At 39.8% G+C, this 72,089-nt stretch overlaps 1 pseudogene; it reads right to left on the minus strand.

The window, feature by feature from the left end:
- Positions 1-15,183: 15,183 nt before the first annotated feature.
- On the minus strand, positions 15,184-15,518 carry LOC134498219 (large ribosomal subunit protein eL33-like; annotated as a pseudogene).
- Between the last annotated feature and the right edge of the window lie 56,571 nt (positions 15,519-72,089).

A 72,089-nucleotide genomic window follows, 5' to 3' on the forward strand; every position in this document is an offset into this window, starting at 1 on the left:
GTTGAAAGAGCTTCTCTGAAAGAATAGCATTGCCTCAGTCAGTTGTCCCAAATACCAACCAAAATCAGGAAGGAAATAGCTGTCATTCTAATTCTTGTGCCTCTTTACTGAAGTCTCTTCTAAACAAAATAGTTCATGTGGCTCTGAGGAGTGTTTAAATGGCCCTGATATTCCCACTTCCCAACATCCTAATTTACAGCCTCCTACAAATATTTAGCCGAGCGCAGTTGAAATGAAAATGTTGGTTGGGGAGCCTTGGCCTGTCCATTCTCATGACATCCTTTCAGTTGCATGGCTTATCTCCCAAGCCACTCAATTTTTCTTACTCAAGATTAGCTAAACAGCTTAATTAATTCTAGCTAAACAGTTATCACTTAGGAGAAGCTCCTGACCAGGTTACACTATTACTTAATGAGGAAATAACTCGAAAGCTGTTAACAACAACACAGATCTCCCCATGGGGTAAGCCATGAATTTCTCTTTACACAAAAAAGACAGAGCAGATGGGCTTCTTCAAAAAAAGAATAGTTTCCGGGCCTTAGTCAGGGAGCAGAACTGTTCTTTATTGTTTATTCTGTGTGTGTGTGTTTGTGTGTGTGTGTGTGCGCACATTTGTGTGTGTGTGTGTGTGTGGTTCCATCTGTGCATGGTGGGGGAGTATAAGAGAGAAAGCAAGCTTGTTAAAATGTATAACTTGAGAATAATCAAATAATAGGAAAGAAGTATGTTAATTGAGGTGGATTGTGCTCAGGTCTTTAGAGCATACATATAGCCATGAACGTTTTAGCATAGAAATAAATCAGTCAGAAAAAGTCAGAAGCAAAGCAGAGCTGAGAGATCTGTAGGTCTTCGTCTATTTTTTTTTTTTTTAGTAAATGAATTCAATTCCGTTCTTCAAGAAAAAAAAACCGAGCTGAGCATTAGAGAAGTATTTATTATTACTTTTGTTTTAAGATTAGAATATGGGTTACCCAGCATGCTAAATGGGACATCAGTATCTCAAGATATGAATAATGCAATATGTTTTTTTTAAAAAAATGTTGGTAGTGTTTCTGTCTCTAAATATCAATGTTCATCCTGCCAACAAATGGATATCACCTTTATTCAATACTATCATCAACAAAACTGAGTAAAATATAACAGAAAATAGGAGGAGAATAGAAGGAGCTGGTTTAAAAATGCAAATATATCTTTATTCACTACAAAGACCTAGCAAGAATAATAACATTTAAAGTTTTAGGAACTTTGGAACTGTGCAACCAAGTGAAAAACGTTAGATCAGTAATGGATGCAACAAACTACTTCATTCTGTTATAAAAATCTACGATGAAATAACATATGAAAAATAGATTGACTATTATCTGAATTTATTTTATTTTACTTATTTATTTTCAAATTTTACCACTGCCCATCTCCCCTGAGTTACATAGACATTATCTAGGTTCAATCAGGATTCCTAAAAAGCAACATTCCAGAGATATGGATATCAACATATTGACCCCTGCATTCAGTTTGATAGCATGATAAAAGGTGGAATAAACAGTATAGCTTTGTCTATTCCACCTTTATCACACTATTCTTATTCTTTCTTTCTTTTTTTCAGATGAAAAACAGTAAATAATGTTCCCAGATTTTAAAATATAAACATGGAACCCTTGCTTATACAACACTGTGTTTTGAATCAAAATATAATTTGCTCATTCATAGCAGGTGCTAATGACTTAAGATGTAGTAGCATTTGCTACTAAAATATGGATCTTCACTCTCAAAGCTTTTTAAACAGCCAATTGACATAGTAAGCCAACCAATGTATGGTTGTGAGTTAATGGCAGAATTGTTCATCTTCAAGAATATGAACTTTTTCCCAGCTCTGTTTGTTTGCTTATTCAATTTGTATAGCTGCCCATCTCAAACAAATGACTCTGGGCAGCAAACTATCATAAAATCAATTTAAAACAAAATTACAATCACAATATATATATAAAAAATCCATAAAGCAGCCGAGAAAATATTATAATCCATAGATATTAACATAACCAGGAAATGGGGCCCTTCACACACTTGGGATCCTAGGCCTGAGCACATAACCAGGTCTTCAAGGTCTTACGAAAGGCCAACAGGGTTAGGGCTATCCTAATCTCAGGAGGGAGGATATTCCAGAGAACAGATGCTCCAGCAGAAAAGGCATGTCTCCTGGTCCTCACTAGCCAACAGTCCTTGGCTGACGGGAGCCAGAACATGCCCATCCTGCCGGACCAGATTAGATGGAAACAACATAGGTCCCCTTTATACCTATGTACTTCATATATTTTTCTTAAGTAAAGAGCTTTACTTTACTCTCATTGACTTTCATTTTTTTTCCTTTTTAGCCTGTTTCTCTGACTAGTGAGACCATTTTGATTTCCATAATAATAATAATAATAATAATAATAATAATAATAATAATAATTCCTACCCAATGTTATTTTTTTCCAGATTTAATAAGCATTTCCTCCACTTCATCATTCATGTAATGAATTAAACATTAGACTATCAGGTTGAGAACTGCACACCTGTTTTTTTTCCCCCTCCAGTCTGATTCTGAACAGTTAATGAATAACCTGAAGATAATTTTTGAACTAGCTGTGAACCCACTAATCAAAATGTGTTCCAGCTGATGGTCAGCTATCTTGCAAATCAGTCTGTTGTAAAATTTGTCAAATGCTTTGTTGAAATATTTTTTTCTCTTTCTCTATCCTCCTCCTCCTCCTCCTCCATCAAATTTCTAGGCCACCCATCTCCAAATGACTGTGCGCAACTTGACATAGATAATAATTATAAAATCAACAAAAGGTAGCATTACTTGGATGGAACAGCAACCAGATTTCCTATCCCACCAGAGACGAAAACAGACAGAAGGCCTACACAATCATACACTAACCCCAGTTCTGGGGGAAGAGCCATGTTTTCAGTGCTTCTTTAAAGGCTGGTAAAGAGGGTCATATGAATCTCCAGAGGGGTTGCTGTTCCAGAGGGCAGATATAATGACAGAGACAGCTTGTTTTCTTGGAGCTGGTAGTTGGCACTATTTGACTGATGGCACTCAGAGTGAGCCAACTCTGCCAGATCTTACAGGATGGACAAAAACCATAGGAGGCAGATGGACCTTCAGATAAGAGGCTCTGTGCCAAGTGGGGCTTTCAAGGTGACAACCAGCACCTTGAATTGCACCCAGAAGCCAACTGGTAACCAGTGCAGGTCATGCAACATGTGTGTTCGAGTACATGGGCATGGGGTGGCCTGCTCATCACTGTTCATGCCACTGCCTTCTGGATCAGCTGCAGACTCTGGATGGTCTTCAAGGCAGCCTGATGTAGAGAAGTTTATAATAGTCTATCATGGGGTGACCCTAAGGCATGAGTGACTATAAGAGGTTACTCCTGGTCCATGAAAGGGTACAACTGGAGCCCAAGATGAACCAGTGCAAAGGCCCTTCTGGCCACAACTGTGAGACTAAAAGGACCCTCAGATTGTACACCAGGCACAAAAACAATATAGGGGAAGTGTGCTCATGATTTCTAACATGAAATGGTTTTACATTAAAAAAAAACTTCCTCATGGAAAATGTTGTGAATTTGGATAAATTCTCACAATTTATTTTTAACAAACAAAGCTCAGCAAACTTTCAGCTGTCTTCTCTTGCTAAATTCAGTAGGGATGCAGTTTTTGCACACCATGTACTAGTTAAAAACAAACAAGCCAAAAGGCAAAAATAATTGACAGACATGAATTTGGAAAATGGTACCCTAATTCATTACTGCCAACCAGCTGGAAAACATGAAGAAGGTTCAACCTTTCAAAGTATTGCATGCATGGATTGGATGGATATTGGATGGACAAACTGAAAACTTTTATGTTCTCCCACACTGACTTTTAAAATCTCAACTTCAAGAAGGGCACCCTTCCTTGTCTCCTGCAGAAAAAAATGATAGACCGTGGCACAATATACTTTACCAAATGCCCAGAACAGTGTTTCTCAACCCTGGCAACTTTAAGATGTGTGGACTTCAGCTCCCAGGATTCCCCAGACAGCATGGCCTAGAATATACTGTAGATCTTTTCGTTCTGCTTCTGAAGGATTTTGCAAATGTTATTTCCAAAACTCAGCTGTGAAAAATTCTCATTCATTCTGAGTAATACCAGTCTTAACAGCCATACATGGACATACATGCACACAGTTAAGAATCATAATCACCTCCCTTGCTTTTTAAGCCTTTAAATATTTATTGTATCTGTTTTCATATTATCTTGGCACAATGCCCAGAGGGCCTCAGATGAAGGACATTTTATAAATGTAGATTGAATTGATTGATAGAGTATGTGGAATGTATGTAAAAAGCCCTGATTTATCCCGAAAGAGGGAATTTGTGGAAAGGTGCGAATGCGTTCTGAAAATGAAGTAGCACTATTAGGATGCTGTAGGAACTGCCATGTGTAGACTAGTTTGATTACACAGTGACTGGTACATTTACATATATGAATCAGTCTATGACCTCTCTGTATTAAACAATACAGTCAAGATCACATCCTCCTTTGATAAATATGAGCAGCGGCTTAGAAAAAACCAACAAACAAATAAAGAAGTTGAGTCTTCTGTTTCTTCTTCTAATTAGATGTGACTGCAAGATCCAGACTGGATAATTTTAACAATGCAGAACCAAAGAAAGCCAAGAAAGCCAAACACACACACATACACACACACAACAGATGATCACAAAATAATTCAAGGAATCTAAGCATGCTATATATCTTCAGAAAAAATGAGCACCACCCATCTTACATTGAGGAATGGGAAGAGGAAATATTGTGTGGAAAAATGTCAGGCTACTCTGAATATCCATGGAAGGACACAGTAGAAAAACCATCCAAAATCAAGCCAGTAATGATATTGCTCCTCTTCCTTTTCTCAATAATAATTCTCAAGGGTGTGAGGAATGCTAACAATTTATTAGGGATTTTCTGACATATGGCAAACCAGGAGAATGACATCTTTTTACGCTGTATTAAATAGCAATGGTCCCATGAGTATTATTTTGTTGCTCTGCATAAATTTACTTTGAGAAAATCCTGGTGCTACTCTTAAAAACAGTCCTCCTGTATTAATTGTCTTTTGTTTTCAGATGCACTTTATTTCCAAGGCTATGTTTAATTTCTGACTTTAAGATTGTTTTTTTTTCCATTATCAGTTTTTCCTGGTGTGAGAGTTATTCTACTGCCTCCCTTAATAGCCCTCTGAAGAGTTCTTTGATTTTCATTCAGTTGTAATCTATTGTTTCATCCACTGTACTGCAAATAATTCGATATAAGGCATAATTATCTAATTGGTTCAAGGTTATATTTGATCTAAGAGAATGGTTCTGAACCGAAGATAGAGTGCTATAGACCTAGTAGGCAGTGAATGATTTCTGTGGCCTTAATGGGCCCAACAAGATGTTGTATCTTGGATAAGAAAGAGCAGATATTTACAAAATGGTTTAAGATGTAAGCTAGATATTTGTGGACTGTGGCTCCTATAATCTCTGGCTATTGGTTATACACAGGCTGGAGCTGATAGAAGATCTGCTCTAAAGAATCCATAAGGCATCATGCATCATACTTTTGTGGCAAGAATTTTTAAATTATCTTTTTAGTGTGCTATGGTTTCCAATCATTTCCCAACTCAAATCAGAGTGAAACTATATTGACAGGTGGCAACTATCATTTCATGTTTCTTTATTTGGGGTTTTTGTTTTGCTTATTCAATATTTTTTTTAATCCATTCAATCATGTCTGATTCTCAGAGACTGCCCTGGACAAGTCCCTGCAGTTTTCTTGGCAGTCTTATTCAGAAATGGTTTGCCATTGCCTGCTTCCTGGGGCTGAGAGAGAGTGGCTGGCCCAAGGTCACCCACCTGGCTTTGTGTCTAAGGCAGGACTAGAACTCACAGTCTCCAGTTTCTAGCCTGGTGCCTTAATCACTACACCAGACTGGCTCTCTTGTTCAATTTACACCCCGACTTTATTATATGATGAGTGTTAAGGGCAGCTAATGATTTTTAAAAAAATAAAATAAAATTAATACCATGTTATAAGGTGTTATAAGTCACGCTGAGGATTGGTTGTTCAGAAAGGAGGTACTGTATATATTTTAAAGAAGCCCTTCCATCTGTTTTCTTCATGTGGTTGTTTTCCCGCTTTATATATGGTTTATTGTCATGTTTTTATATTGTTATGTTATGATTGGAAGGCAAAAGGAAGAGGGGCCGACCAAGGGCAAGATGGATGGATGATATTCTAGAGGTGACGGACTCATCCCTGGGGGAGCTGGGGGTGTTGACGACCGACAGGAAGCTCTGGCGTGGGCTGGTCCATGAAGTCACGAAGAGTCGGAAGTGACTAAACGAATAAACAACAATGATGATTATAATTATGGTTATGATGATGAGCGTGCATCAATGAGTGACCTTTAAACAGGGAAGAAAGAGACCACCGTCCCATGGTTGATGCAAATCTTCCAGATAAATAAATAAACAAACAAACAAAGATGCCTGGACTTTAGAATCTCTCCTTCAGATTGCAAGATTTGTCTGTCTTTCTGCTAAAGCATTTGAAAAATGCCTTTTGAGTTTTGCAAAAAGGCATACTTTTTTGCAGTCCTAACAGTGGAGTTCATTTCATTCAGCACTAGATCACGTAATTATACTAATGGTAACATCAGGGCTCTGTACAGGATTAATGGCATTTCTTTTAATCTTGGCAGTAAGTTCTGTAGAGGGCTTGGGAAAAGGAGCTGAAACACATTGTTTTGTCTAAACCTTCTGTCCTTTTAGGTTCAATTGCTGTCAAGTATATTTGATATACACTGTGTTTCCTGTATTTATCACATGGTTTTGTTGTAGAATGTCTTCCCCCCCCCCTTTTCATTCTGTGAAGTGTTAGAAACTTTTCAAGGCCAACCATGTTTATATCTTTACTGAAAGTGCTGGCTACAAACAATGGTGTATCATTTTTAATTTGGTATCAAGAGTTTAATGCATTCAAGAAAAAAGAGAGACAACCCCACGAATTGACCATTAATCCTTCTCACATCTCTTTTATTGTGGGTATGGAAGAGATGGTGGGCTCCATGGACAATAACTGAAATTTGTGTTTTATATATATGGTTAGCAAACTAATGGTAGTTATTTGGCTAACAGAGATTTCCAAATAAACTAAGCAGGTTATATGTGACCACCACAATGCCATTAATAATTTTATCTCCTGAAAAAAATATGTTTGAAAGATATTGGTGAATGTTAATGTGCATTTTTAAGAATATTTCTACTAATTAGTACAGATTTATTTAATATATGCTATTAAATTTCCAGGTTTTAGTTGTTTGGATAACTGAGTCTACTAATCTGTTATTATCCTGTATTTCTATCTCCATCACTGATTTTGTGCTCAGAGTGGTTGTGATATGAAAACCTTAAGAATATTATATACACACATATAGAACATAGACACACACACAAACACAAGAGAACAAGATAGATAGATAGATAGATAGATAGATAGATAGATAGATAGATAGATAGATAGATAGATAGACAGACAGACAGACAGACAGACATACAGACAGACAGACACACACACACACACACACACACACAGAATATGATAGACAGACACAGAGAGAGAGAGAGAGAGAGAGAGAACAAGATAGATGGATGGATAGATACACACACACACAGAATATGATAGACTGATAGACAGACAGACAGACAGACATGGAGTCCTTGGTGCTCTCTGAGCCTTGTTGTTTTCTTGCAGAGGTTTCATTGCCAGACTAGGCAACATCTTCGGTGCAAAGAGGGAGTGGGCCTGGCTCTCAGTTTATATAGAGTGCCTTGCCCTGCTTGTGTTGGTAGGGATGTTGTTCTCTCCTTGGGAGTTCTTTGATTGGGCTGTTGTTTGCTGCTTGGTTGATTGCCTGAGTTAATAGTTCCTTGATAAGGGTGTATTGTGCTGTTTGATGGGTCATCTGGTGTTAATCCTAGCATTGATTTTTGCATATCTGGGTGTGATTGCTGGCAAGGGAGTGTACTGGTCTTTTGGCTTTTCTATTGTCTCTTTTGAATGGTATGTAGAAGTTGTTTACTTCTATGTGTCTGTTGATGGCTGCTAGACAGATGCTAGATAGACAGATAGATAGACAGACAGACACACATATAGAACAGGAAGGATGGATGGATGGATGGATGGATGGATGGATGGATGGATGGATGGATGGATGGATTCACACACATAGAATACGATAGATAGACAAACACACACACACACATACAGTAGAACAAGATAGATAGATAGATAGATAGATAGATAGATAGATAGATAGATAGATAGATAGATAGATAGATAGATAGATATCACCAAGATCTTCCTCAAGTGGGTTAAACTTGCTGTTTTGTGGTTTTGGTAGGATTTTCTCTCACTTTCTAGATGTCCATACAATGGCTTTAGAAGAGCAACAGAGAGGCTGATTGTTGCTTGCATTTTAAATTCTTGGGGGAGCATGTCAGTGTCCTGCTGCTCTCTGGTAGGGACTGGGACTCATCGACCAACAGCATCTGAAGGGCAACAGATATCTGGTTATGCTCGCAAATCACCTGGATCTGTTCTCCTGAAAAGCAATCATTACTTACAGGAGATATCATTAATTTTATTTCACTTGGAATAACCCTATCAGTTTGCATCATAAAGTTAGATTGTTTTTCGGAATTTACATCACAGAGTTAAATTGTTTTTCAGAATGTATATGGCACTTTATGGAGTATCATTTTTTTAAAAAAAGTTTTTTACTATAAATTTTGATTTGATCAAGAAAAGAAATGGGATTAAATAATAATGCAGTACAAAATAATTGCCCAATGTAGTTCTCTGTCCTTATAGCTCAATCCTATACAAGCCTATTGTGGGAGACGGGGGGAAGAGCTGCAATCATGGAAAGAGTCAGATAAGGGGTGGCTGAGCCCGCAGCAGGAATTGGGGCCAGGCAAATGTCTCAGAAGGGACCCTCCCTAGTTTCTTGGACTGTAAAGGGGACAGGGAGAGATGTACTTTCAGACTTGCAAGGTTCTGTTAAATTACCCTTACAACAAAGTAGAATTAGCTCATTTGGCTGTGCCTGTCTGGCCTACCTTGCAAGACTGAAAACTATTCAGAATAAAGTTCTGTTGATTCATTGGGAATTTCTTACATCTAAGAAAAGTTTCACTTACTGTCGACTAACAAGAGAACAGAGGAACTGAGAGATGTTAAAGACGTTGTAGGCACTGTCATACTCATGGACCCTCAGATCTATAGGACATCATATGCAATGTCTCACAATACAATATTCCAGCCTCATCTAACAAAAGAGTGGCTTAACTGGGACAGCTTTCTTCATCTCTTTCCCCATATATTTGGTATATATGCAGGAAATATTTTCATATCAGTTTTTGCAAGTTCTCTCATCTTCCTGCTTTTCTCAGTCTATCCCTAAACCCCCTGAATGTATTCTGAGAGTAGCTGTTAGCCCTGTTTGTGTCTCCAAATTTTAAACTACCAGCCTTGATTGTGTGCCTAGGCATCACTGTGTAAAGATCAGATAGGTCTAAGAGTTTCTAATTTATGATCCTTACCTGATACTACCAAGCAATTAAGAACAATTTTGGTCACTATCCATCCCGACCTAAAGAAATGGACATGTTAAGGTTTTAATAAAATTCAGCAACACTTTGAGCCTCTACAGAGTCACAGCTGACCCATAGATCTCTGTGGGGTTTGCTTTTTGAAAATCTCCAGAAACACTGATTACTTATTCAACATAAAGCCTGACTTCTTACTGAAAACAATACTGAGGCATCAGATAAAAAGTTCATCATTACTCAACAGGCTTCCTAAATTGATTCAATACAACTTGCAACTAAAGTGTTTTGCTTCCCTGACCGTTTTTTCCCTGATTGTTTCACTTCAAGGTTCTTGGTGACCTCTTCCAACGTACATTTATTAATGATGGCCTGCTATTTGATTCAGAAAATTGCTACTTTCTTAGACAAAGATTTTGGAAAATCATTCCAGCTAGTAGGCTGGTTTAATCTGTGTGTGATGGAAAATTGCAGTATTTATTGTGTTCTTCCCAGTGTTCAGATACCTAGGAGTGAATTTTGCTCTGATTATGTGATCTGATACATCAACAGGCTTAAAAAACTCACCATTAGCAGAAGAATGGGAATAAATGTCTTTTCCTCTGCATTTTAACAGGCTTAATAATAATAAAAAATACCCAACCCCTATGTTTTCTGAGAAAACAATTTATTTAAGGGAAAGAAACAATTTCACACAACCCTAGTTAACTTCCTTTTGTTTCTGTTTTGCACATCAGAGCTTTTTTATATTATTATTATTATTATTATTATTATTATTATTATTATTATTATTATTTATCAGAGATGCCATATGCCACTGACCCCTCTCTCTTTGAAAACTGTTTTGTCATCCTTTCAGTTCTTAAAGGAAAAGATGAAAGGAAGAAGATGGATGCCTTTCCAGTGAGGGTAATGAAATCTGAAAGCTAATTCAAAATCACTGGATACAGTGTGGATATCTGTAGACAATCTTCTGAAAGGGGGAAATGAATGTACAATAAGGCTTCATTGGAAAGAACAGGTTGGCCCAAAAAGTGAAGTGCGGGAAAGAAAGAGAGGTGCTTGCATTTGAGATGGCAAAGGAAACAATGTGGATTGAAAAGTACAGTGGAAGTGTTTCTTCTCTGTGGTCAGGCAGCAGCAATGGCAAGATGAAAGACTTGTCCAGGACTTCATATGATGCATTTGGGGGTAGCTCTCAAAGTACTGTTTAGGCTCTGCTGGGCATAGCGTTTTTCTCCCTGGATGAGCAGCACTGACCTTTCTTACTGTTCAAATTGGCTTGTCTACCATGCCTGGGCTGCAAAAATCCACACAACCCCTAGATGGCAGGAAAGAGTTTTGGGGTTCCCTTTGCTGCCATCTAGTTATTGTCCAGATTTTTGTAGACCAGCTGTGATTGCTTTACTTTAATAGGCTTGCAACTTACGATTTTACACCTTGTCCACAAGGACAATTGGAATGGAGGGTGAAGAACATCAGTTCAAGGATTAAGAACATGGGACACTGGCTCATAACTAGTGAGACTATCCATTTAGTCCAATATTGTTTTCAGGGTTTGAGGCAATAGTTTCCAGTCCTACCTAGAACATAACCACGTTTATCTGTTTGCGTTTTGGTAGTAGACAGGCATAGTAACCACAGGGAAGGGGAGGTGAATGACTTCACCCTGAATGCAATGTATGTTTCATCCTTTGAGCATCGTCATAGTCCAAAATGGGTACCTGTGGTTACTGACCGATGAATTCTGAATAAGAATGTTATTATATTGTTACTAATTGCATCCAATGTGGAAATAGAGAAATGTGGAAAAAGACAGAGGACATATCAGTGAAAAATTAGAGTGAAAGAATTGCTCTGATGGGAAAACAGGTATATCCTTTTATTTTATTTTATTTTGTTTTGTTTTGTTTTGTTTTGTTTCTATACTACTCATCCTTCTGAAAGAACACAGGGCTCTTTGCAGGACTAGAGCAAAAAAAATCCTAATAAATCTAACAATTGTTTTAAAATACAGAAGTAATGTATAGTAACAATCAGAACCTTTCTGATTCTACAAAATTCTTCATTTGCCACTTGAAAGAAGGCAATCTAGGGACAGTCATATTTCCCTTGGGAGACTGTTCCGTCATTGGGACACTGCCACTGGGTAAGTTCTACAACTAGGAACCCTACTGTATGCAGAACCTACTTGTGGCATCACAAGAGGGACGTTCAGATTGAACTTCACGTGCTTGATGGTTGATATTGCTGAAGGCGGTTTTTAAATACTTGAGTTCAAAGCCATTTAGGACTTTGTATTATTGACTACCACCACTTTTAACTGAAACCAATAACACATGGTGCTTTTAGGAAAGGCATTATATGATCTGATTGAACTTCAACACTTACCAATTCAGGAATTGTGTTCCATACTAGTTTCAGCGTCAAGAACAGCACCAGGCAGAACATTTTGAAATGAAGGTTTATTAGGGAATGGATCGGTTGTAAACTTTTAAAGCAGAAAACAAACAAGATTCATTTACTGACACTTGTATTTAAATTGTTAATTACACTGAAATTGGCTCATTTCCATATGGCCCTTCGGCATCTCAACCAACATTCTGGAAATGCATTTTCTATAATGTACATAGGTTTACACCAGTGAATTAATCTTTCTCTTTTATTTTGTGGCTTGGTTTTGTTTTGCATTGGTTGTGTTGCTTCTGCTATTGGACTGTAACACTAAAAGGAGAACAAAATTAAAAAGCTATATTTATTATATAAATCCAGGTGACAAATTCAGCAGGAACTCATAAAACAATGCCGCAGAAGCAGAAGTAAATCTGCAGAACTAGGAAGCCAAGCCATTTTGAAGAGCCAAGTAGTTCCTTGGTGTCTAAAAAGCAAAAGCTGCATTCAGTATGGTTGGCATTAATGTCCTTTATTAAATACCTGGGAACTGCAGGAAAGGTAATGCTCAAGATTCACAGGCTTCAAGCTGTTTTGAATTTGAAAGAAGAATGGAGACCTTAAGTGGAGCCTGGAAATGAATAGGCAATAATTGTGGGTCACACCAAGAAAAATGTTCTGATTGACCAGTACCCACCAACCATCTGATGGCATTAGTGTATATTGTACTAGTTAAAGACTCGGTATACTTTTCAGAGCCAGTCCCATGGACAGCATCTTACTATAACAAATCTGGAGGTTACTGAAGGTGGTGACTTTGCCTGCCATGATCCCTGTTTCTTTTAAACAACATTAAGTGCTAACTATATTGCTCCCAGAGAGCCAGTTTGGTGTAATGGTTAAGGCACCAGGCTAGAAACTGGGAGACCATGAGGCACAAAGCCAGCTGGTTGACCCTGGGCCAGTCACTTTCTCCCAGCCCTAGGAAGGAGGCAATGGCAAACCACTTCTGAAAAACCTGGCAAGAAAACTGCAGTGACTTGTCCAGGCAGTCTCTGAGAATTGGACATGATTGAATGGATTAAAAATAAAATAAATAAAATAAATACCACCCTATCAAGTATACAGAACCTTTTTTAGGCCAAGGACACACTGCGTTTAAATGTAATTACTTTGGGCCTTCTTTTATCAGATGACTTCCCTGCGGAAAATACTTTAGATGTTTTGGTGAAGCTGTTGAAGGCATTTTACCATAGAATAGCAGCATGGCCACTTCAACAGGCATGTCTTTGTGTAAGCAACAACCTGATACATACTGTATACGAATGAATATATAGCATTCACTTTCAAATATTGTTCTATTTGAAATCGAGTATATGCTGTATTCAAATTGTTATTTGAATCCCTGTTAGGTTTGCTGTCTTGAGTTCCTGGAAGAATGACAAGAAAACGTAATTTTGATATTGGTACATTTATGCATTTTATGAGTATACACTGTACTGTAGGTACTTCCCTGTGTACTGTGTAAATTACTGCAGGGAGTGTGTAAATTACTGCAGGGAGAGGATCCTCATCTGTACATTTATTTGGGTGCAGGATCTCATTCAAGTTGAAACTGCATGTTGCTAATCCTTATAATGCTGAGCCCAGTCTTGAGTTCCAGAGTAGGAAAGTCAAGCTTTAAAACAACGCCTGTCTCTAAACTGGACCAATCTGATTGACCACTCTGTTTCCATGCTGCTTGTGTGCAACTTGCACCTGTGATGTGACTTACACAGAAATGATGGAAACTATGACCTTCATCAGAGGAGCTATAGATCAGTATAATGAACTCCTCATTATACTCATATAATGCATGGCGTTTTCCGGAATATCGTGTGCCACACACTCTAATCTGAGGCTTTTGTCATTTGTGCAAATGAAGGGATGTTATGAGGTAGAAGTGCAGGATTTCCAGGGAATAATCAGGTCCAAGGCAGACAGAAGTTCAATGAGATTGAAAAGGAGAGAAGGTAAAACCTCTGGAAGTTTCTGTATCACTAGTGCAAACAGCAAAACTGTAAGAGGAGATTAACTGTGGAACCCAAGTGGTGGTATGTTCATCTTCACTGGACATGTTTAAATAGAGCCCAGAGAGACATCTGTTAGGGATGCTTCAGATAAATTTGGATTCCTGCAGAAAGCAGGGGGTTGAACTTGGTGACCTGAATGGCCCCTTCCAGTTCTATGATTCTACCAAGTAAGTGATGTATGTGATGAATGTTCTACAGTCTGTTCCAGTTATTACAGTCCTCCAATCTACCACACATTTTGCTCTCTACTCCATCTGCAGCAGGTCCACATAAACCTACAGAAGCAATTGCTTTATTTGTGGCTCACTGACCTCCCGGTTCTATGATGTTCAGTGGTGGGAATCCACATCTTCCTGATGGAAAGTCAGTGAGTCAACTCTATGATTTTGTGAATGTCCAAACATCCTGTTGATGCTGCACATTAGCATTTCATAAATGTCATGTCTTCTGGTATTCACTGCACATACCATATAATACGAGTCTGTCTCTTCACCCTGCTGAGACCCTTAAATATAGAGAACACTCCCCCAGAGCAATCCCATGCATTCTTAAATGAACAAATGCTAGAAAGAATAAAGCAAGCAGAAGCATTAAATCACAGGACCTTAACATTATTTGCCAGCAAAATGACCAAGGTGTCAAAGAAAGCAAAACAGCTCATTTGGAGAGAGAGCGAAGGCAAGGCTTTGAGTTGTGTATTACAAATTATATATTGCTTGATACAGGAATCTGTTTCTTCAAATGGTCAGAACAGATAGTTTTTCTTTCAGTCTCTCAGTCAGGAAGTCTTTTTGCTTTTCTGCACCAGTTGCTATTTCTGCAACAGCATCATGTTGCTCTTTTCCCTTGTTTGTTCCACCTGCTTCTTTCTGGCATGGTGACACCTCCATATGCATATCTGGGCATCATAGGTTTCAGACATGCATGGAGATATCCAGCAAGCACACACATGCCTAAATCTCTGAAAGTGATCATTACACACCAGTCCATGGATTTTTTTTTTTAATACTTTGAATTTTATTTTCAGTCCATATTTAGATTCTGGATGGATAGAGCATCTCTCTATTCAAGTGTCCAATGACTTTGGCAGGCAGGGTGGAGTGGAACTTGGTTTGCACCATGCTGCTATTTCAGTGGGCATGGATCACCTTCCCCCAGATGACTCCAGTCCTACTGGACCTCCCCCAGGGAGTCTCTGTGTTGGTTTTTTTGCCTTGTACATATAGGAACATTTTTTCCTCAGGTAGAATTCTGTCTCATTGTGAGAAGAAACCCACCCAACTTTCAGCAGACCAGTGTGATCCTTCTAGTCTTCAAGGCCTTGCTTGTAGCCAGCAAAAGTAGGCTTGCACCACAACCAGCTTGTCATGGCCTGTCTCCAGCAGGCCTCCATAGCAGCAGCCCAAGTGGCAGAGAGGATGAAAGGTCAGATCAGTCTGCTAATTATGGAAACTCAGTTTTGTATACAACACTTGTGAAAAGCTGAGCCACTCTGTTCTTCATCTGAGACAGGTGACATCGGCAATAGGATTGTTCCTGCCCATCGATGTATCTGTGAAACACTACCAAAGAAAAAAAGATTATGTGGGACAAAGAAAACATGAAAACACAGACATCAACCTTTAAAGTGGACTTCTAATTATTATTATTATTATTATTATTATTTAAATTGAAGGTTTCCCTCTCTCTGCCCTCACTATATTAATAAGTTCTAATAATTCTGCTTGCTTTGCATAACTGTTTAATTGTACTTCTGGGAATGAGGGAAAGATCAAGAAGTTTTACAAGAGGTTGGTCTTCGATTTTTCTGTCTGTAGCAAAGCCTATTCAATGCTCTCTACTGAGTTTCACAAACTTATCTGACATTGTCTCCCATACATTTTATCTCATAGCCAAATAATCATAATAAAAGAAAGCTGCCATTATTTGCCAAAAGAGAGAGGCAGAAAGAGAGAAGAAAGCTGAGATTTTCTGCACTTATGCAGAATCAAGGCAGTCACATAGCTCTGCCTACACTAGTATGATATGGACATTGGTTTCAAACTGTACCTGACTTATCCTTACAAGCATCCTGGTTTTCTGGCTCATAACAAAGCAATGTAGAGACAGACTGCATTTAATTTTCTGTTCATATCACTTGCTATAGCCAGTGGTAAAAGAGACATTTCTGCCACTTGGCTTGTAACGAAACAATTGAGTCTCTTTTCTGGTTTGCCCGAGAGATTAAGGATGACATTCTCATTCTCCCTTTAGAGTATGGGCCTTGAAATAACTAGCAGAGCTCTGTTTTATTTTGAGGAACAAGGGTGCGCACGTGTTCTACAAGAAAGTGAGTTGGCGAGCAGTTAAACAGTATCTTCGGTAAATGTTCCATTCTCTTTATTAGATTTATATGCTTCCTTTTCTCCAGATGTCAAGGGACAAAGCCTACTAATTCCATCCATCAATGTTCTCTCACAATAGCAATCCTGCAAGGTAGGTTGGGATAAGAGTGAGTGAGTGACTGACTCAGTGTTGCTCTGGGAACTTCCATGGTTTCCCAGATTCAGGACCAACATCTTAAGCACAGTAACAAAGAAAACAGTAATAACCAAAATGTCATGTGCAGAATCCAATTGCTTGAACAGTTCTCTCCTGCAAGAAGATGTCCTTTTTATGAATCATGGCCCAAGAGAATGATTTCTGGGAGAGCATCAAGCATGTACTGGATTTTTGCCTGTATATGTGTGGTTTTCTGCACAAAAATCAACCGATCTAAACATGCAAAACACTTGTCCAGCTAAAAGCACTGATTTCTTGGCTTGAATCCACATCTCTGCGCTTTGCTCCTCTGTAGCCTTCATGTGTGTGGGTTGAATTCCTGCATAGGAATAACTATTGTATTGACTCGATTAATGAAAGGGTGGGGGTAGAGAGAAAGGGATAAATTTTCTATTATTATTATTATTATTATTATTATTATTATTATTATTATTATTATTATTATTATTATAATACCAGAATGGGAAAGAGCATAATGCTCTACCAACGAGAAAGAAAAAAAGATCAAATCTTTTGGAAGAAGATTCCGTTCTTAAAAATCTAGCTCTTCAGTCTGGGTCCAAAGAACAGAATGGTATAGTCTCTTGTGACAACCCGTGCAAACAAGTCAGGAATTTATGAGTACATTGCAAAGCTTGGTACATATGTTGTCAACTACAAGGGAATTCACCTTGCTTTGAGGCCTACTGGGTGAACACAGCAGCATACAGTGATGATTGAAATTCCACCTTTCTATTAACAAGTGCTGGGATTATGAATTGGAGCAAAACATATTGGTTACTGTGATTAGAAATTGTATGCTATCCTCCTATAGTATTGAGTGATGCAGGGTATTTTTTCCTTCTTAATATAATCTGTGCAGGTTTTCTGTGGGGAAGGGGAGGAAAGTAGTATGAAAATGTTTGCAAACAGTACCAAAAACAATCACCTAGTAATTCAAGCAACAGCATTACATTAATCAAAGGCATTTATTACATTTCTTTATACATTTATTGTTTACTATTAATTGTTTATCATTCACTTTTGTTTTGTTGATTTTGTTGCTTATTAGATAATTTCAGTCTGGGATGTCTTTCTGATTTGACATTTTTAGCTAGGTATGTTCATAAAGTAACCAGAAGTTTAGTATGACTCAGAGTTTTAATAGCTTTAGAGTTCAATTCGGTAAGACCACTTAGATGATGCTAACAGATGTTCAGAAAAGCTAAGTAGGGGTGGGCCTGTTTAGCATTTGTATGGAAAGCTACCAGGAAGTCTCAGGGCTTATATCCTAGACTGGGAACTTAAGACAAAACAACAAATATTATCTCAGAAGAACTGGTGGTGAATCACTTCCAAATTGTTGTCAAAAAACCTACATGGACATCTCCATGGAGACACCAGAAGTCAGGTTCAACTTGAATAGTTTTTGAAACTTTCTTGATAGGGGCAACCTATCAAGGTTTTTGTTCATTTTGTGGAGAGTATTTATTACATGTTCTCCATCAGTCTGCTACTTCTTTTACTGCCCATACTTCCTAAACTGAAAAAAAGTCAATTGAGAGGAATTACACAGGATTTAATTGAAGGATGGAAGCCAGGACCACTGCTGAATGCTAGAGAGATGACCATACTGTAGCAGAGTGGACTTTCATCCTGCTTCCAGACATACAGTATATTCCTCATTCCAACTAATTTCAACCTTTTTTTTCCCTTTGTCCTTCAAAAAAATCCTTGAAAGCAATTTGTTTTCCATCACATTGCATTGATCTGAAAAAAGTCTGCATTGCACCAGTAAATAGTAAACAGATCAAGTAGTAAATAAATAGTAAATAGTATCTACATCAGATTGGGAACAGAGGTTAACCTTTTCTCTCCCAACAGGGTCCTGATTTTTTAAAGAATATTTCTCCAGAGGGGAACTTTGCACTGCAAGAGAAACTCTTCAGTTTCTGCCTTTTATGTACTGCTAAATACAGAAAACCAAAGTATTTTAATAGCATTCCCATTACCAGCATTACAACTAATTGCCTCTGAGTAGTGCTCCAAAAGAGTCAATCAGAGGCTTTTTTTCAGTCCTGCTGAGAGAAATGCTAGAGGTTGAATTGGTGGCTTTTATGCATGCCAAGCATATGGGCTTCCCTAGAGAGGGATGGGAAAGGTGTCATTCTAAAGTCACCGAATGCTTGCAAGAACAAAAGATGTAGTGGAAATTCTCTGGAATGGTCTACCAATGCTGCCATTGACAAGTTCAGATGGAACTGCTGGGAAACCATTATCCTTTAGCCTAAACGCCTCCCCCGCCCCATTTTCACAGGTTTACAGTTCTGATGCTCTTAGCTTCCATAGCAGTGATGTTTCCACAAAAGCTTAAAAGTCTTGCATTTCATGAAAATGAAAGCCGCTGCATTCAATTATTCTATCAGGGTCACCTCCATGTTGCAGAATTACTGGTGTATTTCCATTGTGAAAGTACCTATTTTTTTGCCAGTGGGTGGCTTGACATGAACTTGCAAAGCCTTTTGAAGATAATTTGTGAGTGTGTGTATATAAAAACCTGTGAATAACATAGTGAACTTTAAATCAATATTAATTAACCCCTACTCTTTTCCTATATATAACTTCCTTTTTTCATGCTTCACCCACCTTGGCGATCCTCATAGTCCTTCTCAGCTTACCCATTTTCACCACTTAAATAGGGAAAAAAAGTATTTTGCCCAAGAATCAGGAATCTTTGAAAAAGTTTCCAGCAAGAAAGTCCATTAAAAAGAAAGTAATCACCTTTTCTAGATAATTATAGGAGAGAGCTATAAATTGTACCAATTTCAGTATAGTATATAATCACAATTGAAGAACATAAAATAAATAATGTGCATACACAGTGGGTAATTTTCATATGGGGTTATATTGGCTAAGTGTTGATTTTGCTGAATATTATGTGAGCATAAATGGTAATTAAAAGTTTGCCTGTTCGACTGAAGTTCCAGAAACTACTTAAACAATTATAGGTTTTTGTTTTTTTGTTTTTCCACCAGAGGTGGGTGATCAAATTATAAAAAGTTCAGAGCCAGGGTTAAATATCTAATTATTGCTGATAACCAGTTGCTACTTATTACTTGTTGTTCTGAATGTATATTATAGAAATCCATTGGCTGCTTTTCACAATCTACCTAGCTTGGTTGTTGTTAACTTTGTATGTGTGTGTGTGTGTGTTTGTGTGTGTGACTATGAGAAGGGGCCCAACTCATTTGGTCAGTTGATGGTTCAATATATTTCATAAGCACAACAATAGAATAATTCAAGAACCAGATTAAGTATGCTCGGTGAACACAGCCAGTTGGAGATGGTAAAATAATAACAATAGCAAGGTGTAAATAGTAAGCAGTTCTTAACTGCTCATGGATAGAGTTAATCTACAGTGGCCTTTAAATTTTGCTCTATTGGGAACAGTTTATTTATTTATTTATTCAATTTGTCCCCGCCCATCTCCTCCCATCGGGGGCTCTGGGTGGTTGAACAGTTGACCTATTTCAGCACCATCTATTTTTCTACCCCCAAGGGACTGATTGTATTGACCTGCTCTCTGCCAAGTTCCGAAGATAGAAGATGCTGAAGGAGAAATTTAATCTCCAGGAACACCACCAACATTCAGTTAGAGAAATGCTTGGTGGGAGAGTAATTAGCATTGAACAAAAGAATAGATTCTAAGCCTTGGCAGTCAGAAGCTAGATGCAAAGCAGTAATATGTGGCAAAGGTTGATATCTCATAGGAAGTAATGGCGGAGAGGCTGGTAAGCACAATATAAATGGAAATGTGAGGGGTGGTTAACTCTATTGAACTGTACGGCCCCAGGGACTTCAGAACTGAAACACTGGTGGAGGACAGGCAATTTTTGTGAGAAACAGATGCTGCTGTGGGATATATATATATATATATATATATATATATATATAATGTATATAAAAGGTGAAGGAATAAAAGAAGACACGTCACTCATCTATAAAATTGCCTTTCCTTTCTTTATATTGGGGATAGGGAGATAAAGTTATCTACTGAAAGAAATAATCCAACTGTGCCCATGTGAAAGGGACTCCACTGTATCTAAAAACAGTGACAAAATAAAAGAATGGAAACTGAAGTTGAGAAGATAAAAGTTGATGCTGATCCCTGTTAAAGTGATAGATGTCAGCTGGCAAAGTGGCACGCTTGGAACAGAGAACACAATTACAACTTGTAGGGAGGATATTTTAAAGTGAATATTGGCAGGTATTAAGTATGGCTGAATGAAATATTTGATTTTCAAGTGGGGAAAAAGGGAATTTGTTGTCAGGTAGAGATATGTCCAGATTTTGTACCTATAACTGTTGTAAAAGAAAATCGGAGGTCATTTCTTCATATTTCTTTTTTCTTTCTTTTTTTTTTCTGCACTTTTACCTGCCTGCCTGCCTGCCTGCCTGCCTGCCTGCCTGCCTGCCTGCCTGCCTGCCTGCCTGCCTGCCTGCCTTCCTTCCTTCCTTCCTTCCTTCCTTCCTTCCTCTCTTCCTCTCTTCCTCTCTTCCTCTCTTTCTCTCTTCCTTTTCTTCATCTTAAATATTAGTTTCTGGAAATTCTGTACTTTTTAATCTCTTTTTCTTAAAAAAAAAAAATGAAGTTATTACAAAAAGAAAGAAAACAAAGAAAAACCCCAAACAAAACTTCCTGCATTTTTTTTTTACTTTTTTCAAATAATTTCATGTTCAGAATTTCTCTACCTTTCACTGTAACTGCTGATTGTTTTATTTTTCTCTCTCTTTTTTGTAAATAAAGGTGTCATTATGGCCCACTCAGTTAATAGCATGATGACTCCATGTAATGTTATTAGGTATGTGAATTTTGTCAGCTAAACTCTGCTATTAATCTATTTTTTTTCTAGTATTTCCCCCTGCCCCATGTCTAATCAAATTATGGGATCCAATAAAGGTTTGCAATAATAAAATATGAATTCAAGTCTGTGTTTTCATATTTCAAACAACTGATCTACAGTCTAACACTGAATGCCATATTTACAGTATAGTTGGTTTTGATATATATCAACATTATGGTGCATGTTGAGCAATAAATAGGAATTGTCTTTAATAAATCAGAAAAGTGGTTATTTGATATTTATTCTGTTTTTGAAAATCTAAAATAAAGTCACAGACAGTGTGACTTTGATGCATTATAGATGGACTCTGAAAGGCTTAAGGCAATCATTTTAATTATTAAAACCTCTTACCTCTTCCAAACAGGACACAGTTCTGGCCTTATCCTCTCTACACAGGTGCGGGTGCACAAGCACACACACACGCTTGCAGTATGCTGCCCTTCCAGATCAGGTATAGACTTTACAGGTAGTCCTCACTTAACAACCATACATTTAGTGACAGTTCGGACTTACAACTGTGCTGGGAAAACTGACTTACAGCCAATCCTAACACTTACAACTGTTATAGCATCCCCACATGATCAGAATTTGGGCACTTGGTAACTGGTTTGCATTTATGACCATCGCAGCATCCTGTGGTCACATGATCAACATTTGCAACCTTCCCAGCTGTCTTCCAGCAAGCAAAATCAATGAGGCACCATGTGATTTGCTTAATGACCATGTGGTTTGATTAACACCAATGATGATTTGCTTAAGAACTGCCACAAAAAAGGTTGTAAAATTGGGTAAGATTCACTTAAGGAGGTGAAGAGAGGACTACCTGTAGTCAAGGCTGAAGAACTAGTTTCAAACAGAAAATCTGTCATGTCCAACTTATTAAGTCCAGCAACTAGAACAGGGACTGAAAAATAATACTTGAGCATGTACATTTTTTGTATTGGAGTATTCTAATATTTTGCACTGGGTTGCTACATAGCTACTGCATCTTTCACTAATCGAAGCCTATGGACACTCTGCAAGTGAATCCACATAGTACAATGCAATTACAGTATCTATACATGATGTTTCCAGGGTATGGCTATCTGTAACCATATCAGATTGGCTCAAAAATGGTTGCAAGTGCAAACAAAAATAGTTGAGTTTTTAATAGATCTGCAGATACAGTCCTTAGCACTTCCATCATCTGATTATCTAGGGACAGTGAATGGTCCTAAACTTCGCCTTTCAGGATGCATACAGTTCCATCTTGCTGAATCCCAGTTCCTAGGCTAGGCTTCCTACCAAAGCCTGTTTGGATTTAACCATCCCCTATTACTTCCCACTACAGAAGACATTCAAATGTATCAACTGCTTTTTTGGATTTAGATGACAGAGTTGTGATATTAAAATATTGAAGACATATATAACGGATGAACATCTCATTTGCAGTCCCCATTGGCTTGATATTCCAGATCTTTGGTTTGTTCAGTTCAAAAGGAAGGGTAAGAGTCAGTGCTCCCATTTTCACCCACAAAACATTCATGCCAGAACTTTGTGGCATTCAGGGGAAAGGTTTTAGAGGTGTGTGTAAGAGTCGTTTTCCCCATTCCCCAAGGCTTCCCATTCTCAAATCAATCAAAAGGTTAGGATCTGCTGGTAGATCAGAACCATAGGAGTATTAGGTCTGAAGTCATCCTCCCAGACAGTTCAGAAGAATGCCATGGTCAACAAAGTCACCAAGAAGCCCATCAGTCAGCACTGCTCTTGTGAATAGCAAATAGAGAACAATGGAAAAGAAATGGAGGAATTAAATAGCAGCAGTCTTGTTAGAGTAATGGGTCACAAAACCACATTTTTATTTTATTTTTTTAAAATATCACATTTTTAAAAAGTTCTCTCCAGAATTAATCAGTTGTCAATGTCACTGCAAAAAGTGATGGGCATACAGAAATTTTAGGGCAACCTGATCATGATTTTTAACCTGTCCAGTTAGAGAAGTTCCTTCTACTATCCCTCTCTACCACAATTCTCTTGATCCTGCTACCCCAGCTCACTTGACAATGGGGTAAAAAACCTGGTTCTTCAACCGTGTTTACATCACTGGATCCAACCCAATATTCAAGTAGTTTAAGCATGCCAGACCATTCTAATGTTTAAGTCCTTTCCTATTTTATAAGGTGTAGAAGAAGCTTGATTTTAGAACTGTATCAAAATTCTCCAGTGGGTGTAACAGACATCCAATGGTCACAGCTCTGAGTATGTTTCTGAGTCAAAGTTGTTAGAGAGAAGTGACAGAGTTTTCCAATATTATATTTGTTTCATTGTATATTTTAAAATGATATGGCCATTTAAAAATATTTTTTTTAAAAAATAAATTTCATAAATTCTCCAACTGCGTCTATTTTACAATCCTTTTGTTATGCAGGGTTTTTACAGTATTTTTTGTAGTTTATATGTTCTTTCCTCAATCTACATATTTTTATGTAACTTTTTCCAACTACACACATGTTTATGAACAATTTCCATTGGTCGTCTGCAGTATCAGCAGATAACTACACTCTAGTGTGCATATAGTTTCAGACAGGACTGTGCAAATCAGTCCTGATTCCATTCTGTAATCCATTTATATTAGCTATTCAAAGTTCAACGTGAGATTTGAACTTAAGATTTTCATAAGTGGAGTTAATGGCTAAAGTTTTTAGAGCAAACTCATTCTGTTCAGGCAGCTTTGAAATTTGGAGCAACATTTATCCACAGGCTAAAACTGTGACAGAGCTTGCAAGAGGGAGCATATGGCTAAGGTCTAAAATAATTTACTCTGAAATATATCAGAAGTTTGTAACCACCCCTTAAATAAAGCAGAAGCTGTTGCCATCAACTTCAGTAGAGGACATGAACCACCAAAGTGACTTGATAAATTTAAATCCACACTGGCTGCAATGATCTGTGTATTTTCTGAATGCTGATAGGTTGAATGTAACCCATCATGTTTCAAGCTGTAATTCTCAGACTACTTTATTGAAGAAATCTTGCTGAAATCTCATTGAATCCTCACTGATTTCAGCAGATCAGCAACATGAACTAAAGCAATTCACTTCATGTTTCATGGCTGAACACTCAGATGGTGTCAGGTGCAAAGGAAACATGAAGCTGTGAAATATATTTTTCTTTGTAATTTCTGCGATCTTTGTAAATGTATGAAATGGTATTATATCACACTAAAGTGGTATCCCAGCTAGACACTTCGAATGCTCAGACAGACAGACAGAATGGTGGCCTGACTGCTATTCCTTGATATTACTTTGTCCTGCTGTTTAATATTGTCTGCCATTCCTTTCTAGTACTATCTAGAACTATCTGGTACTTCTGTCTGGGTACTATTACCCTTTACTCAACTATTATGAATATATACTGACTGAAACCGGACATGCGTAAATGGATTAGCCACAATTTTTGTTAAATGGGATTTTCCATGCTCATGTTCCATGTTCCTGTTCATGTGATGTACCTGCTGCTTTAATCGAAGTGCATGTATTGTGCTGTACAGATATTAAAAAATAAATTACATTAAAGCCATTACAGATGATGATGATATAAAATTCAAGATAAACAGTAGCATTAATAGCTCCACATTAATCAAACAGCCATGTCTTAAAGGTCCTCCAGAAAGCCCCAAGATTGGGAGCCATCATTGCTTCAGGGGCAAGTTGTCCCACAGAGAGGGAGATCCTCACTGTTATCAGCCCCCACATTGGACCTCTTGCTAAGAGGTGACCTTCTGTGTTATTTTCTGTCTACCCAGTTTAGAAGGGCAAAGTCCACCTGGGTTTTTTGTAGGTTAGTATTTATGATGGGTGGGAATTTTGAAAATTATAATTCAACAGATATGATGGCGAAGATTAATGGAAGATAGGCCAATATGATTACCCACCATGATTGGCTTTTTAAATGTGGCAATCTTGAGAGAAAAAATGGGAATTAAGGTTGTGCAAAGATTGACTTGAAGATTCAGTTCAATAGTTTATTTAATCAGATCTCCAAGTGAAACCAACTGGATAATTTGATAGCTTTTGCAGATGTGGAAAACATTTTTTTTCCAGACTAAATTAATGACTCCAATTGTTCATTTGAAACAATATTCTGAACAGTTTCTTATCAGAATACAATTTTGAATCTAATTATTTTAACATTTTGAATTAGAATACCATTTTGAATGGAGTCATTGCAAATTTGAACTGAAATTGCACACCCCAACATGGAACCTAAGCTGTAAATCAGATAGTGTTTTTTTCCCAGAATATCACTGCTGACCACACAACAGATAACCAAGAGTATAATCCTTTGGGATTTCTATGTTTCATTAGCACCGAACAAGGGAATGAAGTCAACATGCCCGTAGGTATACCTATTAATAAGCAGATGTGAAGCTATTGATTTTTTTTTTATAATGCATATATACTTCCTTTTGCTTTTATATACTCCCATTCATGTAAATGTCTCCAGGTATAAACCCAGTTCTGAACCCTTCAAGATTAACTTGTAACAATAAACCCTTGATTGATCCAACAACCAATTTTCCTTCCAAACTGCTAGATGGTTTCAAGTAGTATGTTTTTCAACTCAGCAAGCATAAAGAAAATTATCTTCCTTTGTTGGATAAATTTTAATTTTGCTGCCAATCCTTTGGCTGCTACTTATCCCCATAAATAGTCCTTCATAACAGTGCACCAAAATCTTTCAGTATAGTTGTTCTAAAGACTAGAGAAATAAGAGGACCAGTGATTTAAATGTTCAAGGCACATGGTATTGCATCAAGGGTTCAAAAATCAAGAACCACTAGATGATAATGCAAAGAGAGAGAATTATATATTCTTACAGCCCAAATAAGGTATCCCTGCTGAATGCAGAAATCATACAATGGACTATATCATTTTGGATTACTCCTTTCTAATAGAAATCACTAGAGCAAGTAAAGGACTGAACTCTGAAGCTTTCTGTCTCAATTGTCAATTTTATATTGGCAGGACCATTTTTGTGCTGCAGTCTTTCTATTTTGTAAAGTGATATGTTCCCCCTGTAGTCTCAAGTGCTGAGCTTCACCTTGCTACTTTATCACTTTCTCCACTCATCCTGTTGGGTAGCAGGGAGTGCACAATGTCTGTCACCTAAGGGCCAGACGGAGCTTTGGATCCAAGGGGTGCCCTCCCAAAAAAAAAGATGACACCTATGCCTAGTTTTGCAGATCTGGAGATGTTATGTGCAAAATATGTGAAAAGGATCCAAGTTTTGGCCCACTGAAGCTGTGGCCTTTCTGAGAGATATTAACTAGATGTTAGTGTGAAGTGGAGTCTGAATTCTTCCACTTAGATTTAGGAGGCAGAAATCACTTTTGATTAAGGAAAATGCTAAAAACAGATCAAACAACTTTCTCTAGAAGGTGAGTATATCAACCTCTGTTTAGACTGTTAAATCACTGAGCATGGAAATAGGAACAGGTTATTCATACAAATTAGGCAGAAGAATGACTATATATTCAGCTTTATAACTTCACGTCTAGAAATAGTTGTTTGCTTGTTTTAAATGAAACTGGGAATATCGGAATAATTGCTTAACTGAAGGGAAATGCTCCCATTGGCTCTCTGTGGATATAAATTTCATTATACATGTATGCATGGATTCCCAGACATTGTATGACTGAGGATCACATCTGGCTTGAAATATGAGAAGTCAGGAATATTTCTGCACTTTATAAATGCCACTGCTGTGGTCAAATGCATGATAAGATCTTTGTACTTTCTCCGTGTGACGAAATAGACAAAACTCTCTAAATTGATATTTTCTGTTCTCACTGGCAGCTGATCTCCTATTTCATATGTGGAGACCTTTTCTTGGATGCTTTCTGAGATATCTTCACTGGACATAGAATGATGCTTACAAGCCATATATTCTGCAGCCACTTTGCAATGGACCCTCCCCAGTTGGCCACACTCTCTAAAACATTATTGATTGAAGCAACGATTGGAGAAGATTGCTTTAGCTGATGGCCTATGCTAGTCCTAAATCAGATACAGCTCCAGTGATGATTGTTTATCAGCCTCAGGTCACATCCTTACTGCTCGGTGAAAGGGAAACCTGTTCCTCATTCAGTGATTGCTCAGCTATGATAAACTGCTAGCACTTTTTAATTTGATACTTCACATACTCATTAACAGGGCAGAAGGTCTGGGTTTCTTTATTTTCTTTCCCAGGAGCAGTTTCTCTTGAAACTATACTATAATTTCATACTGTACAATGAATTACTCTTACTAAAATAGCTTGTGTGTGTGTGTGAAAAAATCTATTGCTAGGACAATACAGCACGGAAATAGTACGAGGGGCAGTCAGTTATGAATTGCTAATGAACTTTAGATGCCCACAGAGTGGTTGCCTTGCTATTAGGGGGCTGTTGGTGGTCATGCATGGCTGTGCCTGGGTGTAAGAGACAGAAGATGCCATTTCTTCTCCTATCACTCACCTCCCCCTCTGTGTTACTGTTACTTTATATTCCTCCCTGCAATAAAAACTTGCCATTTTTATGACTGTTTTCATATGTAACCCAGTTCAGAATTGACCTGCTGAAGTTCCATCTTCTACAAAGCTGTTAAGAGGGTCTTGCCTTCTGTTTTTGGCTAAAGCATACTAGCCAATTAGATATGCTTATTCAAAGCAAAATGGAAGCTGCATTATGCACTAGTCACAAATAGAAGGTAGGCAGACAATGTGGGTAGTATCGTCATAATTGCCCATGTGCAACTGCTTAGAAAGAGGGATTTATAATCTAAAATGGTCTGTTTTGAAAGCAGGAGTTTTCACAGAATTCCATTGTGTATGCATGGCACAATACACTGGAGGATTATTTAACTATGCAAAATCCCATTGACATAGTAGGCAGGAAAGAATACCATTTAATGCATCCATAATCCACATATTAAAAGCTTCCTTAGTGTGATATGACATGACAAGCCATAATGCCCCTGAGTTTTAACAACCCATTGTGCTGATGACACACTATCCATAAATTATAGCAAAAGTGTCACTTGCAGTTCTGTTATAATCTTTTGGAGTCCCCCCCCCCTCCACTTGTCCTTTATTAAAATAAAATAAAATACACAGACCAATATGATAACACACAAAGCTGTATAGGTATGAATGAATCTGGCAGAGAGCAAATGATAATAAAATAATAATAATAATCTTAAGTAGGGCAAGTTTTGTGGAAGAACTTTAGAGGTGTCTTGTCTCAATGGAGTCAATGCTGCTATAGTGCTATCACAATTGAGAAGATCACGCCCTTCTTTATTGCATGGCATTCCATGAGATCAGAATGTCTCTTGCAAGAATCAAGAGTTTTCCTGCAAAGGTCCTGAGTTTATGAAAGCCTCCCTCTTGATGTTGGAGGGTATTCCTCCTGTCCACTCTTTATTTCAGCATTGTTTGGTTGATCGGGTGAATGGTGCAGTCTTGCTGGAGAGGGTAATTTGCAAATTAATATCAAATGAGAAAATCAAAGCATGTTTGCCATAGGAATTACTTATAATGTCCTGCCTGACTTTTTCAAATAGTCTCTTTTGCCCAATGATGTCTGGAGAGGTTAGACTTCTGAGGAGATTTGATGAAGAAAGTGAAAATTTACCGGAGGTTTGAAGTCAATAGCACTGATCCTTCAGCACCTCATGACCCATTCACCAAATTGGACAGTGAGGTGAAAGTAAGGAATTAAGGATCTGCCAGCTGGCTATCTCTCAACCTGCTCATTGTGCAATGAGTTTGCCAATCTCAGGTCACTTCCTTCTGCCTTTCTTCCCAGGCACGAGTCCATGCCTTGGATTCTTCTCCCAGGAAGCTGTATCTAGCTAGGTGCTAGACTTTGCCTATCCCTATATTTCCTGTAAATAAATCTTCCTTTTCGTATAATTACAAAACCTGCTTCACCAATCTTTGCTTAAATAAAATTCCTGCTAGGGCTCTTGTTCTCTCTCTCTCTCTCTCCTCATGCACACGTGCATGTGCACACACACACACACACACACAGACAAATATGCACAAAGGACACTTCAGCTTCCAACAGAACTTCAAGCCCAACCTCCCCCCCCCCCAAAAAGGAGAAGCTAGTACCATGCAAAAGAACACCATTGGAAAAGCAAAAAGAAATATCCATGACAAAAAGAGGCAGCAATCCAGGCCATTTTGCCATTGCGGATGAGGAATTACTTTGAAAAAGTGAACAGAGTATCAATCCAAGGAAGTTCCTTGCCAACAGGAGTCCCTCAGTTCCAGTGATGCAGGTGGCCCACAGGGGAAGCCGGAGTTCTTTGAAGCTGCATGTACGGAAGCTACAGTATACATAGATATGCTGAGAGCGCATCAGTGTTGAATAACAAACGATGATGCACAAACTATTATAGTGCTAGCTATGTTGTATTCAAAGGGACGCAGCGGCGCTGCGGGTTAAACCGCTGAGCTGCTGAGCTTGCCGATCGGAAGGTCGGCGGTTCAAATCCGCATGACGGGGTGAGCTCCCGTTGCTAGTCCCAGCTCCTGCCAACCTAGCAGTTCGAAAACATGCCAATGTGAGTAGATTAATAGGTACCGCTTCGGCGGGCAGGTAACGGTGTTCCGTGTAGTCATGCTGGCCACATGACCACGGAAGTGTCTACGGACAAACGCCGGCTCTTCGGCTTAGAAACGGAGATGAGCACCGCCCCCTAGAGTCGGACACGACTGGACTTAATGTCAAGGGGAACCTTTACCTTATGTTGTATTCAACTACTGCAAAAACTTAACTATGGATGCTTAGTGCAATTCAACCTCTAGAGGAGTCTTCTCTTCCTAGAAGCCAGTGCAGCTCTCATAGCAGTGCTGCACTCCCATCTCCATGCACTGCTAGATTTTGGACCAGTTGCAGCTTCAAAATGCTCTTTAAGGGCAACCTTGAAAGGCATGAGGGACCGGGGCCATGACTAAAGCATGACTGATCCTGAGCAGAGCCTCAGGCAACTGGTGCAACAATGGATGCAACTGGTACACAACTGGTGCAAGTGCCCTTCTGGCCATGGCTGCCACCTGCTTCTTGAGCAGGAGCTGTGAGTCCAGGAGGACCTCTGGGTTGTACACTAACACTGTGGGAGTGCTACTCCATCCAAAGTTAATATTGGAAAATCTCCAGTTCCTGGGGGGCCTAAAAACATCAAAGACTGTTCTTCCCCATACCCTCATAGCCTCCAGTTAAAAAAAAATGGATACTGGATTTAATACAATATACTTTCTTTCTCCTCCTCTCCCCTCCCCTCAACCCATCCTTAAAATATTTATCTTTCCACTCTCCAGAGGCTCTTGTCTGGCAGTTTACATCCCATAAAAAGTAAGATAAAGTGAAATAAAACAATAAGGGCTTTTCCTTCAATTTGAGCATGATTCACAGTGACTTCATGGCCACACCCATACAGTATAACTTTCTTGGCAAGTCAGTCGCTATTCTTTTGAGCTGTTTTGTTTTTTACTTCCCACCCAAGTGACAACCAGGCCCAGTGTTCCTCTCCTGAGCCCAAACATGGGATACCTGGTGTTGTTATCTGCTGAAACCAACAAATAAAGCTTAATTTAGAACCCACAATAATAATCATAGAAAAACTGACTGAGAAGCTTTTGAGGGACAGTGTTCCTGGCATCTGGTAGATGCTGAGTTCCAAATATGACGGCTGAGAGTCAGATCTTCAATGTGGGGCCAGCCAAGGAAAACATTCCAAAGCTGGGTCTACAACAGAGAAGGCTTCTTCTTGAAGAGATAGTATCACCTGATTGGGAAAGGAATTACATTCATTGCAGCCACTGAAGAGCATGATGTATGGAGAACACCTCTAGACAGCATCCTCCGTTTGCATTGACATGGCTAAATGAAGCCACATATGCCTTCTCCCTAATATAGCTGTGTTCTTGGTTGATAAAAGCTTCCGGGGAGCAATCACATTTTGGTTATAGAACTGATTTTACCTAATTAGATTCTTATCAGTATGGCCTAGAAGTTCTGCTTGGCCCAGAAATTTCCCATTCCATGAATATTATAGAGAGACCATATGAAAGGAGTGTATGATGGTTACCTTCATGTTAGTATCACTTGTGTGTGTATGCCTGAACAGAGGGGTTTTGCTAGTGTGAGGAATAACCTTTTAACACATCTCTATCCAACTTACCCTTCAGTTTTCTACTGACGCAGTCCAAATCACAGATGGCGGTATCGTTCTAAATCATCACTGCCTATCATACGTACAATGGTCTTAATCACACATTATGTTTCTTTTTAAAAGCAGAGGTGGAAGAATAAATGCATGTTGATCTCTGTCATTTGTAATAGAGCAGACATGGAAGTAACAGCTTGTAATTGCCTGACATCTATAACTTGTTTGGAAATCTATCCTCAACTGCTATTCTTCCTGGTGCTTGTGTGTGTATGCCTGGACAGAGGGGAAATCAAGGCTATTCATCAGAAGCTCCTGGTAGTCCAATAAAGCAAGATGACCCCCTGAGAGTCTTCATTGTACAGCCCGGTTATTGGAAAAAGTCACTGAGAAGAAGCTGCAACATGGATCAACTCATTAATGTTTCCCCATCAGTGCAGACAGTTCCTGAAATGAAGAGATAACAAAGCAGATATTCAATTAGCAGGAAAAAGATAACTGCATTGGTCAGAACAGAAGGTGGCTTTATATCCTTTGTCCATTTAGATACATAAAAGCAAAACATTTCTATGTTGCTTTTCCAGGAATCCTTAAAAAAAAGATACTCTTTTTAACCCTCAGATTTTAAAAGCTGTAAAGATTTTCAAATGGCAGTCTTCAGTTTAAGGATATTACTGACCTATGAAAGCACAGATCCAATCAGTCCTTCAGAGGAATAATGCTATATATAAAACAACCAGTGAAATGCTCAAGAGAGTAATGGGGGGTGGAGTCTGAAGCCAATTAGTGGCCTGCTAGGACCTCAAAGAATATTATCTTAAACAGCTTTAATAAGTATATCAGAGAAACACAGGTTATGTCCTAACAGCCAGGAACCACACTGAGACAAGGAATAGGTCTCTAGTGTTTTATTACTGCTACATAACAGAGAATCCTAACAAACTGAAGAAGCGTGGGAAAAACCCAGACATATAAACCCCAAAGACTAAGGCGGGCCCGATCTGTGTCTCTTTGAATGGCCACCTAATTCCTCAGTACTACGCATGCGCTTTACAGCCTGGATGGGAGCCCCCTGCTCGCCATCCTCACTCATGACATCACCCTCCCCTCCAGATTTACATTTCATTTCAGCCCCCTCCCTTCCAGAGTTCCTTCCTCCCTCCAGAGTCTCATGAGAGTCCATCTCCCCCTCCAAGCTCCCATGGGAACTGGGCAACGATGGAAAGTCTTCAAAGGAAAACTCCTCCAAGGACAAATCAGTGCTGCTCTCCAGGTCTGATAACGCGTCTGGCCCAGGTGGCTGCTCCTGGAAAATAGCTAGATAATTAGAAGAGTTGCCCCCCCTCCCCCCTGGGAAATGCACGCCTGAGGTGGAGGGCTGCGGGGCCCCCCCTCTTCTGTAACTGGAGTCAAGGCTTCAGGCGGGGGTGGAAGGTGCAAACTTACGAATTCCTCTGCCTGCTCATCCAAATGAGGAATCTCTGGTAGAGTGCGAGGCTTGGGTTTGTGAGGGAAAAGCTGATGGAATCGATGAACCAGTGCTGGAGCATGTACATCTCTGGCATTCTCCCACGTGCGCTCTTCCTCAGGGTACCCTTTCCAGTGTATTAAATATTGGATGCCCCTTCCCCTCCTCCTAGAGTCCAGAATTTCCTCAACTTCGTATTCCCCCTCCCCCTCCACAATTACTGGAGGTGGGGGGGCAGTTGCGATCGCAAGGCACTTGGGGGAGGGTCTTTGGCTAGCAATGATCTGTGAAACACTGGATGGACTTTCATGGATGCTGGCAGCTGTAAGCGATAAGCCACTGGATTTATATGCTGTACCACAGTGAAAGGGCCTACAAACTTAGAGTCCAATTTCTTGGAGGGCCTGGTAGAGTTCAAAAACTTGGTAGAGAGCCACACTTTGTCTCCTACCACAATCGCTGGCCCCTCCTGTCTGTGAGCATCTGCAGCTCTCTTGTAAGCACTCTTTGCCCTGTTCAGCTGCTCCTTTAACAACTCCTGTGTGGCTTGTTGCTCTTTAAGAAAATCAGCTGTGGCTGGAACAGCTCCCTGCTGGGAGGAGGTGGGCAACACCCGAGGGTTAACCCCGTAGAGTGCCTGGAAAGGGAACATCTTGGTCGAGGATTGCACAGAGTTGTTATAAGTAAATTCTGCCATGGGTAGCAGGGCTGGCCAATTGTCTTGCTGATAAGTGGTGTAACACCTGAGATACTGCTGTAACCATTGGTTAATTTTCTTGGCTTGCCCGTTACTAGCAGGATGATGCGATGATGATAGGTGGATCTGGACCCCTAATGACTGGAAAAGGGCCCTCCAGAACCTGGAAGTGAACTGTGGGCCTCTGTCACTCACCAAGTGATTCACCATGCCTCTATACCTAAAAACATGGTCCATGGACAACTGTGTTGTGGCTTGTGCAGATGGGAGGCCCTTGCAAGGAATAAAATGTGCCATTTTTGTGAAAAGGTCCACCACCACTAGTATGGACGTCAGCCCCTGGACCGGGGGTAAATTAGTGATGAAATCCATGGAGATTGTATCCCAAGGCCTACTGGGGGTGGGTAGGGGTTGCAAGAGTCCTGTGGGCTTCCCTGGGAGAGGCTTGGCTCATCTGCAGGTGTGACAAGAAGCAACGTAACCCTTTATGTCTGCGGTCATCTTATGCCACCAGTAGTCTCTCAGAGCTCTATGGAGAGTTTTGAAAAACTCCGTGGCCTGCCGTTTGGTGGTCATGGCAAAGTCTCAGTACTTCTTCCCTCAATGAAGGGGAAATATATAATCGCCCACTATGCCAGAGGATTCCTGCCTCCACATTGAATGGGGGGGCAGTGTCTTGCGGGCCCCGCTGGAGGTCATCCATCCTGGCCCTGGCATATGGGTTCTATTGCTGCTGAGCTCTGACTCTTGTAAATAGGTCCTCTGCTTGTCTGCCTGCTGCTAAAATCTCTGTTTGGTTCCCCCTCATAGACTGATCAAAGTTGTGAGGTTGTAATATAGTAGCCTGTACCTCCTGGTGAGTGGCGGGGGTTGCCTGAAAGGATTGAGACAGGGCGTCTGCCAAGCAGTTTTGCGCCCTGGGCACATAAGAAATAACAAAATTGCAATGGGAGAAAAACTGGCTCCATCTGATCTGGCGTGGGGTGAGGGATCTGGTGTTTTGTAGAAGCTGTAAATTCTTGTGATCAGTGCAAACTTTCACAGGAAAGGTTGCACCTTCCAGCCAGTGCCTCCACTCTTGGGATGCTGCTTTAATTGCCAACAACTCCTTGTTAAAAACATCATAGTTTCTCTCTGCTGGTGAGAGCATGCGTGAAAAAAAGGCATACGGAAGCAATGTATTCTCGGTTTTGTTTGTATATTGCAATAATACCGCCCCAATGGCAATATCGGAAGCATCTGAATGCATGATGAATTGCTTCCTGGGATCAGGGTGTCTTAACAGCGGCTGGGATGCAAAGTGTTGCTTAAATTCTTGGAAGGCTGCTTGCTCTCTCTCCCCCCAAATGAATTTTGATCCTTTCTTCAAAATCTGTGTGAGGGGTCTAGCCCTGTCACTAAAGTTTTTTATGAACCGCCTGTAGAACTTGCAAAATCCTAGATATCTTTGTACTTCTTTAACATTTCGGGGAGGTGGCCAAGAGAGAATTGCCTGGACCTTAGAAGGATCCATGGATATGCTTTCTGTTGATACTTTATAGCCCAGGAAATGTAATTCAGTTAAATCAAAGGCACACTTCTCTAACTTGGCGAATAGCTTGTTCTCTCTCAGTCTTTGTAAGACATTACGTACATGGGTTACATGAGTTGTAGCATCCTCAGAGAAAATTAATATGTCATCTAGATAAATGACCAGATACTTATCTAGTAAATCAGAGAAAATTTGATTCATAAATCTGGAAAATATGGCTCCTGCATTAGACAAGCCAAAGGGCAAAACAGGGTACTCAAATTTACCAAACCTGGTGTTGAAGGCAGTTAGATATTCGTGCCCCTCTTTCATCCGGATCAGATTGTACGCATTCCTGAGATCCAACCTGGTAAAAATGCATGCTTTCTGTAAGCGATCCAGCAAATCAGAGATTAAAGGCAGTGGATAAGTTTCTTTTTTTGTTTGTTTATTTAAAAAAACTGAAGTTGTGGACCACTCTCATGGGTGTCTCCTGGGTTGCAGGTGCCAACGGGTCAGGCTTCTTTGGTACAAAGAAGGTAGGAGCAGACGCTGGGGAAGTAGATGGTCGGATTAACCCCTTTTGGAGATTAGAATCCAAGTAATCCTTTAAGGTGCCTAGTTCCTTGGGAGACATGGGATATTGTTTCCTTGCTGGAATCCTGGCTCCTGGTATCAACTCAATGGTGCAATCACAGTCCCTATGGGGGGGGGGAGGTAGTGCTGTGGCCTCTTGTTCGCTGAAAACGTCTGCGAAATCTGCATACTTGGCTGGCAGCTGGACCCCCCCTGCTTCCATGACTGCATTGGTTGCTGGAGAGTGGAGAGCGGCTTGAATTTGGTGGTGCTGGCATTCCTTAGCTGGGAAGGAGATTGCTCCCATAGTCCAGTTTAGCAATGGGTTGTGGATCCTCAGCCAAGGCGTGCCTAGGATTACAGGCACATTAAGCGATGCAGTAACATAAAGCTGGATCCACTCAGTGTGGTCTCCCATTGTCAGTTGCACCGGTTCTGTGAACCTTCTAATCGGCCCTGCCTTGAGGGGCTGGCCGTCAATGGTCTCCACTTCTATGGGACATGGCAATTCTATGGTCGGGATGTTGAAGTCTTGTACGGTTTGCACATCAATAAAATTGGTTGAAGTTCCGGAATCCACGAGGGCCTCTAGCTTGACCTGGTGCTCTGGGTTGACGTGCATTATTACTGATAAGTAGTAAAAGGATTGCCTGGAATCCTCGGAATGAGCTCTCCTTAATTGATTGATGGTGTCCCTGCTGAACTCTGTGGAGGGAGACCGATGGAGTTTCCCTGGTTGGAAGCAGAGGCAGAGATGGCTCTTCTTTCAGCTGCTTGCCCTGGGGGTCTTACTGAAGTTGCTTGGCTTCTCACTGGGCAACCTCTCACCATGTGCCCCTGGGCTCCGCAGTAAAAACAGAGGGCTCTCTCTCTCCTTCTCTGCCTCTCAGCCTCGGAAATAAGCCCCCTGCTCGCCCCGATCTGCATCGGCTCCTCTGGTCCTGAGTGAGTGGATGCCACAGAGAGAGCTGGAAATCCTGGAAGTGCTCTGAGGGCCCTGTTTCTCCCTGGCTGCATCTGTCTGAGCTCTTCTATCCTGGCATCTATGACCACAGACAACTGATATAAGGCTTCTAGGTTAGCTGGTGTTCCCTGGTGCACTAATTCATTCTTAATTTCTTCATCCAGCCCCTGTTTGAATTGGTCTTTTAATGCACTCTCATTCCAGTCCAGATCTCCTGCTAACAACTTGAAATCAGCAATGTAGATTCCCACCCTCTTGTTACCTTGCTTAAGCTTCCGAATTTCCCGGCTGGCAGTGACCTCTCTGATCAGGTCGTCAAAGTGTGCTCGGAAACCTGCCAAAAAGTTCTGGTAGTCGTTGAGAAGCGGGTCGTTGGTCTCCACCATGGTAATAGCCCATTTGGCTGCTGGTCCCTTTAGCAGACTGAGGATGAAGGTTACTCTAGTTCTGTCTGTGGGGAACTCTGCCGGTCTGCTGTTGAAAAACATAGTGCACTGTGTGAGAAAGGTTCTCGACTGTCCTGCTTCTCCTCCAAACCTCTCTGGTAGACTGCCCTGGGATCTCAAGACTACTGGAGGAGCTGCTGCTGCTGCTGCTGCTGGCGCCAGTTGTGGGTTAATTGGAGCTGGTTGTTGTAACTGCTGTAGCATGGCAGCTTGTAATGTGTTGACCTGTAGATCTACCTGTTGTTGGTGTTGTTGCAGGGCTGCTGCCAATTGTTGGATGGCGAGCCAAATTTCTTGGTTTTCTGAAGACATTTTCAAATGTCTCCCCTTTAAATTCTTTGTTCCTCCCTCTTTCGACGGGAGTAGGAGTTTGTTAGGATTGATGTCCTAACAGCCAGGAACCATGCTGAGACAAGGAATAGGTCTCTAGTGTTTTACTACTGCTACATAACAGAGAATCCTAACAAACTGAAGAAGCGTGGGAAAAACCCAGACATATAAACCCCAAAGACTAAGGCGGGCCCGATCTGTATCTCTTTGAATGGCCACCTAATTCCTCAGTGCTACACATGCGCTTTACAGCCTGGATGGGAGCCCCTTGCTCGCCATCCTTACTCATGACATCACCCTCCCCTCCAGATTTACATTCCATTTCAGCCCCCTCCCTTCCAGAGTTCCTTCCTCCCTCCAGAGTCTCATGAGAGGTTATTGATCTTACACACTCAGTCCTCCCAAGCATAAAGAATCACATGCTTAGACATAGTAAGTTCAAAGTAAAGTAAAATGAGTCTTACTGACTTTATTCTTGGTTCTGTTACATCCATCTCTGTGGAAAAATGAAGTTCCTTGTTTCTTCTGTTCTTTAACTATACTTAGTGATCTCTTAGCCCTATAGCTGCTAAGAGCTGTGTGCAGAAAGGTGAATTCCAGGCCCACCACATGGCACCCAGAGATGGAGCAGCACACATGCTTCACTCCCAGTGGAGAAGGAGGAAGAGAGAGAGAGGAAGTAGGAGTGGCAACACACAGCTTCCTCAATAGCATGGAGAGTTTGCATCCTAGAGCAACCATCCATATGCTAATGAGGCATGCTGGATTTGCCAGGACTTCCAACAGAGCCAACATAGCAGCCCAGCAACACATGTTTTTCTATGCTCCTGCCCTTTTAATTTAATTATATTTTTAAATAGTTTATTTTAGCTATTTTTTTTCTTCAGATAGTTTTAGTTAAAATAAGTACATTAGGTTACCATAGATTTTAAATTAGATTTTTACTATTAGACTATCTTAATATATTCACAAATTTTTACAGCAAGACGATTGTGGAGTAAAAGGTGCAAGTAAAAGCGTCTGAGTTGATTTGAACAACATGGGAAAAAGATAGAAACAACATGGAATCAGTCCAGACTCTCTCTCTTCTTCAGTGTCTGCTAAACAACCAAAGACAGAAGAACTTTTTACACGAAAGAAAACTGTAAGTAAAGCAAATCTTCTTCCTGCTTCCAACAAATTTGCAGCCCTTGAATCACCTGAATGGGAATTTCAAACAGAACTGGAAAAACAACAGTTGTGAGAGCTCTCCCTAGCTGTCAGGGAAGAGCTAAAGGAAAATTTGGACTCCCTTTCGGTCTCTCGCTGTATGTCTCCAGTACAACTTGCTAGCCCACCTAGTAACTTCAAGGGAAATAAAAAGAAAAAAAAGTTTAAAAATAAGATACAAAATCAGAATTTGGAGAGGCTCCCATAGGAAAATACAGCGGAGTTTATGGCAAAGCAATGTCTTCTTACAGCTCAGACTGCTATCTCACTATTTGAGCAGCTGTCAGCTATAAAATATGACTTAGGTCTGCTGGAAAAAGACTTTGAGGCTTTTGTTCAGAAATATGCAGCTGGACCTGCCACCTCCATTAAAACTAATGCTGAAGCTCCAGCAAAGCAAGACATTCCTGGCATGTGCTCTGACAAAGGGCAAGTCATTAAAGTAAAACAAACTGGCAAAAGTGTGCAATGACCAAATGACTGTACTAATAAATCCCTAGTCTCTGATAAGGTAAAGGTAAGAGGTGGTCTTATACAGACTGATGCCTCTCTGGATACAAAAGAGGAAATTCCCTGCAAGCAAAACCGTTTACTTCAGACAACCTTACTACAGGTTGCTCTCTGTATCTCCCTGAATAGTCTCAGTACTAGAGACCTAGATCGAGATATTGCTCCTGGAAGTTCTAAAACCATCCTGCTGGAAGCTACCCTCCAAACTCGGGCGGTGTCCCAACAGGCAACACTAGATGAACCTCCATCTCTGGCTCCCTTCCAGAAGAAAGACTCGGTATCTGCAGCTAATTCACTGATAGCACCCTTGGACACTGAATGACTCTATCCTACAGAAGGGGCATCTCTATCCTCTCCTGGAATGTTGCAGGCTGGAAAGCAAAGAGGTCAGGTGTTTCGTTTCTGGAACATATTTCTTCTTTCAGTATTCTTTTGTTTCAAGAAACATGGGCTACAGAGGATCTATCAATACTTGGGTATATTCCCTTTACTTTGAATGCAATTCCCGGTACAAAAAAGAGTAGACCATCAGGTGGCCCAAGTTCTATGGTTTCTGTTATACTCAGTGTCCCAGTATTTATGCTGGAGTCTTGCTCAAATGTGGCTCTGGCCCTCCTACTTATGATTTAAATTTTATTCTGTATTACTTGTTAAAGTATATTTTTCCCCAGTTCGTAGGCATAAGGAAATAAATAATTTGTGGGATCAGTTTGATACCTACACAAATTTGTTATCATGTCAGTACCCAGACTCTATTATAATAATGGCTGGTGATTTTAACACACATATTGGCCATCTGACACCCCTCTGCAAACTTATTTTAAGTTGCCAATGCCCTCTAAAACTGATGTGGGCTATTTATCAGCCAGACAATCTAAAGACCAAAAATTGCAGGATTTTGTTTGGCTCAATTTGTGGATACTTTAGATCTAGTTGTACTTAATGGTGCTGTCAGGGGTGACTTAAAAGGGGAGTTTACATAATGATGCCCAAATGAGGCCAGTGTGGTTGATTGTATTATGATTTCCCAGAACTTTGTGTGCCATATAGCTTACTTTTATATTGGGACTCGCCCTGATAGTGACCACTTTCCACTAATTTGTCTTTCTGTTTCTAAAACAAATCTTGAAACATTAGAAGTTGCCCACTGCCCCATTGACCTTACAATGAAGGGGCAAGTACAAAATAAGATCTGGCTAAAACTACATCTGGAATTTTGACCTCAGAGCCCCTGCTTCAAATACATAACCAAAGTTGCACATCTGATTCATACGAACAAGTAATATCATTGTATCAATCAATGATTGTTAATCTTCAAGCCCTCCTGATGAGATTTACAACAGCTAATTGTGTTTATGCACATAAAAGATCTAAATCTTGGTATGATAATGACTGCATTAAAGCTAAAAAGGCTGTCATGGCCAGGTGCTATTCTGACATGGCGCCAGTGGAAAATTATTGTTAAACGACCCATAAACAGCAACAACCAGTCGACGTGCAGACAGAGAGGAGCGGATGGCGATTCAGCACCTTGGACCAACAGTGCGCCGGAGAGGGAACTCGGGAGAGGTGTGAGATGAAAGGTGCCACCAGATGAAAGGAACTTTTGGGGAGGAGGGGAAACAAATGTATTTATGCTGACAATTAGAAACTGTGATCATTTCGATCTTTAGTTTGCTTTGGATCACTGCTCAATAAAATCCTTGTATCTATTCCATATCAGTCAGAAGTGCTGATTTAGCAAGGGGATCAGGGCCATGGCAAAGGCTTTCTTAAATGCAATAAATTCCTTTTGCCAGGAAAATTCTTTAAATGCTTCAAAATTACTTAAGGTATCTATCTATCTATCAATCTATCTATCTATCTATCTATCTATCTATCTATCATCTATCTATTTATCTATCTATCTTGAAGATAAAGAAATGGCAGGCTATAAGAGAGAATTGGAGTAATTTAATTTTAGCAGGAAAGCTCAAGAATTCCACTTGGTTCTGGCATTTAATAAATCAGTCTCTTACAGATAGACATTTTGGCCCTATTACACAAATATCTGCAGATAAATGGGAGGATCATTTTAATAACATCTTTAAAATGGAATCTGCTGTAATCTCAGATGTGATTCCCTCTTGTAATGACCTCCTGGATTGGCCACCAGTATCCATAGCTGAGATTAAAGATCTTATTGTCCAATTAAAACCAGATAAAGCATCTGGAGGTGATTTTACCCCCCCCCCAGAATTGTTGTTGTTTATTCGTTTAGTCGCTTCTGACTCTTCGTGACTTCATGGACCAGCCCACGCCAGAGCTTCCTGTCGGTCGTCAACACCCCCAGCTCCCCCAGGGACGAGTCCGTCACCTCTAGAATATCATCCATCCATCTTGCCCTTGGTCGGCCCCTCTTCCTTTTGCCCTCCACTCTCCCTAGCATCAGCATCTTCTCCAGGGTGTCCTGTCTTCTCATTATGTGGCCAAAGTATTTCAGTTTGGCCTTTAATATCATTCCCTCAAGTGAGCAGTCTGGCTTTATTTCCTGGAGGATGGACTGGTTTGATCTTCTTGCAGTCCAAGGCACTCTCAGAATTTTCCTCCAACACCACAGTTCAAAAGCATCGATCTTCCTTCGCTCAGCCTTCCTTATGGTCCAGCTCTCGCAGCCATATGTTACTACAGGGAACACCATTGCTTTAACTATGCGGGCCTTTGTTGTCAGTGTGATGTCTCTGCTCTTAACTATTTGATCGAGATTTGTCATTGCTCTTCTTCCAAGGATTAAGCGTCTTCTGATTTCCTGACTGCAGTCAGCATCTGCAGTAATCTTTGCACCTAGGAATACAAAGTCTTTCACTGCTTCTACATTTTCTCCCTCTATTTGCCAGTTATCAATCAAGCTGGTTGCCATAATCTTGGTTTTTTTGAGGTTTAGCTGCAAGCCAGCTTTTGCACTTTCTTCTTTCACCTTCATCATAAGGCTCCTCAGTTCCTCTTCACTTTCAGCCATCAAAGTGGTATCATCTGCATATCTGAGATTGTTAATGTTTCTTCCAGAGATTTTAACTCCAGCCTTGGATTCCTCAAGGCCAGCTTGTCGCATGATGTGTTCTGCATACAAGTTGAATAGGTAGGGTGAGAGTATACAGCCCTGCCGTACTCCTTTCCCAATCTTAAACCAGTCTGTTGTTCCGTGGTCTGTTCTTACTGTTGCTACTTGGTCATTATACAGATTCTTCAGGAGGCAGACAAGATGACTTGGTATCCCCATACCACTAAGAACTTGCCACGATTTGTTATGGTCCACACAGTCAAAGGCTTTAGAATAGTCAATAAAACAGAAATAGATGTTTTTCTGAAACTCCCTGGCTTTTTCCATTATCCAGCGGATATTGGCAATTTGGTCTCTAGTTCCTCTGCCTTTTCTAAACCCAGCTTGTACGTCTGGCAATTCTCGCTCCATGAACTGCTGAAGTCTACCTTGCAGGATCTTGAGCATTACCTTACTGGCATGTGAAATGAGTTCCACTGTTCGATAGTTTGAACATTCTTTAGTGTTTCCCTTTTTTGGTATGGGGATATAAGTTGATTTTTTCCAGTCTTATGGCCATTCTTGTGTTTTCCAAATTTGCTGGCATATAGCATTCATTACCTTGACAGCATCATCTTGCAAGATTTTGAACAGTTCAACTGGGATGCCGTCGTCTCCTGTTGCCTTGTTATTAGCAATGCTTCTTAAGGCCCACTCAACCTCACTCTTCAGGATGTCTGGCTCTAGCTCACCGACCACACTGTCAAAGCTATCCCCGATATTGTTATCCTTCCTATACAGGTTTTCTGTATATTCTTGCCACCTTTTCTTGATCTCTTCTTCTTCTGTTAGGTCCTTGCCATCTTTGTTTTTGATCATACCCATTTTTGCCTGGAATTTACCTCCGATGTTTCTAATTTTCTGGAAGAGGTCTCTTGTCCTTCCTATTCTATTGTCTTCTTCCACTTCTGCGCATTGCTTGTTTAAAAATAATTCCTTATCTCTTCTGGCTAACCTCTGGAATTTTGCATTTAATTGGGCATATCTCCCCCTATCACTGTTGCCTTTTGCTTTCCTTCTTTCTTGGGCTACTTCTAGTGTCTCAGCAGACAGCCATTTTGCTTTCTTGGTTTTCTCTTTCTTTGGGATGTATTTTGTTGCCGCCTCCTGAACAATGCTGCCAACTTCTGTCCAGAGTTCTTCCGGGACCCTATCTACTAAGTCCAGTCCCTTAAATCGATTCCTCACCTCCACTGCATATTCCTTAGGAATATTCGTGAGGTCATATCTAGCTGATCTGTGGGTCTTCCCTAATGTCTTGAGTCTGATCCTAAATTGTGCAAGAAGAAGTTCGTGATCTGAACTACAGTCAGCTCCAGGCCTTGTTTTTACCGACTGTACAGATGTCTGCCACCTTTGGCTGCAAAGGATGTAATCAATCTGATTTCGGTGTTGTCCATCTGGTGAAGTCCATGTATAAAGCCGTCTCTTAGGTTGTTGGAAGAGAGTGTTTGTTATGCAGAGTGAATTGTCTTGGCAAAATTCTATCAGCCTGTGTCCTGCTTCGTTTTGTTCTCCCAGGCCATGCTTACCTGTAATTCCAGGTGTCATTTGACTGCCCACCTTAGCATTCCAGTCTCCTGTGATGAAAATAACATCTCTTTTAGGCGTGTTGTCCAGTAGGTGCTGCAGATCCTCATAGAACTGCTCTACTTCAGCTTCTTCAGCATTTGTGGTTGGGGCGTATATTTGGATCACTGTGATGTTAGATGGCTTGCCCTGAATTCGAATTGAGATCATTCTATCATTTTTTGGGTTGTATCCAAGCACTGCTTTAGCCACTTTACTATTAATTATGAAGGCTACTCCATTTCTTCTGTGGTCCTCTTGTCCGCAGTAGTAGATCTGGTGGTCATTTGATGTGAAGTGGCCCATTCCAGTCCATTTCAGTTCACTGACGCCCAGAATGTCTATCTTTAATCTTGACATCTCACCAATAACCACATCCAATTTGCCCTGGCTCATAGATCTTACATTCCAAGTTCCGATGGTGTGTTGATCCTTAGAACATCGGATTCGCCGTTCACCACCAGCACCGTCAGCCGCTAGCCGTCCTTTCGGCTTTGAGCTAGCTGCGTCATCACGTCTGGGGCTAGTTGAGCTCATCCTCTGTTCCTCCCCAGTAGCATTTTGACCATCTTCCGACCTGGGGGTCTCATCTTCCGATGGTATACTGACATATCTCTGGTTGTACTGATCCATTTAGTTTTCACGGCAAGAATACTGAGGTGGGTTGCCATTACCTTCCCCAGGGATCGCATTTAGTCTGACCTCTCTGTCATGACCTTCCCGTCTTGGGTGGCCCTTCACGGTTTAGCTCATGGCATCATTGAGGTGCTCAAGCTCCAGCACCACGACAAGGTAACGATCCTTTGCTGAAGCCCCCAGAATTAACAAGGGAAAATAAGGACTGGTGGGCCCCAGTTTTGGTCACCTTATTTACACACATTAATAATACAGGACAAGTTCCATCTGACTGGAATCAGTCCATTGTTGTACCGATATACAATAAATAATCTTTATGACAGATTTTTATGTTCAAAGTTAGTGGATTGGGTACAAAATGAAAATATTATTGCTGAGGAACAGGCTGGATTTAGAGAGGAATGGTCAATGCTAGATCATTGTTTGGTCCTTCACCATTTGGCAGAAAGATGTTCTACCCACCCCCCTATGGTTCCCAATTTGCAACCTTTGTTGATTTTAAGTCAGCTTTTGATCTAATACCAAGGGAGAGATTGTGGGATAGTCTGATAGTATCTGCTAGCTCTTATTCAATTGCTTTATTCAGACACCTCCCTGAAAATTAGATGCACCCCCTGGGGACATTTATCTAAAGCAGTCCCAACTTATAGAGGTGTAAGACAAGGTTGCATATTAGCTCCATTACTTTTCAATTTGTATCTAAATCCAATAATTCAAGCACTTGCTGTTTCAGCCCATCCTCCACCTATTTTGGCTGATTGTGCAATTCCAGCACTGCAGTACACTGATGATGTAGTCATTATGTCTACTTCACAAGTGGGAATGATTAAAGCACTTAGGGCACTAGCTTTATTCTGCACAGATCAAAAACTTTCAATAAATTATCAGAAAACTAAAGCCCTAGTTTTTGCCTGACACCACCATAAGATTCATAAATGGCAAGTAAATGGGACTACAGGTGCACACCTATCAATACCTTGGAGTGCAGTTCCATGCTTCCTTATCCTGGAATGCTCATTTTCTATGTTGCACAGACACAGTTATTGTAAGATTCTACCATTCAAAAGGAGCTCATTATATTCCTGCAGCTTGCAAGGTCTTTCAGGCTAAGGTGATCCCTCAGCTTCTCTATGGCTCTCAAATCTGCTCCCTTGCTAAGCTCAATTCTATTGAAACCATCCAGAATAAGTTTATTAGAGCCATATTGATGGTACCAAAAAGTATCAAAAATGCCATCCTATGGGTGAAACAGGTATAGTTTCACTGGATGCCAAAGCATGGTTCCTTCTTCTTACCTTCTGGCTAAAGTTAATTCGGTTGCCTATAGGTTTAGCCCCATTAATATTTAGATATCATTTTAAGTCATCTTGGCTAAAAAAAGCCTTAGGCAAAATTAAATGGCTGGGCTTCTCTATGGAAAGTCTGTGCATTAGGATTTGATAATGCTAGAACCGCCTTGAAAAAATGAATCTGGGATATACTGTAGATCTCCAAACAAATTTAAGTAAGGTGCTACACTCTGATATCTGTCATTTTCTTCCAGAAGGGTTCATCCCAGCTTCTTCTTTATCATCCATCACAATTTTGAAATTTTGTAAAGCTTTCACTTTAGCCAGGCTGGACACACTGTCTTCAACAGTCCTATTAGGATGTTTTAAGGGTACTCCTATGCACCTTCAACTATGTCCATGTGGTGATGGCTCAGTAGAAACCCTAAGCCATATATTGTTATATTGCTCCCAATATAAGGACTCTAAACAGATCCTTATATATCCATTATTGAAGAAATTTCCAGGCAGGGAGAGTGACTTCTATCTAATGCTACTTCTTTTGGACAAGGACCCAAAAATATCCTCCCAGGTTGCCCAGTTTTGTGCTAGCATCTGCACAATACGCCGCACCATCACTTAGATTTTGAATTTCTTAACATAGTATTTTATTTCAATTCATTTTAGAATTTTCATTCTTAATTAATTTTGGATTGTAGTATAGTAATTGCTTTTGTTTATACACACACACACACACACACACACATATATTAATGTAAGATTGTTATTATTGTATAGTTTTATTGTGTCTGGCCTTAGGACTGTAATAAACATGTTGCTGTTACTCTTTTTAACCCTCAGGTTTTAAAGGCTGTAAAGAATTTCAAATAGCAGTCCTCAGTCTAAGGATATTACTGCCCTATGAAAGCACAGAACCAATCAGCCCTTCAGAGGAATAATGCTATATATAAAACAATCAGTGAAATGCTCAGGAGAATGACATAATTTTAATAAATTCAAGCTGATTGCAAATTTGCATCAAGTAGCCACTCTGGCTTTGCACTCCTATTGTATTGTTGGATTGATCTTGCACTCTTAATTTCATACTCCTCATCTTCCCTGTAAAGAGTGACAGTTGCCTAGAAGATCAGATCACACAACCACAGACCTCTTTCAGTCTGGCATATCACATGTTGAAATACAATGCTTCTTAAAAAGTGGGGTTGGGGAGAAAAGAGGAAGGGTCATCCAGCCTTCTTTCTCACCTTAGATCCAGTTTTCATAATCAAAAAATGTTCCAATTACCATTTAGTTGTCAGTACATATTTTCCAGTGGCTGAGAAAGCAATGATCCCCTTTTGTGGATTTTGAGCTCTTTAGCTCCTGTTGCTAGTCCCAGCTCCTGCCAACCTAGCAGTTCGAAAACATGCAAATGTGAGTAGATTAATAGGTACCGCTTCGGCAGGCAGGTAATGGCGTTCCGTGTAGTCATGCCGGCCACATGACCACGGAAGTGTCTACGGACAAATGCCGGCTCCTCGGCTTTGAAACGGAGATGAGCACCGCCCCCTAGAGTCGGACATGACTGGACTTAATGTCAAGGGAAACCCTTGTATTAAAAGCCTACCCCAGCAAACAGCCCAAGGTAGGAAAAATGCCAGTGTTAATTGACCTTGTCTACATCAGTAGAGTTTTTATTTTTGTAGTGCAATCCTACACACTTGATCTCCCCATCCAGATGTATTCCAGATGTGCTAACCTTCCACCTCCATTTACCATCCTACCAGATCTGTGGAGGGGTGGGTGGGAACTCTTGCCACTAATGAAGGGCCAATGATATTATTTACATTAGCCATGGAAAGAATTGAATTTATAAGCTTAATAGAAAGGATTTAGATGGATCCTGGGAAATTTCTGACTCCACATTGGCCTGACTCTAAGAAATAACACCAAGCCAGCTCTGTTTACTTCATAGAAAGATAAAGCTAAGCAGGGAGCAACCTAATGAGTACTTGGATGGGAGAACATCAGGGCTGAAGGCTAAACAGGGAAGTTGAGGGGAAAAAGTGCCAGAAGAAGGCAACCATTTCCATATTGATAGTAACATATGGCTGCAAGAGCTGGACCATAAGGAAGGCTGAGAGAAGGAAGATTGATGCTTTGGAACTGTGGTGTTGGAGGAAAGTTCTGAGAATGCCTTGGACTGCAAGATCAAACCAGTCCATCCTCCAGGAAATAAAGCCAGACTGCTCACTTGAGGGAATGATATTAAAGGCAAAACGGAAATACTTTGGCCACATAATGAGAAGACAGGACACCCTGGAGAAGGTGCTGATGCTAGGGAGAGTGGAAGGCAAAAGGAAGAGGGGCCGACCAAAGGCAAGATGGATGGATGATATTCTAGAGGTGACAGACTCATCCCTGGGGGAGCTGGGGGTGTTGACGACCGACAGGAAGCTCTGGCATGGGCTGGTCCATGAAGTCACGAAGAGTCGGAAGTGACTGAATGAATAAACAACAAAACCAAGAGAACTGCCTGGTCATAGACAGGTAGTCACTAGGAGATGAGTCAAACTCTGGGTAATCTTTACCTTTTTTAATAGGACAGGAAGGAACACAGAAAGAGCAAAAGTTTTCTTGACAAAGAAGTCTTGTAATTATCAGGTTGCTAGAAGCAAGCAAGCTGAGTGCTCCTAATAACAAATTAGGAAATATCCAAAAGTTTGGGTCATCTGGGAACCAGCAAAGACACCTCTATGTGAAGGTGTCTTTGCTCTTCTTTCTGCAAAGTCAATCTGCCTTTTATTCCTCTTACTGTTTTTACAATAACAGCCTGAGTCACTGATGGATAGAAAGAATGCATCAACTGATTGGCTAATGCTCTCCCTTGAGCATTTTTTACCAATAAGCTTCTTATGCAGTGAACCTTGGTAAGTAGGGAGCATTGGAGTTGCTTCAAAGAAGCTTCCCTTCAAATTGCTGAGCCTGGGTCTTAACCTCAGCCAACTGATCAGAATTTGTTGAAAAGGAGAAAAGTGTTTTGATTTTTTGTGGTAGGCAAGACTCGTGAAACAGGCTGCCTGGACAGGAACAAAGTGACAGAAAGAGGCTTATTTGACAGGTGATGTTCCACATCTTTCTCTTCTGTTGTGCAAAGAGGTGATTTGCACAATAGGTTGCTGTATAGCTAGAGTCCGGATGAGACTGATTTCATGGTCACAAATGGCAAATGGATGTTCCAGAGGAAGGATGACAGAGGAAGCCTATGTCTTGAGTGCTTGCCTTAACATACACTCCCCCCAACACACACCTGCAAATGGAAAAGAAGTCAAGAGCAGTATGTCCCCATAATTGATCATAGCGAGGCATACTGTTCGCATGCACTTTATATTCAAGGGCTGATAGATTTCTAACTTTCTAAATTTGGCTGTATTTTGTTTCATCTAATATCCATAGAATTCCTCCCTCCCACCCACCCTCCCTTCCTTCCTTCCTTCCTTCCTTCCTTCCTTCCTTCCTTCCTTCCTTCCTTCCTTCCTTCCTTCCTTCCTCTTTTCTCCCTAACCCCACTTTTTAAACTCTGTCTTTCTCTCTATCACTCACACACACACACACACACAAACACATACACAAACACACACACAGATACAATCTCATTTGGACCATGCTTTATTACATGCTTTTGGCTGACTGCCAACTCCCAGCTTGCAGCTATTTCACATGGTGCATCTTGAGCTGTATTTGGAGTCCCATCTCTGTGGGTTATTTTTGTCCCATGGAGCCAGGAACTGGAACATAATTGTTCTAACACACACTGCTCACTGGCAGGATTAATTGCTAATGCACATGCTTGAGTTGTCACGCTCCTGGTGGTCCGTGTCATTTTCTAAAACACAGATGTCCTATTGTTACTGTGATGCTGAAGCCACTATAGATATTTCTTAATTCCATCACTGTTCCTTGGAGTTGAGTAGCTGTGAAGGCTACTTCAAGAAGCGGCAAGATTGGGTTGTGGGTGGGTGGGATATGCAAAAGAATCCCAGAATATTGTGGGGATTGTAGTGATAGAAGATTTTACATATATAGAACTTAAATATGAATGTATTTCATTTTCATATATTTTATAAGTAGTATTCATAGGTTAGAAACATTTGCACTTGTATTATGGCCCTGAAATCATGTTGTATTTCCTAGAAGAATTTTGTTGACTTTCTTACTTTTCCTTTCTAGCAGGCCTTGATAGATAGCTGTGTCCATAAGATAAGGTGGACATTCCAAGGATAGCTTCTCCAGGGGAAAGGCATTGTTTAATAATGGTCACAGTGTCCTAGCAAGGATGGAAGGAAGTCCCTTACATGGAATGATGTTAAGAGAGAGGGAAGGAAGGAAATTCCTAGTATGGAGTTAGGTTAAGGTAGAGTATGAGTAATTGAATAAGAGGTGGTATTCTAAAGGAGGAATTGAACGTATATAATGTGCTGCAAGGAGGGGGTCCTGTGCAGCCACCCACCCAACAGCTTGCTGCCATTGCTTCTGCTCTTGGGAGAAGAATAAAGAACTTAATTTCATGCAACTGCCTGTGTCTTTGGTCCCGGCTCAGAAACGAACCTGATAAGGAAATATTAAAAAATTCTAACAGTAGGATGGACCAAGACAGAGCAACATTAGGTTGAGAGGGGACATGATAGCTGTCATGAGTAAGGACAGCTGTTTCTGTTTTATTGACTATTCTAAAGCCTTTGACTGTGTGGACCATAACAAATTGTGGCAAGTTCTTAGCGGTATGGGGATACCAAGTCATCTTGTCTGCCTCCTGAAGAATCTGTATAACGACCAAGTAGCAACAGTAAGAACAGACCACGGAACAACGGACTGGTTTAAGATTGGGAAAGGAGTACGGCAGGGCTGTATACTCTCACCCTACCTATCCAACTTGTACGCAGAACACATCATGCAACATGCTGGGCTTGAGGAATCCAAGGTTGGAGTTAAAATCGCTGGAAGAAACATTAACAATCTCAGATATGCAGATGATACCACTTTGATGGCTGAAAGCAAAGAGGAACTGAGGAGCCTTATGATGAAGGTGAAAGAAGAAAGTGCAAAAGCTGGTTTGCAGCTAAACTTCAAAAAAACCAAGATTATGGCAACCAGCTTGATTGATAACTGGCAAATAGAGGGAGAAAATGTAGAAGCAGTGAAAGACTGTATTCCTAGGTGCAAAGATTACTGCAGATGCTGACTGCAGTCAGGAAATCAGAAGACGCTTAATCCTTGGGAGAAGAGCAATGACAAATCTTGATAAAATAGTTAAGAGCAGAGACATCACACTGACAACAAAGGCCCACATAGTTAAAGCAATGGTGTTCCCTGTAGTAACATATGGCTGCGAGAGCTGGACCATAAGGAAGGCTGAGCGAAGGAAGATCGATGCTTTGGAACTGTGGTGTTGGAGGAAAATCCTGAGAGTGCCTTGGACTGCAAGAAGATCAAACCAGTCCATTCTCCAGGAAATAAAGCCAGACTGCTCACTTGAGGGGATGATATTAAAGGCAAAACTGAAATACTTTGGCCACATAATGAGAAGACAGGACATCCTGGAGAAGATGCTGATGGTAGGGAGAGTGGAAGGCAAAAGGAAGAGGGGCCGACCAAGGGCAAGGTGGATGGATAATATTCTAGAGGTGACGGACTCGTCCCTGGGGGAGCTGGGGGTGTTGACAACTGACAGGAGGCTCTGGCGTGGGCTGTTCCATGGAGTCATGAAGAGTCGGAAGCGACTAAATGAATAAACAAAAGAAAAACATTTTTTAATAATAACAATGCCACTGATTCCATAACAGGCTGATTTCCACCCCCACCCCTGTCTCAAAGAAACAAACAAACCAACCCTAAGGTTTTGACAGCAACAATCAGTAACTTTTAATGTTAGCACTTGTGTGACATATACTGACCCTCCCCCCCCCCAAAAAAAAGCCCTTTTCCACCCTCCCTTCTATAAGCCCTGATTTCTTTTATGGTCTTGAGAATAAAAGCCTTCTAGATCAACCCTCTATGGGCCAATTTACACCTGATCTTTTCTACATTGGTTCTGGAGCCTTTGGTAATGAATGGGATGCCCTGCAGCCTTGTCTTTCTAACATCGATTATCTCTTTCTTTCCTGTTGTGATGTTTATGACATCCTCTCCCTTCCCCTGCTAGGGTTTCCTGCTGGTTTCACAGCAGCTTTTCAGTCCTTGGCATCTCACAAATGCTTTGAAGTGTGCAGACACAACCTACGGGTAGATTGCGTCTACCTATCTCACAAGATCTGGCATGTTACAGTCCTGTGCATTAAAGAGGACCATCTGGAGGGCCCCAGGAAGAGAGACTTTTCTGTTATGGAACATCATATCCCTGGAGATTAAATTGGCCCTGCTGCTGGCATTCATAAGGCCCTGAGGATGTGGCTCGGTACCTGGGCACAGAGGTCAGAATCTCAGTTGGCGCCCATGAAAGGGTTGTATTGAATCTCAGCTGCCGCTTGTGTCAATGTCTTGTATTTCTTTTGTGGTTTCTACTTCTTTTAATTGTTGTTAGCCACCCAGAGTTACTTGCTGGAGATGGGGGCAGCTATATCAATAGAAATAAATAAACTCATATTGATATACTGTACATACATGCAAATAAAGGATCAAGACCCTGCCCATTGGCTTCAACACTGTCCTACCCTCAGTTTTAGCAGACTGCAGAGAGAATCTGTGCATCGCACTAAGCTCTCTGTGTGATAATTAATCCAGGACATCGGTGATTCTCAATCAGAATGTGCAAATACCTGCTTAGGTTCCAAGGTTAGTGTTTGGCTGAGATATCAAGGTTCTATTAGGCCATCGGACAGGCTCAGAAATAATATGCAATAGCCAAAAGACTTCCATATTTTTGCCAAGAAAATAACATGACAGAAGCCCATTTAGGTAACAACACTTGATTGACCTTGGCTGGTCAGAATAACCCATCCAGAAGGGTTCTGCTGGTGTTTCTAGAATCAGAAGATTCTCCAGGGGATCAGGCAGGAGCAGACACAGGTGGCAGAGATCAGAAATCAGTGCAAAATGTTGTGCAGTGAAATTTTGCTACTTACAGCGATTTATTATTATTTTTTAGATATTTAAAAAATGCTGAGCATCATCATCATCAATACAGCATTTACCAGCTCTGGAAATGGACAGCAACAGGCATACAATGGAAATGATTGGAAAACCACAGTTATGGGCTTTAAAAAGGTAGGGTCAGCATGCAGGGATTCTCTCCAGTCTCTTTACCAGCATAGGCCATATCAAAGTCCTAACAGCCATTTACCACCAAGAAAGCTGTCCTCAATTACTCTTATTTTATTTATATATGTATGTATGTATGTATGTATGTATGTATGTATGTATGTATGTATGTATGTCTTTCTTTTGCTGGCTTTTTTGCAGTGCTGAATTTGGCCCTGTTCTGTTCAGTTTTCAGAGACTCATCCTTCCGATGGGCACAGAGAGAGAGAGAGAATCCTGATTCTCTTAAATGATTTCTTTCCAACATTCTGTTGGATTGGAAAGAATTAAAAAGGATTTAAGCATTCATCTCAGTGCTAGTGTTTTAATGGAATAATATAGAAATGCTGATTAGCTGTCATCATGCTGGGCCCAATTTTCTTCTGCTGAACTTGGAGGGAATATTGAGACTTAAAGGATTGCAATGGACTCCTCCATCATCAGCAGCTTTCTAGAAAGCCTTCACTAATGTCAGCATCACTCCAAAGTTGGGGAAAAAGCTGTCAGAAATACTTGTAAGAAGGAAAGCTAGTCTTCTGATGCATATATCTTCAGCATTCTGCTCTTCCCATAATATCTTTCTTTTCTGATAACCACATTACTGAACAGTTCCTGATTTCATGATATGGAGGGCCTTGTCTAGGGGGATTTGAATAATTTGTCAGTGGATTAAAATGACATTTTCCTGACTGGCTGCCCTGCTGATGGATCAGAAATCAGCTTCTTGTTTTAAATAATGAGGTTTAGATTGTAGTGGTACAATCTTAACCTCATTACTTAGCACAATGAGACATCCCCTTATAAAACTTGGAGCATTTTAAATCTTGACTTTAAAAAAAAAATGAAGTGTGTGAACAGACATCAGGAAAAGGCTGCAAAAGGACCAAAGTGATATTGTACATGGACTAGGTTTAAGACTGTGATAAGATATGTCATGCTTATTTTTTAGTACAGAATAAGTAAGGATGTTTTTAGAAGGATGGATGACAAAATAACATCCATTGGCTGAAAGTCCAGTCTAGTGGGAATAGTAGACCAGGTAGATAAGCATGGCTACAGATTCTGTTCCTTTGCCTTCAAACACAGTACAGGTTCATGGTGTTTCTACACAACTCAGCAGGAAACATCTATCTTTTTACTGCTAATTGTGCATTTAGAGTAACAATATCCTTAATGGATCACCACCATTCCTACCACTTCCTGGTAAACCAGCCATCAGAGTTCAAAGCTGGAATTGGTCACAAAACATAAACAAACAGTTGATAGAAGCAGCATAATTTGGTCTGTGCAGTAGCTAAAACAGAAGTCTGTCTCTCTTTGCATCTTACGTAGGCAGAAACGTCTCTAAGTAGTGAGGATCTTGTGGATCAGAACTATATCAGGCAAGGTCACAATTCTGCTAATTCTACATGTCGTCAGAAATTTATATTTCTATCACTGATTTTTTTGTGATAAAAAGCAAACAAGCTACAGAGAATTTGCCACCTTTCAACAATCAGGTAAGCTAAAAACCATTCTCAAATAGCCAGTGTTGGACCAGCAGCAATATTTATATGAAAAAACATATTGAAATCAGCTCCCGTCTCCCCCCACCTTGACTAAAAATATTCTATAAGGTACTTAGGTATACCATCCCTGGGCTAAATTAGCAGTTACTTTATTTTGTCCATTCCTACCCAGGAATGAATGAATGAATGAATGAATGAGTGTGTGTGTATATATAGTCTATATAGTCTCTCTCTCTCTCTCTCTATGTGTGTGTGTGTGTGTGTGTGTGTATATATATACACACATACATATATACATACATACATATAGTCTGTATAGTGTGTATAGTATGTGTGTGTGTGTGTATGCATATATATATGGATCTCATTGAACATAACAAGGCTAGAAAGCTTAATGGCCCCAGGACAGTTGTACCAATGTCTTCTAGTCCATAATCAAAATGTTTATACTTTGTATTTTCTTGCTACAAGTTAAATCAAATTATTAGAAGCCTTGGGTATAGTGATTTGTACACAATAGGATAATCAAGGTCAGTAGAAACTTGTTAAAAACATGTTTGCATAATTAGCAATGCTTTAGACTCAAGCTATGCAAATTTTCATAACCCTGATATAAAATATTAAGCAGGATCCCCAGGATCCCTTCTCTTTTTATTGTGGTAATGGTCAAAACCCATTGTAATGTGTGAAATATTTGGAAATATATAAAATTTAGCATCATGTAATTGCTATGGTTTTGAGGCCAAAAATGTGAAAGTCTATGCAGATGTGAATATTATTGATTTGCTTTGATTTATATAGCTTAATTTACAGGAAGTAAATCTAGTTTCATAAAGTCATAAATAATTGCACAGTAATGCATTATTTTTATGGAACTTTATCCCCACTGGTTCCAAGATTCAGGTTCAAGGCTATTGGCTTTGAGATAAATCTCAGTAGAATGTACAGCTGAATGAAATGCACAGCTTATTCACCTCTGTGGTATTTTTGGTGTTTCAAAATGTACTGTTTCGTATTTCTGAAATGCCATAACTGAAAATACTTGTCAAGCACATCTGGAATTCAGTAGAAGTGAATGGGATCATAGTGTGGAACAAATTATGGACAGCTATGCAAAATTGATAAAAGTGATAAAAACTGGCATCTCTTCATACAGATTCAAGCTGTGAAGTGATTAGTTCCTTCTAACCAAGTGGATTTTATGGAATATTGGGAAGCAGAGGGATAGTTAAAGGATTCCTATGATATGGAAAGGGAGATGCATTCTCCCTAAAGTATTGCTATCGTCAGAAGGGATGTAAGTACCATCCGTGTTTCTCTACATTTGTACATAAGTTTCCTTGGAATCTTTCTGAGTCAAAATGCAAAATAAGAAATGGAGACATAAATAAAGACTGAGGATAATTCAGGGAGGAATGTATCCCTGCTGTATCCTCTTTCCCTATGACATGGCCCAGTTCAGTGACTGCTAATGATAGTAATTCAGGGAGTTTGTCCTAGCCAAATTGAGGCTATAGGCCACACCTTATCACACCTCTTTGGAAATGCTTTCCAGTTCCAACAGAAACAGTCCTAGGAGAGAGGGAAATGTGTTTCTCTCCTGGCACTAAGGCAGATGGGAATCATAATCTCTTCTCAGATGCAGGATAATTTTATTTTTTCCCCTTATATGTTTTTGATGTGTACTCTGCTCCTTTGCCCATAGGGCTCCTGAGGCGGCTAGACATATATATATATATTTTCAAAAACCATGGGATCCAGCAATGCTTACTGCTGATTCATATATTCTGAAAAAGCATTTTGCCACGAGATGGATCTAAAGGCAATTTGGCTGCCTGGGGACTGCTGAGATTCATAGGTAAACTGCTTTTTGCTCTTTGGAAGTACAGAAGGGATTCTATGTTGAATGTTAAATAGATAATTATAGTTCTAGCTACCTACCTACCCTGTCCGGGGATGGTTACTACATCAAGGAAACAACAGGCTAAGGACACTTATTTCTATGCCAGCCGCTCATCATTTTCAGTCCCTGAGCAGCTGAAAGATGATCTGCTTATCTTTATATCTGCCAACTTGCTATGTTGAGAACAAGGAGAAAATGGATCACTGCTTTGCCCCACAGCAAAACAAGTGGAAGAGAATGGAGTTGAACAGCATAGTGTCACGTTTTGTGGACCAACTCATTCTATGCTAAAGAGAAGTGGGAAGCTGCCAAAACACTTGTCAAATTTACTTATGTTCGTTTTGTCTGTGGTAGGAACTGCAAAGCTGTCTATTAAGCATTTCTCTTAGCAGTACCTAAAGATCAGGAGTTGCAGGAGGTGAGGCATGAAAAGGAGGGAGGGAAGGAGGGAGGGAGGGAAGGAAGGAAGGAAGGAAGGAAGGAAGGAAGATAGTAGTTCAACAGTGGTTTCAACTACACTGCAGATGTCAGAAACAAATGGCTCAGCTCAGCTCCCCAACTGTCAAACCCTCTCCAACAGGGCAGGTTCAAGGAAATAACTTCAATAAGAAGCTTGAATGCAAGAATTAGGGGAAAGGTCAGAATCTGGGAACCTGCATCAGTAACCTCCAACTTTCTTTTTTATTAGTGAGCTCAGTAAGGTGTTGGGAAACTTGAAAGACCAGGTTAGGGACAGATCATCATGGGGAAAATCTATCAAGTGGACACTAAGAATCAACAGCAACTTAATAGGACATAATCAATCAGGTGGAATCCCTTTGAAAGTTTTGAATCTTTTCTTCTAAGGCTTCCTGGAGGTCAGACTGAGTTGCCTTTTATGAGGTCAACTACTAACCAACTCTTCTCTCATCTGTCAAGTCTCTATGGCTAGATGTCCTCCTGTTTCTTTCCCACTCTTCTCCAATCCGTCACACCAACACTGCTGCCACTGTGGGGCTATAAAGTTCCAGAACCTTTTCAAACTAGTGCAGATTTATAACATGGGAATGACCTCAGAAAAAGCAAGAGTCAAGGCAGGGAAGTAGTTGAACACTGCATCAGTAAAACTGGAGACTGAGTCCATGGAGATAAAAGATCATTAATAAGACATGGATTCCTTGAATGGTCTTCTCTGTACACTGATAGGTAACTGTTCATCAGTACTTTGTACTCTCTTGACAGACTGGGAAAAGACTGTGCCTTGGTGTCCTCCCTAAGGTATCTCCTATCACTAGACTCTGTGTGTGAGCCAAATGCAAGTTAGAGCAAGGAATAAAAGATACAGAATTATAATCCCCATATGTGTTTAGTAATACAACATGTACTCCAAGGTACTTGGCCTGACTTGGGTTGATTTTAACAATTGTATACCATTTTATATTATTTATAAGATTGCCTCAATAGTGATGATCTACTTTATTTTCCTGTTCTAAACTTTTGCCTTCAGATCGTGTAGATGCTGGAGTTTTGTTTAATAATAGATGCAATCCATATGGTGGAAGCAACCCCTACTGTCAGGGGATTACTGAATGCCTACAGTATTTTGTCATAAAACAGTTTGCTGATCAACCATTATAAAGAAATCCTTCTTTGCATCTTCTTTGAGAAGACTGATAATTTTGTTATCAAACAGATGGCCCAATAGTTGAACATTGCTATGCCTTCTTATATCCGCTATGATTGATAGGAACATTGGACAGTGCCTTATACCAAGTCAGTCCAATGTCCATGTAACTCAGTAATTATGTATTGACTAGGAACAAGGCAAAGTTTTCAGGAGTTCAGCTAAGAGGTTCTCTCAAGCTAGCTGGGATAACAAGGAATTGAAACTGAAAAATTAGCACTGAAGTATATATTAGCTTGCTTGTAACAGTGCACATAGCATTCCTTTCTCCATTTTTCTCCATAATGCCTGCCCCCCAGCATTGGCAAAGCCTATCCTGTATTAAAATGAAGCCTCCTGCTTTTGATCAGCCATGCAGAATATGGACAGCTATCAATAGAGTGTGCACTAATCATGGCAGGTGTGCAGACTCCCTATATAAATGGGGCAAGATACCATCTCCAGGGCATGACTGCAAACTGTTAAACACATAACACAAGAATGTAAGTCTAGAGCCTACGAGGGGAATTTTGCTGATTTCCTGATGGCAACTGATGCTGCAAAAGACTATATTAGTAATCTTAATGTTCGTTTTTAGTTATAATTGCCCTATGACCAATCTATATTTTCTATATACTTTTTTATATTCCTATTTTTTAATATAGTACATTTGTAATATGTATGATGTGCTGCCATACGATAAATAAATAAATAAATAAATAAATAATCCATAATACACCTAAGGTAGGTTGGGCTGAAACAGAGTGATTTGCCCTAAGTTACCCTGTAAATTTCCATGGCTGAGGATGGACTGTAATATGAGTTTTTCCATTGCTAAATTTGTTTATTTGGCGACATGCATGCCATCTCAGGTCACCAGAGAAACTCTGGGTATTAGGGTGAATAGAAATATTAGGAAAAACAAACAAACACTGATATATACCACGCATAATGGATGTGATAATCAACTCACACACACTCATTACAATCAAAATACATTGTTAGAGAGTAGATCACTTCACTTCCATCCTCTGTGGAAGGATCCCCAAATTACATATCAGTTATACCCAGAGAAAGGCAACCCCACGAAACTCAAGATGGTAGTTTCATGATGACCAGGGGTTAATTTAAACCAAAGCCACTTCATTACTCCCCATCCAGGCCCTTACAGTCTTCAGACACTGGGAGAGGACCTTCATGGCATTGCTTCCCCAACCAGAGATGACGATGTAAGGCTAGATAACATCCACACTTGACCCCATGCCAATCTTTAGATTACATGCTAAAGTAGTAAAGGGGAACATGAAGTAAAAGAATGTTTCTGTTTGAATTTCACTTATCTGAAATATCTGCTATATTTGTATCAGCAGATACAGCCCACATTTCTTTGGTTATGTGTAATTTGCCTAATATGCTGTCTAGAAAATGTATGTATTTTAGCACTCATTCTGCACATGCTCTAAACAGGAAGACTTTGACTTTCCCGAACTATATTTTTCTTTGTTAGTAAAAACAAAAGTTCTGCCTTCCTTTACAGGCAACCTATGAGGATTAATTAAGGTTTATAAAGCCTTGTCATTTTCTTCAATAGAAACCATCTATAATATGTAGCTTTATAAGGCTGCATTGTTATTGCTAAACCCGATGAATCTTGGGCCTCTGGAAATCACACAAAAACACCTGTTCTTGGGAGATTTTTAAACTGATATCTTGAGCTAAGTTGCTTGGATAAGTAATAGATAAGCATCTGCACTTACTGGATGCTTATCTGAATTGAAAGCCCAGGCAAGCAGAGGTGGGAGTCTTCCTGATAATCACCGAAAGAGGCATAGGAGGCAAGATGTAAACACATAAACAAAAATAAAGCTCTCAGTGCTATTTCCACAAAACAGAGAAGCATCTGAGCAGAGATATTCTAAGGACTGATTCATGTATTTTCAGTGCCATTTTCAAAATTGAGAAAATTGCTTAAGCCTGCACAGAGGGAAAGTCTCATGAGAGAGTGAGATGGAAACAGCATTGCAATCCAGTTTCTTCTAAGAGTCTTCAGCTGGCTTTGACAGTTCTACGGTATATATAATTTCTGGGGTTCTGAAACAAACAGCACTTGAGACTCCATACATTTTTTTCAATCTCTCTTTTATTTGTCTTATCAAAAGCATGTAGAGTTTATAAAGCTGGGCCTCTCCTATGTGTTATTTAAGAAGAGCTGTTTCTCAGTCTAACTCATGTGTTAAAGTTTTAGAAGCTAACAATAGCTCCAGTAGTTACCAACAGAGGGTAAATATCCTTGTCACCCATATATATTATTAACTTTCTGTGCTTTTTATGTTATTGTAAGCCACTCAGACTGTAGCAGCATATACGTCAAAATAATAAACAAACAAATAGGTGAGACTGTTGGGTTGGGTTGTGTGTGTGTGTGTGTCTATGTGTGTGTGAAGTCAAAACCGATCGAGATAATTTCTTTTCATCAGCTAATTGTCAAAAATCAACCTGGATACCAAGTAAGGCTGCCTGTGATTGGGTCATAGCGGAGACTCATAAGCTTCACCACAATTTGAGTCCTCAAATCTGCATTACCATATGCAGGAGCCTGAGAAGGTTGAATATGAAGAACTTTCTTTATATCTTTCAAACATACAGGGGTCCACTTCTTTGTCTAGGGCTGTCACGTTTCCCTTAATATTCCATAGGACCATGATAAATTAAAAAAAAAACTGTATTGAGGACCATACACACTCTCCCCAGAGTATAACATCTTTAGCATCAAAGGAGAAGTCAATAGCTAAAGACACTCACCTCCTTTTTTCCTGTAGGATTTGGAAAACCACTCTCCTGGGAACAGCTGTCTTCAGTGTCTGGCGTGTCCTGAACTACTTCTGCTGTTAGTTAGTAGAATTTCAAAGAAATAGAAAAGGTTTGCCTCCACTGGATGGATGGATGGATGGATGGATGGATTCACTGGAACAGCTACAGATCTGATTATTTATTTTCCTGCCCATCAATGTAACAAAATTCTTCACAGAGCAGATGTGATACTTTAGCAGACCAAACAAGTTGAATGACACCTTCAGAGTCCAAGAGCATAACTACACTGCTAGGTTGGTCTGGTCTGGTCTACCTTGTGAGGCTGTCAGGATGGAATGAATGAATGAATGAATGAATGAATGAATAAACAAACAAATAAATGATTTTTAAATCAATAAAGGTGGCAGAGCATGCACATGCATTTGTCTTCCAAGAGTGATAACACATTGTTCCATAGTCAGCATAGCCTTCCTGAAATCTGCTTGGTCATCAGCTAGAAATTTCTTCTGCTCTAGACAATCCAGAAAGTTTATTAAACAGGAAGCATCCATATAGTATGCTGGGGAGATTAACTGGATGATGATTAGAAGGGTCTGCGTTGTTGTCTTTCTTAGAAAGTAGAACAGTAATGGAGTGATTCCAGTCTTTAGGAATTTGGAATGTACAGTATTGTTAATATGTATGAAGAGGGAGGCCAGAGAGGGAGCCTACCAATTAACATGACTTTTCATCAGTTCTTAGGAAATCAGATCACTGCTGGGGGCTTTCCCAATTTAATTGATTGACTGGTTGACTGATTGATTGATTAATTAATCAATTTCCACATAAGAGACTGATGGCAGGGAGGACAAGTGTTTAAGGATGTGGGTTGAGTCAAAAGGCTGGTAGGGGAGGACCTGTACAGCTTCCTGTAGAACTCTTCCCACCTCTCAGAAATCTTAACTTTTGGCCAGGCCTTCTATTATTTGTGGATGTCACGAGTACTGATGGCGAGCAGGAGGGGCCCTCTATCCAGGCTGTAAAGCGCATGCGTAGTACTGAGGAATTAAGCAGCCATTCAAAGAGACACAGATCAGACCCGCCTTGACTTTTGGGGTTTATCTGTCTGGGTTTTCCCACACTTCTTCAGTTTGGTAGGATTTTCTGTCTACTGTAGCAGTAATAAACACTAGAGACCTATTCCTTGTCTCAGCGTGGTTCCTGGCTCTTAGGACAGTGGAGCTCATAATTATCTTCCAAAGAAATGTGGCATTTCTGTCCCTTGTGGCTTGAAAAGGCCTCTCTCATTTCATTTGTATAGTATTTCCTTCTTTCCTTAATTGGGTTTTCATAACTTTTTTTGAGAGCTAATAACAGATTCCTAATGATGGCATGGTTGCTAGATCCATAATAATTGGAACTGCCACTGAATCTTCCCTGGCTTGCCTGCAGTCCTGCTCAACCAGAGTCTCCACCTAAGATGGGAAAATTGGTTCATAGTTCAGTTTGCTGATAGGCTGATAATGACAGCTGAAGGCCATACAGCAACACTGGCTGTGTTGTATAGGACTAAGGCCTCTGAAGATGTTGAATCCAGTATTGGTTAAAACTAAACTGTTATTCTTAACCTGGCTAGGATCACACACACACACACACACACACAAACACACACAGACATACACCAATTATCCTAAAAGTCCTTGAAATGATAAAGTTTTTAAATAAGTTTTTTTGAAAATTGCTTTAGAAAAATGTTCCATGATTAAGTGTTGGCCAATTAGCAGCAGAGGATCAGCCTTATATACAATATAAAAATAAAGTAACAGGTGTTAGAATAAGACGAGGGGTAAAAAGTGGCATTCTTGTAGATTCTGCACCTAAAACCTATTTTTTTTAACTTTTTCATAAATGGTAAGCAGTTAGAAGTAAATAATGAGGTGACCAAATTTACCAATGACCACATTATTCAAAAGTGTGCAATAAAAATAAATGGCAGTACACTGTGAAAAATGTCTCTAAGCTAAATAAACAAACTGGTAGATGCACTTCTTTGTATTAAAATGGAAAGTGATGCACACTGGACCTTCCTATCCTAAAACAAAACAAAACAAAAACAAAGTCTTATGGGGCCTGAGTTGGTGATGCGACTTGGACTCATGATGTATAACTCAGTCAAATGAAAATAAATAAATAAATCTAATATTAGGAACACTGGCAAAAAGGATTTGAAACTAAAACTATTGATTATCTGAGAACATTATGCAAATCTATTGAGTACCTCATTGAAAATACTGTGTTTATTTCTGCTTATAAATCTTTTTATTTATTCTCAAAAAATAAAATTATAACCATGAGAACGTTCTGGGATGGGACAATCAAAACTATCATTGGACAAGAAATGCCTCCCCTACAGAAAAAGAAGACACAGTTTGGGTGCTGATTAATTTAGGAGAAAAAGGTGAAAGGCATATATATGCTCCCTTGTTTATCCATTAGGCATAAAACTGCCACCAGGGAAAGCAGAATCACGCCTACCAGTCCTGTTCCCAATTCCAATGCACCTGCACATCTTCTCCTGTCCCCATTTACAGTATTTAAAAATAAGATTTTTTATTACTCAGTTACACTTATCTATATGCATGAAATGGCTGCGTAAATTTTAAATACATGTTTTTGTCATCCTCTGAATATATAAAACTATGTTTTAGTTTTATAATAATGGTGCTGTTAGTTCGTAATGATATTTCATCCAGCTGAATGAGAAGAAAGAGCAGCAACCTTGGAAACCTAAATTACTATTAACTGACTGTTTGTCCTGGAACAAAGAACCTTGTTATTTCTAAGAGAAAAGACCTGCTTTATCAGTGACCGTCAGTTTGAGAATGTCTTTGTCTTCACTGTGAATGTTCTCCAAGGACCAAATGAAGGTCAAGTTATTAAAATGTGATAATAAATTATAATATTTGTGTTAGTTAATTAAGCCCATCATTATCAAAAATCCTTTATGTGTTGGCTCTCTGTTCCTGTCCTTTTCCATATCTGATAGGACAGATCAGCGCTAGTGACCTAGATAGGAACACATCAATCCATATTTGGCCATTGAGAAGGAATGCTCAACAGCATCTTGTTAAGAACAGGACATTGTCCTCAGCATAAGGATCAAATGGAACTCCTGAAAACTCATGTACATCTTGCACATTCGTACATTTTGGTTCTTCTCATTGCTCCTGCTGAAAAGTCTTATTCTTGCCACATACATAGACACAACATGACTGATTCCAGAGCTACATATGGGCAGTTTATTTTACAATACTGCCCAACCAGGTGGCAACATCTATCCAAACCTAACTGCTCTCAAAATGCTAATTAAGACCTTCTTAGCATTTGCATGTGAGGCCAGCAGACAAGACTAGAAGTCACAACATCCCAGAAACAGCCAATGGCAAGCCACTTCTATACTGTTGGTAAGAACATCAGACAGACATATCCATGAAGTCACCAGGAGTTAGGCTTGACTTAAAAGAGGCTTGACTGAATTTACAATAACGGAATTGAATTCTGCTGAGCTGATTTCATATTTAATATGTCGTTGTCCTCTCATCATTCTGTGACTACTGGCTTATTCAACAGTTTTATTACGCTGTACCCTTGTTCTTCTCAAATCACAATACTTCCCAATATTTTTTTAATAACTTGTCCTCTGTCTCTCCTTCTAGTCCAGTCATAGTCGGTGGCTGCCTCCATGGCATTTTATTTCATTTCGCATTTGTTTCTTCCTTTTCTGGTACTTATTTTCCTATTTTTCATATTTCTAGGCATTCCTCATCTCAGAAACACAGGTTTCAATTTATTTTCCCATGAAATGATGTTGACTTTGCACAATTGTGCATATGCCCTCTGTATATTACCACTGCTTGCCAAATGGTGTGTCAGTCTGCCACAGCACACAGAATGAAAAATGAAATATAGATGTATACGTTGGGAGGGCATTGTAAAGTGCACACAATAGAAACAGAAGTGGAGCAAGACAAATGAACCACTTTAAGAATGAGATCTACAGAAGGTAGCATCGCCTAACGAATCTTGGCTGATCTTGAGAAAGTTTAACGTTTTAAGGGTATTCCTATGCACCTTTGGTTATGTCCATGTGGTGACGGCTCAATAGAAACCCTAAACCAGATGTTGTTATATTGTTCCCTATATAAGGACTCTAGATAGATCCTTATATATCCATTATTGAAGAAACTTCCAGGGAGGGAGAGTGATTTCTATCTAATGCTACTTCTTTCAGACAAGAACCCAAACATATCCTCCCAGGTTGCCCAGTTTTGTGCTAGCATCTGCACATTATGCTGCACCATCACTTAGATTTAGAAATTCTTAACATAGTATTTTATTTCAATTCATTTTAGTATTTTCATTCTTAATTAATTTCGGATCGTAGTATACTAATTGCTTTTGTTTATTTATTTATATGTATGTATGTATGTATGTATGTATTAATGTAAGACTGTTGCTATTGAATAGTTTTATTGTCTGGCCTTAGGGCTATAATAAACATGATGATGATGAGAAAGTTTACAATGGATGGATGTGGTTGGTTCTTCAGTGGGAAAACTAATCCCAGGCTAAACTAGGAATTGGAAAAACCATGTGTTATAAAGCAATGACAAACCGCAAGAAAACAATGTGGATCAGACATTAACTGTGGCTTGAAGTAGGTGTTACCTTCCAACAGCTGCCAAGCTATCCATCTACCCACTTGGAGGTATTGAACACTTCAGTAGGGCAGACCTCTAAGTAGATCTCAAATCATTCAAAGGCATCACAGCAAATCCTGGACAAAGGTGTGTGCCATTCCCCGGCCATGGTGGGCCTGCACTGACCACAGAAACTAGTTAGGATTGTCTCATTCCACAGAAACCATCTCATGTTTACAGTCATTATCAGATTCCCTCTGTTAAGCACCCCCAGTGCCAAGAAGATTAGATTGGCAGATATTCAATCTTTTGGTAGCAGCATCTGATTGTGGAATCAGAGGAATGTTTTATTTTAGATGGTCTTTTTATTTTAGAACACCCTCTTCTGTTGGATTTTCAACCATGTATTATGCTTACTGCTGCTCTTCCATTCCACTGCCAAAACTGGTTTGCTCCAGTATTCTTCATTTCTCTTGAATTTATTAGAAGCTTTCACAAGTTACAATTTCTAGTAGTTGGAGGTTGTAGTTCAAAATCAAGCAAGTAAATGAGAAAATTCTGGTTTTTTAATGGGACTTTAACAAACAGATCTGACCATGATATATACTTCCAATGGTTACAGAGGAATTATCCAGGACATTTCCTACTGAAAACAATATAATGAAATTGACTGGTATTCAGAATAAGAGATCCATACATTAGTCTATACTTCATCCATTTCAGCACCACATGTATTGTGTTATAAATGTGTTCTACTTAATTTCTGCATCATTTTGCAGTTAGGAAAAAAAAAGTATATAAATTGGCTTTCTCTAATGTACAGATTTAGTGCAATTTTCTGTGCAATTACATCTCTCTCAGCCTTTCTCTCATTCCATTATATTTTAAAATATGTATTTCTAACACACATAACTTTGAACACAGCACTTACACATTTTTAAGTAAAAATTACATCACAGTGCTAATCACAACATTGAAAAGTGTGCAGATACTGAAGGAGAACTGTTTCAATTTCAGAATTAGCCTATAAAGTGTGAATTAGGTCAGTTCACTTAAAATATGTACTATTAAAAAAAAAAAAAACTGTTGTATGTTCCCTAATTTAGGGATAGAATACCTGAATTACTTAAAAAGTTTGGCATTACTTTTCCAGAGTCTAAAATACTATGGAGTATGTTTAAAATATGTTCTAGCCAAAAGTATGTATCAGAATCTTTCTCATTCATAGAGTTGGTCAACTTTTGTTTTCTAAGCACAATATGAAAATTGTATTGTATTCCTTAATACATTGCAGTAAAAAGAAAATAGCAAGGAATGTGTTAAGCGACAGAAGTATACCTTCCAGAATGGAAATAAGCTTATAGTATGCCTATTCAGATATCCCAGAATGCAGATAGAAAAAAGAGGTCTATACGGTATGCTTTCAGACTCCCATGTCCCATGGAGTGTAATCAAGAACTTTGGAGATGATTTGGTAAGTTTCAAAAATTGGACAATATCTGCACAGGAAATAGTAGAGAGTGTAATTTAGGGGCCAAACATGTTTCCTGCTGTCAGTGTCTGTCAGCACACACACACGCACACACACATGCACACCGCACACAAATATGGTTACTATCTGCATTCAAAGATGAGCTCTGTTTTAGGAGTTCTTAATTGTAACAAGTGCACAACAAAGGCATTGTTTCATAATTACCAGTGTGAGAGATAATAGGCAACAAAATGTCCTCATTGCTACAGTGTGATGCAAATTACATCAGGAGCACCAAGAGAATAATCCCTTGCTCACAGAAGCATGTGTAGCTATGTCTAGAATTAAGTACCTGGAAAGATTAACCAACAGAGACTCCTTCTCCTTCTCCTTCTCCTTCTCCTTCTCCTTCTCCTTCTCCTTCTCCTTCTCCTCTGCAGAAATGACCTCATGATTCATTTCTGCTGTGTGAAAGTCAAGCAATAGACTCTAAAGTGCCATAAGCCAAATTTTATAAAAAGCAGGATAACTTAGTCTTGTCAAGTTAGGAATGTTACAAATGGCCCCAAATAGACAAGCAAATTGCACAATTAGCCAAGACCTGCTCTGGTAATTGGTGTTACAAAATATGTCTGATCTGACACATCCTCGCTTATGGAATTGAGCAATGGCTCCTTGGGAACATATCCACCTGGATTTTGCAAGACCATTTTTTTGGCATGGATTTTCTTGTTGAGACAGATGGCTATTCCAATTTGCCAGGGCTATTTGGCATGGTCATACAAGCTCAGGCAGGCTGCCTGGCCAAGGAGTAATGGAGCAATGGCTTCCAAAATTTTCTGACACAAAATGGCATCATGTACTCGACATCTGCACCATATTGTCCAGGCACAAATGGATTGGCAGAACAAGGCCATGAATTAGCCAGAATCCATCTCTTTGAAACTTTCAGTTGGAGGGATAGGAATGCTATGCATTGGTTGACCGACATCCCCCTGTGCAGTGTATTTCTGAGACTGACCTCAGATTTTGACTGAATGTATTGGATGGGAGTGGGGTGGGGGATATTTCCGATTAACACTTTGATTGTTGCTTTGCCTCACCTGCTCATAGAGGTTACTAGTCTTTCACAGGGTTTTGAACTGAGCAATACAATCACACCTTGGTGGGTTTGAATGCCCCAACTCCATTTTTGTTTAAATGGATTATATGGATGACCCTGATTTGATGTTATTTTTGTATCCTCCCATTGGTCAGCTGGAGGGAGCACTGATTATTTCACATGCTACATCCTCAGTAGCTGTCTCAGCAAAGACAATTATGGGTCACCTTTAAATTGTTTCTGTGAATTTAGAGAGTAAAAACAGGAGTAGCTTTCTTTTACTTCTATTTGCCAGCACTCCTGGAACTTAAACTCGATTTTTTTTTTAAAAAAAAAGAAAGATTTCTAGCTACAGTCTCTTCTTTTGCCTTGAGAATATATTCCTTTCAAATACCTCTCAGTCAGCAAGTTCTTGGCAATTCCAATTGCAGGTAGAAGTTTTTAAAGAACAGGGAAGTTTGCTTTGCTAATTGACTGAATGGAAAAAGTAGAGGGCAATTTCAATTCTCCTTTCTTTCTGTGCAGCTTTCTTCAGCCTTAGTCCCTCTTGCAAATGGCTTTTCTCCCTCTGTCTTTCATACCCAGCTTTTTTTAAAAAAAGAGTGATTCAGAGAAAAAAGAAAAGAGGCTGTTTGTGAGAGGGAGCTGCTGTAGAAAAGAGTGATAAAGCTGGAATGAATCTCTTGTTACCAGCCTGTTTCTAAAGAGCATATTAGATACTGAGTTAAGAACATGGCAAATTCACTTACTGGTGAAGCAGGGAAAGTTCAGGCAAGCTAGTAGTTTTGTGGCCAAAATGGAGGAAGAGGTTGACATCCAGAAAAGGATTTCTTAAGCCAGTTTCATTTCCAGCAAGGAGCAAAAGCCACTGTAGGCTGCGGGGTAGAAAAGCCCATAAGCCCATAGATGAGCTGCTGGGGGGTTGTTTGATCACTGATTCCAATGCTCAGTGGAAGGATCCTAATTAAAGCATTTCCAACAGGTATCTGTCCAGCCTCTGCTTGAACACAACCACCTCCCCCTTGACAGTTCACTTTGTAGCTGAGCAGGTCTTACTGTTTACTAATTCTTTAATGCCAAACTGGAATCGATTTCATTTAGGGCCATTATTCCATACCCTGCACTCTAGGAAAATAGGGGACTGGTCTTAACTTTCTTCTATGTAACATTTCCCAGGAACCTGAAAAGAGCTATCGCATTGCCCTTTGGTTGTCTTTTCTCAAGGCTCTCTCCATTTCTCCTCATAATGCTTAGTTACAAGTACCCTTATCTTGCATCTCTTCAGGGTCCTTTGAAACTTTTGTAAAAGATGAGGCTAGAACAGGGCATGAAATGGCATCTAACCAATGGAGCATTTTATTTCAGATACTTAGTTCTTATAATATGGAAACTGTACTTCTATGCATCTCCTATCAACCTTTTTGGTATATTTTTCTCTTCTTTCTTTTTTCCTCTCCTCTTTTCAAAATACTTTTTTTAAAAACAAAGCAACATTGGTACTTCCCTGAGTGCAGCTGTTTGTGATCTTAGTTGCAATGTCACACTGCTGAGTCACATTCAGGTGGTGAACAACTACTGTTCCAAAATCATCTTTTGCACCAATCATTACCAACCCAAGTATGCTCCAAACTATGGTACACTAGAATTCTTTTTCATAAAAGAACAAAGGATAAACCCCCTTTAACCCTGCTTCTATTCTGTTATTTTCTTCCCACCACACTAGACCTTTGTTAATACAGAGAAAATGAATGAGGATCAAATTGGAGAAATGGGCTGACAGCAAATGGAAGACTGAGAACCAGGTTGGATGGAGTTGATGGCAGAGGGCCTGGTTACTTGAGGACCACCTGTCTCCCACAGTATCTGCCCAGTTGGTTCAGTCTGGCCCGGTTGGTGTGCTCTGGGTTCCATTGATTAAACAATGCCATCTGCCAGGTCTACGGGAGAGCTTCTTCTCTGTAGCAGCACCTGCCCTCTGGAACGGGGCTTCCCCCAAGATTCGAACAGCCCCCACTGTACTGATGTTTCAAAGGGCTCTAAAGACCCGCCTTTTCATCCAAACCTTTGGCAAGGATGACTGATGCGACTTTCCTGCCTTTTCTTGGTATCCATCTGGGTTTGTTTTCTCTGCCACCTTTGTTTCTTTGTTTTGTGTTGTGTTTTTGTATTGTTCTATGTTTTTAAATGCTTTTAATAACTTGTAAACTGTACAGAGTTGCTGGTAGTTGGGTGGTACATAAATTTAATTAAATAATAATAATAACAACAACAACAAGTGAGATCTTTGAAAAGAGTAGTTTAATGAACAAAAAGCTGTTCATGAATTGATATATAGGCATGGTAGAAGAATGGATGGTTTGTAAGGATAAAAAGGTATGAAATAATATTATAAATATAGTCAGCTATGAAATTGGAAATAGCACATAAAATGATCCATTCTTAATATTTTCTTAGTGTAAAAATGACTTAAGAATCTCAAGTCTATAGTATGATGCTCTGCTTTCAGGAAGCCTACTCAATCCTCATCTTTTTAAGTTTTGCATTAAGATTTCCTGGATTAGTTGTATGGATCTTTCCAGTCAATTAGGGATCATGTACTTCATAATAACATGTCATGGTGTTACTCTGTCAGTAAGAATTTGCATCAGGGACATTTGGTATTCCTTGTAACATCAAACAATGCCCACTCACTGAGGTTCAGCCAGAAAGATAAACTCTCAAAACTGATTTTATAGTAATCTGTTACTCCATGGATTGTTCTTGCCTGAGGAAGGCTCCAGGTTCAGTCCTTGGTGTAGCTAATTTGAAAATGGATCTGAAATGCAGAGTATGCTATGAAGTTATGTTTTGTGATGGTAGTCAATTTAGACGTAGATCTACCTCTTATGACAATCCAGCATTAGTTGGTTAAAGGGCTGTTCCACTATGCACATGCTGTGAGTAATGAATCCTCTTATGTGATTACCCACAAAACACATTTGTGAAACTGAGCTTTTCCTGAAATGTACCCCCACTTATGCATTACTGAATTGCCAAACCTCAAAAGGTTTGTGAGGGACTGAATAACAGGGGCATACAATTATAGGCTTGAGACAGTGAACTTTAGACAACAGCTGATTAGGAAGAGACCATTCCAAGCTCATAAAAAACAAGAACAGTATGGAAAAGGGCTATGACAAAAAAATCACCTATTTCCAGTCTGTAAAAGTTGGAATCAAAAGGAAGGGAGAAAGGGAAAGAGGAGCTATTTATAGATATGGCCACTTAATAATAGCAGTAGGGTTTCAGGGAAATTAAATGAATATTGTGGATAATGTCAGAAGACCAGAAAAGTAATTGACAGACTTATTTATTTAAGGGTCTTTTCATTCTATTCCATGCCTATGCAACTTATTTTCTGGAAATTTTGTAGATACTACCGGACATATTCTAGTGCCAATGTTTCAAAAAACACATTGGGGTTAAATATCTATATATGTAGTTGCTAGTTTCCTATAGATTATTCCAGCTTTATATTCTCCCCCTGCCCCACTCGTAACGTGGGTCTTAATTAAGATAAACTAAGTACAGATGTTGGAAACAAACAATAACACTGGTGGAAGGAGAGTGAGAAGCAGAAGCAGAAGCAGAAGAAACAAATATGTAA

This window comes from Candoia aspera, chromosome 5 (genome assembly GCF_035149785.1).
Source record: "Candoia aspera isolate rCanAsp1 chromosome 5, rCanAsp1.hap2, whole genome shotgun sequence".
Classification (NCBI taxonomy): Eukaryota; Metazoa; Chordata; class Lepidosauria; order Squamata; family Boidae; genus Candoia; species Candoia aspera.